Source organism: Manis pentadactyla, chromosome 4, assembly GCF_030020395.1.
Source record: "Manis pentadactyla isolate mManPen7 chromosome 4, mManPen7.hap1, whole genome shotgun sequence".
Lineage (NCBI taxonomy): Eukaryota > Metazoa > Chordata > Mammalia > Pholidota > Manidae > Manis > Manis pentadactyla.
The window spans coordinates 18,121,490-18,193,578 of record NC_080022.1 but is presented as its reverse complement, the minus strand read 5'-3'; the positions used below and the strand labels follow the sequence as shown (position 1 = coordinate 18,193,578).

Here is a 72,089-nt window from a genome sequence, read left to right as displayed (position 1 = left end):
TTTTCCTTTCAGCTCTACTTTTCTATTTCCTACATAAAAGGAGATTAACAGTCTTCATAAAATACTGCAAAAGCTAAGCACAAATTTACCCAATAAGCTGTGGACTAAAATCCAATAGCTAAGATGAAAATGACTGATAGATAAAAGCTGATGCATTTTGCTCTGGAAGCTATCTTTGAGCACATCAGTGAATGTATTAATTATCTAATGCAGAATAATGAATTATTCCCAAAATTTAGCAACATAAATAAACATTTATTACTGCACACTGTTTCTGTTCATCAACAGTCTGGAGTGGTTTATTTGGGTGGTTCTGGATCAAGGTCTTTCAAGAGGTTGTAGTCAAGAAATTGGCCTAGATTACATCAACCAGGACTGGAAGAGATGTTTCCAAGCTGGTTCATTCACACAGCTATGGTACAAGGGCCCCAGTTCCTTGACACATTGACCTTCCCAGAGGGTTCCCTGGTTGTCAGCATGACATGGCAGCAGGCTTCCCCCAGAGTAAGTGATCCCAAAGTGAGCAAGGCAGAAGCCACAATGTCTTTTAGGACTTCAACTCAGAAGTCACACGCCATAGTTTCCACACTATCCTGTTGATTATACAGGTTGCCCTTATTCATTGTTGGAGAGGGCTAAACAAGGCTGTGAATACTAGCTGGTGAGGATCATTGAGGGCTATTGTAGGGGAAGTGGAAGTTGTCATGGCCAGGATCCTCACCTGACTCTACCTGCTTGATGATGTAATTGGCCTACTGCCCTTAGGCCAGTGTTTACAAACCTGTTGGCAAGGAGCCATTATTGTCTGTGTTGCTATATAAACTGCTCCCCACAGTGCTCTGCCCCTCAGGCAAAGGCTGAGGCTAATTGCCAATTGCAGACTTGCCAGATGCAGAATGATTATGGCACTCAACCTGCCACCCATGACAATAAAGCTTGGTATAAGCCCTTTTACCCTTAGTGTTTTGTTGTTATTCAGTCTCAGCAAATCCAGAGCAAACTTGCCCTGGGGCAATCCCCCTTAGGGGAGGCAGTGTGGATAAAATGAAAGTTCCTGTGGCCAGGATTCTCACCTGGTCCAGATTGGCTAGCTCACTACAGACGTGTGGGCAATACGTTGTTATTGACTTTATATAAAGAGCTCCACCCAGTTCTCTGGGCAACACTGTAGCATGGCTGCAAGGCTGCAGGAGAGCAGAGATTGGAGTGGTGACAGTGCTGAGGACAGAGACTGAGACGGCTGTGCAGGCCGAGAGGCCCAGAGGCAGAGACCGGCTTGCTGCATGCAGACTCACTCTGAGTGGATGGAATTTTAGTGATTGACCTGCCACCATGGAAATAAAGTTAGGTATAACCCTTTCACCCCAAGAACGTTTTACTGTCATTTCTTTGGTCACCGAATCCATAGTGAACTTGCCGGGGGCTGAAACCCATTGGCAAGACAGACAGCCATGTTGGAGGCTTGCTACAGCAGTAAATATTTGTAAATTGAAAATATGTGTGGATAAAATGAAAGTTCCTGTGGCCAGGATCTCACCTGGCCCTGGTTGGCTAGCTCAGTGCACACTTGTGGGCAATATGTTGCTCTCTATATAAAAAAGCTCTGCCCAATGCTCTGTGCGATACGGTAGCACGGCTGCAAGGCTGCAGGAAAGCAGAGCAGAGGCTGGAGTGGTGGCAGCACCAAGGACAGAGGTCTAGAGGACAGCTGTGTGGGGTGACTGTGCAGCAGAGAGGCCCAGAGGCAGAGACCGGCTTGCTGCATGCAGACTCACTCTGAGTGAATGGTATTTTAGTGATTGACCTGCCACCGTGGGAATAAAGCTGGGTATAACTCTTTCACCCCAAGAATGTTTTACTGTCATTTTCTTTGGTCACATTGAATTCATAGTAAACTTGCTGGGGGCTGAAAACCATTGGCAAGACAATATGTAAGTACAGGAGCCTGTATTCTTTCTCTCCCCTGAGGACCTTTGCACATATTCTGTCCCCTTGGTCTAGAAGCACTGTTCCCTCCATTTTAACCTTTCCTTTGCTGTCCCCACCTCATCTCTCTACCCTTAACCCTTTAACTGGCCTGCCCTGATTTTTCCTTTATGATTTAGTTTAGATGCAACCCCTTGTAGGAAGCATTTCTGGTTGGCAAGACTAAGTACTTATCATCTGATTGTTTTAGGGTGTTACTGAGCCTCCCAAAACACTGGGCCCTAACCTCCCCAAACAGGATTCCCATAATCCATCTATTCTCCAAGAGCATATTTTCTACTATATTCTAATCATACATATACTCATCGCTACTCCTGTCCACCACAAAAAAAACTTTTTGAAGATGAGAACTATGTCTCTCCCCCCTCTTTATCCTCAGTACCCAAACCAGAGTTTGCTAAATAATAGGTTCTAAGTAGATGTGCAACAAATACACATTTTGGCCAAGTGCACAATAGTTGAGTATTAAAAACAGTATTATGCCAAAGCTGAAGATTCCCATCAGAGAATAAACTTTGGGGATACAGGAAAAAACTTTTATTGAGAAAGTATGAAATTTTAACAACAGGTATGAGTGTAACCACAATTTTATCATTAAAAGTTTTAGTAGTCAAATTATTTAACTATGGCACTATTGTACAGGAATAATAGTTTATGGCACTAGACTGTTCCTAGAGTCATTGTACTTCACATTTTAATACTAAATAGACTCTTTGATTCCTGAATTCCTTATGGCCTCCATATTTATTCCATTGTAATTGATAATTGCATGATTTTCCATTCTATAAAAAATCAGATTCACTATGAGTTTAATTATATGAAGACCAGATCGTGACAATAAAGGAAAGCAAAAGCTTAACTGAATTTAAGATTTCTTGTTGTTTTTGCATACACAGATATAGGACATGGAAGCAGCAATCTGGAATTCTCTGAATCTCACACTTTCCTAGTCGAATTAACAAGAGTCACTAGATGGCGTTCTACTCTCTCAGGATAACATACCTCTCTGATTGGCCAAGATTTCTTTCTAGAAATAAGTAAACTATCACAGATATGTGGTTTGATTGTTTTTTTACTGAACCCTTACTACATGCTTGGCATGGTATTTTAGATGTAGTAAGGGTTACAAAAGCTGTTTAATACTGTCCTCAGGGAGTTTATAATATAGCCAGAAAGATAAGCACAACAGGTGTGAAAGAAAAATGTAACTGTCTGCTTTGCTTTTCATCATACAGAAAGTCCCTTACAGATGTAATATTTAGGCATTGTGTTGGCATGTTTTTAAATGAAAGGCTGGAAAACAACAGAAATGCCCATCGTATATGGAATGAGGAAGCATAGAATTCCTCCACTCTCCTAAGGCTAAGGCAGCAGCTGGAAAAAGAATAAGAAGCTTCCATACTTATAAAGCAATTAAAAGGCCATCACAGGTACCCACCTAGAAGTTAAGATGGTTTGGCCTTAAATCTCACTCCAAAGATGTAAATGTAGTACATATTAATAGGAGTGTTAATCTAGAATAGGTAGATTAGACATTTTATATTGGATAATCTTTTGTTAAATAATCCTATAATAAAAAATATAAATGATTTTTTAAAAGACTCTTCTGGTCTATTTTCATTTCTTATGTTAAAGCCTGTTCAATGGATGCAAAAAATTGACTATACATCTTAGACTTTCTGTGGCTTTGACACCCAGGAGTTAACGTTCTTTCCTAGATGCTGACTCTTCATCTCCCATGAACATTTAAGAGACTTTCAAATGTAGAACTTACACTGACTCTTGGCACACCATTTCCCCCCACATACCTAAGTGGTCTTTTCTGCCTCACCACAAGCGCCTCAAGATGGTGAGTCTGGGGAGCCTTATATAAATACAGAGTCTGAGTAGAAGAAGAGGGAATACTTCCAAACTCATTCTATGAGGCCAGCATCACTCTAATACCAAAACTAGGCAAAAACACCACAAAAAAAGAAAATTACAGACCAATATCCTTGATGAACATAGATGCAAAAATACTGAACAAAATATTAGCAGACCAAATTAAAAAATATGTCAAAAGATCATCCATTATGATGAAGTAGGATTTATTCCAGGGATGCAAGGATGGTACAACATTCAAAAATCCATCAACATCACCCATCACATCAACAAAAAGAAGGACAAAAACCACATGATCATCTCCATAGATGCTGAAAAAGCATTTGACAAAATTCAACATCCATTCATGATAAAAACTCTCAACAAAATGGGTATAGAGGGCAAGCACCTCAACATAATAAAGGCCATATATGACAAACCCACAGCCAACATCATACTTAACAGTGAGAAGCTGAAAGCTGTTCCTTTAAGATCAGGAACAAGACAAGGATGCCCACTTTCCCCACTTCTATTCAACATAGTACTGTAGGTCCTAGCCACGGCAATCAGACAACACAAAGAAATAAAAGGCATCCAGATTGGTAAGGAAGAAGTCAAACTGTCCCTGTTTGCAGATGACATGATACTGTACCTAAAATACCCTAAAGACTCCACTCCAAAACTACTAGATCTAATATCTGAATTCAGCAAAGTTGCAGGGTACAAAATTAACATACAGAAATCTGTGGCATTCCTATACACTAACAATGAACTAGCAGAGAGAGAAATCAGGAAAACAATTCCATTCACAGTTGCATCAAAAAGAATAAAATACCTAGGAATAAACCTAACCAAGGAAGTAAAAGACCTATACCCAGAAAACTACAACACACACTTAAGAGAAATTAAAGAAGATACCAATAAATGGAAACTCATCCCATGCTCATGAATAGGAAGAATTAATATTGTCAAAATGGTCATCCTGCCTAAAGTAATCTATAGATTCAATGCAATTCCTAACAAAATACCAACAGCATTTTTCAACAAACTACAGAAAATTGTTGTAAAATTCATATGGAACCACAAAAGACCTCAAATAGCCAAAGCAATTCTGAGAAGGAAGAATAAAGCTGGGGGCATTACACTCCCCAAATTCAAGCTCTACTACAAAGCCACAGTAATCAAGACAATTTGGTACTGGCACAAGAACAGACCCATAGACCAATGGAACAGATTAGAGAGCCCTGATATAAACCCAACCATACATGGTCAATTAATATATGATAAAGGAGCCATGGATATACAATGGGGAAATGACAGCCTCTTCAACAGCTGGTGTTGGCAAAACTGGACAGTTACTTGCAAGAGAATGAAACTGGATTATTGTCTAACCCCATACACAAAAGTAAACTCAAAACAGATTAAAGAATGTAAGTCATGAAACCGTAAAACTCTTAGAAGACAACATAGGCAAACAGCTCCTGAATATAAGCACGAGCAACTTCTTCCTGAATGCATCTCCTCGAGCAAGGGAAACAAAAGCAAAAATGAACTCATGGGACTACATCAAACTTAAAAGTTTCTGTACGGCAAAGCACACCATCAACAGAATAAAAAGGCATCCTACAGTATGGGAGAATATATTTGTAAATGACATATCCAACAAAGGGTTAACATCCAAAATATATAAAGAACTTACACACCTCAACACCCAAAAAGCAAATAACCCAATTAACAAATGGACAGAGGATATGAAGAGACAGTTCTCCAAAGAAATTCAGATGGCCAACAGGCACATGAAAGGATGCTCCACATCACTAATCATCAGGGAAATGCAAATTAAAACCACAATGAGATATCACCTCACACCAGTAAGGATGGCCAGCATCTAAAAGACTAAGAACAACAAATGTGGCAAGGATGCAGAGAAAGGGAAACCCTCATACACTGCTGGTGGGAACGTAAGCTAGTTCAACCATTGTGGAAAGCAATATGGAGGTTCCTCAAAAAACTAAAAATAGAAATACCATTTGACCCAGGAATCCCACTCCTTGGAATTTACCCAAAGAATATAAATTCTCAGATTCAAAAAGGTATATGTACCCCTATGTTTATTGCAGCACTATTTACAATAGCCAAGATATGGAAGCAACCTAAGTGTCCATCAGTAGATGAATGGATAAATAAGATGTGGTACATATACACAATAGAATACTATTCAGCCATAAGAAAGAAACAAATCCTACCATTTGCAACAACATGGATGGAGCTGGAGGACATTATGCTCAGTGAAATAAGCCAGGCGGAGAAAGACAAATGCCAAATGATTTCCCTCATTTGTGGAGTATAACAATGAAGCAAAACTGAAGGAACAAAATAGCAGCAGAACCGGGCTGGGGGCAGAAGATGGCGGCGTGAGTAGAGCAGCAGAAATCTCCTCCCAAAACCACATATATCTATGAAAATATAACAAAGACAACCCTTCCTAGAATAAAGACCAGAGGACACAGGACAATATCCAGACCACATCCACATCTGAGAGAACCGAGCGCCTCACGAAGGGGGTAAGATACAAGCCCCAGCCTGGCGGGAGCCGAGCGCCCATCCCCCCAGCTCCCGGTGGGAGAAGAATAGGCAGAGGGGGAGGGAGACGGAGCCCAGGACTGCTGAACACCCAGCCCCAACCATCCAGGCCAGAGTGCAGACACAGTACGTGCGCAGCGGGCCCTGGATGCTGGGAAAACAGGGCAGCAAGAACGGTGAGCGGGCACCGGAGGCCTGGAGCCGGAGGACATAAGAAAAGCGAGCGACCAATTTTTTAATTTTTTTTTCTGTTTTGTTTTGGCGAGTGCTTTTTGGAAGTCTTAAAGGGATAGGGACCCCAATACTAGGGAAACAGGGCAGCAAGACTGGTGAGCAGATGCCTGAGGCTGGCGCTGGAGAATAAAGAAAAACGAGCGGCCACCCTTTATTTTTTCTTTTTTTGGTGGTCGTTGTTTTGTTTTGGCGGGTGCTTTTTGGAAGTCTTAAAGGGGCAGGGCGGGACAACTTAATCCAGAGGTAGGGAATCCGGGGATCTCTGGGCACCCTAATCCCTGGGCTGCAGGGAGCAGGGAAGCCCCTTACGGAGATAAATAGCCTCCCAGCCGTTCCCCTCCAACACGACTCCACCACTTTGGAGCAGCTGCCCGAACCAGGCCACGCCCACAGCAACAGCGGAGATAAACTCCATAGCAGCCGGGCAGGAAGCAGAAACCCTGTCTGTGCGCAGCTGCCCAGCACAAGCCACTGGAGGTCGCTGTTCTCCCAGGAGAGGAGGGCCACAAACCAACAAGAAAGGAAGTCCTTCCAGCCGTCACTCGTCCCAGTTCTGCAGACTATTCCTATCACCATGAAAAGGCAAAGCTACAGGCAGACAAAGATCACAGAGACAACACCAGAGAAGGAGACAGACCTAACCAGTCTTCCTGAAAAAGAATTCAAAATAAGAATCATAAACATGCTGACAGAGATGCAGAGAAATACGCAAGAGAAATGGGATGAAGTCCGGAAGGAGATCACAGATGCCAGAAAGGAGATCGCAGAAATGAAACAAACTCTGGAAGGGTTTATAAGCAGAATGGATAGAATGCAAGAGGCCATTGATGGAATTGAAATCAGAGAACAGGAACGCATAGAAGCTGACATAGAGAGAGACAAAAGGATCTCCAGGAATGAAACAATATTAAGAGAACTGTGTGACCAATCCAAAAGGAACAATATCCGTATTATAGGGGTCCCAGAAGAAGAAGAGAGAGGAAAAGAGATGGAAAGTATCTTAGAAGAAATAATTGCTGAAAACTTCCCCAAACTGGGGGAGGAAATAATCGAACAGACCATGGAAATACACAGAACCCCCAACAGAAAGGATCCAAGGAGGACAACACCAAGACACATAATATTTAAAATGGCAAAGATCAAGGACAAGGAAAGAGTGTTAAAGGCAGCTAGAGAGAAAAAGGACACCTATAAAGGAAAACCCATCAGGCTAACATCAGACTTCTCGACAGAAACCCTACAGGCCAGAAGAGAATGGCATGATATATTTAATACAATGAAACAGAAGGGCCTTGAACCAAGGATACTGTATCCAGCACGACTATCATTCAGATATGACGGTGGGATTAAACAATTCCCAGACAAACAAAAGCTGAGGGAATTTGCTTTCCACAAACCACCTCTACAGAACATCTTACATGGACTGCTCTAGATGGGAGCACTCCTAGAAAGAGCACAGCACAAAACACCCAACATATGAAGAATCGAGGAGGAGGAATAAGAAGGAAGAGAAGAAAAGAATCTCCAGACAGTGTATATAACAGCTCAATAAGCGAGCTAAGTTAGGCAGTAAGATACTAAAGAGGCTAACCTTGAACCGTTGGTAACCACGAATTTAAAGCCTGCAATGGCAATAAGTACATATCTTTCAATAGTCACCCTAAATGTTAATGGGCTGAATGCACCAATCAAAAGACACAGAGTAATAGAATGGATAATAAAGCAAGACCCATCTATATGCTGCTTACAAGAAACTCACCTCAAACCCAAAGACATGTACAGACTAAAAGTCAAGGGATGGAAAAACATATTTCAAGCAAACAACAGCGAGAAGAAAGCAGGGGTTGCAGTACTAATATCAGACAAAATAGACTTCAAAACAAAGAAAGTAACAAGAGATAAAGAAGGACACTACATAATGATAAAGGGCTCAGTCCAACAAGAGGATATAACCATTCTAAATATATATGCACCCAACACAGGAGCACCAGCATATGTGAAACAAATACTAACAGAACTAAAGGGGGAAATAGACTGCAATGCATTCATTCTAGGAGACTTCAACACACCACTCACCCCAAAGGATAGATCCACCAGGCAGAAAATAAGTAAGGACACGGAGGCACTGAACAACACAGTAGAGCAGATGGACCTAATAGACATCTATAGAACTCTACATCCAAAAGCAACAGGATATACATTCTTCTCAAGTGCACATGGAACATTCTCCAGAATAGACCACATACTAGGCCACAAAAAGAGCCTCAGAAAATTCCAAAAGGTTGAAATCCTACCAACCAACTTCTCAGACCACAAAGGCATAAAACTAGAAATAAACTGTACAAAGAAAGCAAAGAGGCTCACAAACACATGGAGGCTTAACAACACGCTCCTAAATAATCAATGGATCAATGACCAAATCAAAATGGAGATCCAGCAATATATGGAAACAAATGACAACAACAACACTAAGCCCCAACTTCTGTGGGACACAGCAAAAGCAGTCTTAAGAGGAAAGTATATAGCAATCCAAGCATATTTAAAAAAGGAAGAGCAATCCCAAATGAATGGTCTAATGTCACAATTATCGAAATTGGAAAAAGAAGAACAGATGAGGCCTAAGGTCAGCAGAAGGAGGGACATAATAAAGATCAGAGAAGAAATAAATAAAATTGAGAAGAATAAAACAATAGCAAAAATCAATGAAACCAAGAGCTGGTTCTTCGAGAAAATAAACAAAATAAATAAGCCTCTAGCCAGACTTATTAAGAGGAAAAGAGAGTCAATACAAATCAACAGTATCAGAAACGAGAAAGGAAAAATCACGATGGACCCCACAGAAATACAAAGAATTATTAGAGAATACTATGGAAACCTATATGCTAATAAGCTGGGAAACCTAGGAGAAATGGACAACTTCCCAGAAAAATACAACCTTCCAAAACTGACCCAGAAAGAAACAGAAAATCTAAACAGACCAATTACCAGCAAAGAAATTGAAGCGGTAATCAAAAAACTACCAAAGAACAAAACCCCCGGGCCAGATGGATTTACCTCGGAATTTTATCAGACATACAGGGAAGACATAATACCCATTCTCCTTAAAGTTTTCCAAAAAATAGAGGAGGAGGGGATACTCCCAAATTCATTCTATGAAGCTAACATCACCCTAATACCAAAACCAGGCAAAGACCCCACCAAAAAAGAAAACTACAGACCAATATCCCTGATGAACGTAGATGCAAAAATACTCAACAAAATATTAGCAAACCAAATTCAAAAATACATCAAAAGGATCATACACCATGACCAAATGGGATTCATCCCAGGGATGCAAGGATGGTACAATATTCGAAAGTCCATCAACATCATCCACCACATCAACAAAAAGAAAGACAAAAACCACATGATCATCTCCATAGATGCTGAAAAAGCATTTGCCAAAGTTCAACATCCATTCATGATAAAAACTCTCAGCAAAATGGGAATAGAGGGCAAGTACCTCAACATAATAAAGGCCAACTATGATAAACCCACAGCCAACATTATATTGAACAGCGAGAAGCTGAAAGCATTTCCTCTGAGATCGGGAACTAGACAGGGATGCCCACTCTCCCCACTGTTATTTAACATAGTACTGGAGGTCCTAGCCATGGCAATCAGACAAAACAAAGAAATACAAGGAATCCAGATTGGTAAAGGAGAAGTTAAACTGTCACTATTTGCAGATGACATGATACTGTACATAAAAAACCCTAAAGACTCCACCCCAAAACTACTAGAATTGATATCGGAATACAGCAAAGTTGCAGGATACAAAATCAACACACAGAAATCTGTGGCTTTCCTATACACTAACAATGAACAACAGAAAGAGAAATCAGGAAAACAACTCCATTCACAATTGCATCAAAAAAAATAAAATACCTAGGAGTAAACCTAACCAAAGAAGTGAAAGACTTATACTCTGAAAACTACAAGTCACTCTTAAGAGAAATTAAAGGGGACACTAACAGATGGAAACTCATCCCATGCTCGTGGCTAGGAAGAATTAATATCGTCAAAATGGCCATCCTGCCCAAAGCAATATACAGATTTGATGCAGTCCCTATGAAACTACCAGCAACATTCTTCAATGAACTGGAACAAATAATTCAAAAATTCATATGGAAACACCAAAGACCCCGAATAGCCAAAGCAATCCTGAGAAAGAAGAATAAAGTAGGGGGGATCTCACTCCCCAACTTCAAGCTCTACTATAAAGCCATAGTAATCAAGACAATTTTGTACTGGCACAAGAACAGAGCCACAGACCAATGGAACAGACTAGAGAATCCAGACATTAACCCAGACATATATGGTCAATTAATATTTGATAAAGGAGCCATGGACATACAATGGCGAAATGACAGTCTCTTCAACAGATGGTGCTGGCAAAACTGGACAGCTACATGTAGGAGAATGAAACTGGACCATTGTCTAACCCCATATACAAAAGTAAACTCAAAATGGATCAAAGACCTGAATGTAAGTCATGAAACCATTAAACTCTTGGAAGAAAACATAGGCAAAAACCTCTTAGACATAAACATGAGTGACCTCTTCTTGAACATATCTCCCCGGGCAAGGAAAACAACAGCAAAAATGAGTATGTGGGACTATATTAAGCTGAAAAGCTTCTGTACAGCAAAAGACACCATCAATAGAACAAAAAGGAACCCTACAGTATGGCAGAATATATTTGAAAATGACACATCCGATAAAGGCTTGACGTCCAGAATATATAAAGAGCTCACACGCCTCAACAAACAAAAAACAAATAACCCAATTAAAAAATGGGCAGAGGAATTGAACAGACAGTTCTCCAAAAAAGAAATACAGATGGCCAACAGACACATGAAAAGATGCTCCACATCGCTAATTATCAGAGAAATGCAAATTAAAACTACAATGAGGTATCACCTCACACCAGTAAAGATGGCTGCCATCCAAAAGACAAACAACAACAAATGTTGGCAAGGCTGTGGAGAAAGGGGAACTCTCCTACACTGCTGGTGGGAATGTAAGTTAGTTCAACAATTGTGGAAAGCAGTATGGAGGTACATCAAAATGCTCAAAACAGACTTACCATTTGACCCAGGAATTCCACTCCTAGGAATTTACCCTAAGAACGCAGCAATCAAGTTTGAGAAAGACAGATGCACCCCTATGTTTATCACAGCACTATTTACAATAGCCAAGAATTGGAAGCAACCTAAATGTCCATCAATAGATGAATGGATAAAGAAGATGTGGTACATATACACAATGGAATACTACTCAGCCATAAGAAAAGGGCAAATCCAACCATTTGCAGCAACATGGATGGAGCTGGAGGGTATTATGCTCAGTGAAACAAGCCAAGTGGAGAAAGAGAAATACCAAATGATTTCACTTATCTGTGGAATATAAGAACAAAGGAAAAACTGAAGGAACAAAACAGCACCAGAATCACAGAACTCAAGAATGTACTAACAGGTACCAAAGGGAAAGGGACTGGGGAGGATGGGTGGGTAGGGAGGGATAAGGGTGGGGAGAAGTAGGGGGGCATTAAGATTAGCATGCATGGGGGGGTAGGAGAAAAGGGAGGGCTGTACAACACAGAGAAGGCAAGTAGTGATTCTACAACATTTTGCTATGCTGATGGACAGTGACTGTAAAGAGGTTTATAGGGGGGACCTGGTATAGGGGAGACCCTTGTAAACATAATATTCATCATGTAAGTGTAGATTAGTGATACCAAAAAAAAAAAAAAGGGCAGTTCCTGTGTGGTAACCTCCAATGAGTTCTACACAAGGGTATAAAGGGCATATAAAAGTGTAGGCAAAGGGTCTGTTTGTGTTTATACAGAGGATCAAAGCCTAATTGGGCTACCCCAAAAATGAACTAAGGTACGATATGAAAAAGAACTTGCAACATCAGCACTCTCTGGAAGACTCATGCCAGAAGATGATCATCAAAAAACCCCAACAAAGATCCATGCACTGCTACAGTTGTAGATGCACTCACCCCACCAGTTCCTGGACTTGCCATGGGAATGAGGAAGGAGATATCTAAGCTGGCCTGTGCATACAGTAAAACAACAAATTTGACTGGATCTATACTGTTGGAACTCAACCAAGAATTAGGAGAAGTGCAAATTGTAGCGCTCCAAAATCTTACAACTACAGACTATTTACTGTTAAAAGAACATATGGGATGTGAACAGTCCCCAGGAATGGGTTGTTTTAATTTGTCTGATTTCTCTCAGACTATTCAAGTTCAGTTGGACAATATCCACCATATCATAGATAAGTTTTCACAAATGCCTAAGGTGCCTAACTGGTTTTCTTGGTTTCACTGGAGATGGCTGGTAATTACAGATATGCTTTGGTTATGTAACTATACTCCTATTATGTTAATGTGTGTGCACAATTTAAGTTGTAGTTTAAAACCTATACATGCTGAAGTTACTCTACAAGAAGATATGTCAAAGAAATAATCAATCTTCCCATGTTTTCTTCTGCCTGCTACTTCTATAGCTTTTCTTCTTCCTTCCTAATCACAACCTTTAAATAGAATTCGTGCCTCATATCAAATTTACCGAGTATCATAATTCTTCCAAGTGGTAAAGATACCTCAAGACAAATGCTGGGCATAGAAGCTACAGGGCATAAATATGCAAAGAAGTAAAAAGCTAACCTTTTCAAACAATAAGGCTTCTCTCTCACTTACCAACTTTACATTTCCCTGTATGGCCCTGGAAGATGACTGGTTAGCCAGAGACAGGTAAGATTCCTCAAGGGAGGAACAACCTAAGACAGGCACAGTTGCAGGGGGGTCATCAGGTGAGAAATTGGGGATCAACAGAGGTGAGGCTTAGAACCTCACCCCCCCTGTTCTGAGAGAAATCATCTGCATCCGTGGATGTTTTATTGCCCTTGTCTAGCTTGGATTAACACATAGTCTACAGGCACACACCTGATCATCTACATTTGCTCTCTTACAACACTAAACTATGTTTTCTACCTTTAACTTGTATCTACCTACCACTTCAGCATTTTATTAAAAATAATAATAATAAAGGGAGAAGTGTGGTATCCACATATAAAGCAAGTATAAAAATCAAATGAGTATTCATATTTGAACTGTTATAGTTCATAATGCATGAGCAAAACCGAAAGTTTCTGTGATGGCTGCCCTTGTACTGTTCACCATGTAACTTATTCACTATGTAAGAATTTGTTCTCCATGTAAGAACTTGTTCGTTATGCTTCAGAAGATTGGAGACTGACAAAAATTAGGCTTGGGGTGGATTAATGATTGTGCATTGAGCATTGACTCCCCTATACAGAATTTTATTGTTGTTAACAACCATTTGATCAATAAATATGAGAGATGCCCTCACAAAAAAAAAAAAAAGTACACACTTCCAATTGTAAAATAAATAAGTAACCGGGATGTAATGTATAGCATAAGGAATATAGTCAAAATATTGTAACAACTTGGTATGGTGATAGCTGGTACCTAGAATTATCATGTATATAAATGTTGAATCACTGTGTTGTACACCTGAAACTAATGTAATACTGTGTGTCAACTATCCTTCAATAAAAAATAATTATCTACAAAAAAAAAAATAGCAGCAGACTCAGAGGCTCCAAGAATGAACTAGTGGTTACCAAAGGGGAGGGGTTTGGGAGGGCGGATGGGGAGGGAGGGAGAAGGGGAATGAGGGGTATTATGTTTAGTACACATGGTGTGGGGGATCACACAGAGAACAGTGTAGCACAGAGAAGGTACATAGTGGATCTGTGGCCTCTTACTACACTGATGGACAGTGACTGCATTGGGGTATGGGTGGGGACTTGATAATATGGGTAAATGTAGTAACCACATTGTTTTTTCATGTGAAACCTTCATAAGAGTGTATATCAATCATACCTTAATAAAAAAATGTAGAAGGAGACATAAAGAAAAAAAAATACAGAGTCTTGGGCCCCAACTCAGAGTTGTGATCTCTGTGGAATGCAGGAATCTGCATTTTAAAAAAGCATCTTCAGGAAGTTCTGAGAGAGATCCTCATTTCAAGAACACTATTTTGGTCTGGAGGATGAAGACAAAGAAAATCACATGTGAGCTCATCATTGTCAGACTTGAAACCCAAAGATAAAGAGAAATATTAAAAGCAGTGAGAGAAAATAGATGTATTATATACAAGGGAACAATAATAAGAATGACAACCGATTACTCGTCTGACTGGAGATTGGCAGACAATGGAAGTACATCTTTGAAAGGCAAGAGGAAAAAGTCAACCTAGAATTCTATGTCCAGTGAAAATTTATTTCAAAAATGAAGGAGAAATAAAAATATTTTCCAATAAATAAAAGCTGAGTGGATTTTTCACCAGCAGACCGTCATCCCAAGAAATTCTAAAGGAAGTTCTGCAGGCTGAGAGGAAATGACAGCAGTTGGAAATTTACATCTATGGGAAAGAGGAAAGAACACTAGGAATGGTAACTTAGTGGATGAATATTTAAAAAGCCAACTTTATGTTTTTAAATTCTTTACATGCCAATTGACTTTAAAACAAAATAAAAAACTAACACTGTAATTTGAGATTTTTAAAAACATATTTTAGATACTAGCCAAATTTTTTAGATATAAAATACATGCCAATCACAGCATAAATGACAGTGGTGGTTTAAGTGGAATTGTACTGTCATAAAGGTATCAACCTTATTTGAACTGATTTATTTTTGTCTTCCATTAAATTACAATAAAAATCTGAATAGAATTTTTGAAGAGCTTGAAAGCTGATTCCTAATTTTTATAAAGACACAAATATCCAAGATAAAGAAGATGTGGTACACATACACAATGGAATATTATTCAGCCATAAAAAGAAAAGAAATCCTATCATTTGCAACAACATGGATGGAGCTAGAGGGGATTATGCTCAGTGAAATAAGGCAGGCGGAGAAAGACAAGTACCAAATGACTTCACTCATTTGTGAAGTATAACAACAAAAGTGAATGAACAAAATAGCAGCAGCCTCACAGACTCCAAGAAGGGAGTAGTGGTTACCAAAGGGGAAGGGTTGGGGAGGATAGATGGGGAAGGAGAAATGAATTAAGGGGCACTATAATTCACAATCACAATATAGGTAGATCACAGGAACGGCAGCACAGCAGGGAGAAGACAATGACTCTATAGCATTTTATCACTCTGATAGACAGTGACTGCAGTGGGGGGAGTGAGGACTTGAAAATATGGGTGAATGTTGAAACTACAATGTTGTTCATGTGAAACTTTCATAAGATTGTATATCAATGATACTTTAATTAAAAAAAAAGAAGGAAAAAAAAGACACATATCCAAGAATAGGTAAGGAGAGGAGAAATTTAGGGTGGGATGCCTTGACCCACTGTATTAATTTAAAAAATGTAGTTTCTGTTCAGTGATTGACAGACTCGCCAAAGAAGCACAATAGTGTAGAAAAGACCCACGTTTTTACAAAAACTTGATATAGGATAGAGGCGGTGGTGTTGATACTAAGAAAAGGACAAGTGGCATGGAGACAACTGGTTATGCATGTGGAAAAAATGAAATTGGATCCATGAAGTATTCAATACACAAAAGTGAATTCCCAGGGATTACGGGTAAGTGAAAGGCAAAACTTGAAAGAAAGGAAGCAAGGAAGCAAGCTTCAGGAGAATACCTTTAGGGACTAGGGATAAGGAAGAGTTACTTAAGCAAGATGTAAAGAAAGTGCTAACCACAAATGAAAAAAATTTGTTAAATCTGACTACATACTAAATTAAAAATGTTTCAAGTATCCATTTGTGGAGTATAACAACAAAGAAAAACTGAAAGAAAACAGCAGCAGACTCATAGACTCCAAGAAGGAACTAGTGGTTACCAAAGGGGAGGGGTGTGGAAGGGTGGGGGGGGAGGGGGGGAGAAGGGGACTGTGGGGTATTATGATTGGTACACATGGTGTGTGTGGGGTCACTGGGAAGACAGTGTAGCTCAGAGAAGACAAGTAGTGACTCTGTGGCATCTTACTACACTGATGGACAGTGACTGCATTGGGGTGTGGGGGGGACTTGATAATATGGGTGAATGTAGTAACCACAATGTTGTTTATGTGAAACCTTCATAAGAGTGTATACAAATGATACCTTAATAAAAAAAATGTTTGAGGTATTAAAAGATACCTCATATAAAAAGGCAAGTTACAAACTGGGAGAAGATACTTGCAACAGTATTACTATAACTGAGAAAAGATTAGTGTTTAGAATATATTGTTTTAAAAATATCACAAATAAGAAAAAGACATTCCAATGGAAAGATGGACAAAACAGCATTTCACAGAAGAACCTATCATATAAAAAGATGCTCATCCTCTTTAGTAATCTGGGAAATGCAAATTAAGATCACAATACACCAATTTACATGTACTAGACTATTCCAAATTAGGCAGTCTTGTAATACAGAGTGTTATTGAAGATGGGGGTTAACCAGAACTCTCATATTCTGCTTGCAGGAGTGGAAATTGGTGTAAACACTTTGGAAAGGCAATTTTGTTATAATTGAATAAAATTAAAGATGTGCAAACCTTATGACCCAGCATTTCCACTCCAAACACTTGCACATATATGTACCAAGACATATAAAATATTCATAGCAATATTCTTCTTATTGGCAAAAAACTGGAAGTAATCTAAATGTCTATCAACTAGGGTAATGGATAAGTAGATTGTAATGGACTGAAAGTGGAATATTATGTAGAAGGAAATAGAATTAAGTATAGCTGCAGACAATAAACTAAATGAAACTTCGAAATATAAAACTGAGTGAAAAAAACAAATTGCAGAAGATCATGCACATTATAAGCTCATTGGTAAAAAGCTGAAAAAAAAATCAAAACTCAACCATGTCCTGTTTTAGGGAAGCATACATTTATAAAACTATTTTTAAAGTGAGGAATATTCAGGAAAGTAGTTCCCTCTGGGGGTGAGGATGGAGGATGAGATAGGGAAAGAGCAGGGAGGTAAATTATTAAAAAGTATTGGTAGTGCCCCAACTTTAAGTGGAGTGTGTTCAGAGATATTTAAAAACATGTAACATATTTTATTTTGGCATTTTACAAATATAACACGGTAGAGGGGGAAATTCCTAGCAATATGGTTAGGTCATTGACAAAAGAACTTAATAACTGGGATGCAAAAAACACAATGGAGGGTTATTTCCAAGGTGTTGGAGGAAAAGAACTTTGAAACTAGAATTTTATCTCTAGGTATACTGTCATTTAAACACTACAGTAAAATAAATATTTATTCAAGGCCTCAGAAATGTTGCCACATAAAGACCTTCTGTGAAACTACTCCTAAACTATACAGCAAGAAGAGAACTGAAGCCAAGAGAAAGCAATGCAATATGGGGTGTAAAGGTGAATAAATTACTTAATAAATTTTATTATTGTCTAAAATTATGATCTCCCCTCCAACCCCGAAAATAAAAAACCTCACCAAAACATTATTCTAGAACTAAAACTGTAAGTGCTCTTACTCAGGAAACAGAGAAATCCAAAAAAAAAGAACAATTAGATAATATTTATATTAATAATAATTGGAAACTCAAGGTAATTCAAAGAGCCAGTAAGGATGTGGTAGAAAAAGGATTTTCCACAAATTGCTGCTGGTGGTTTAAGTTATGTGTGCTTTTCCCCAGGAAGGCCTTTTGGCTGTACTTGTAAAATTAAGTATGTCTATGTCCTATGACTCAGCAATTTAATGCCTGGGTATATATATGATCCCACATCCTCCACCCCTGACCCCTACCCTGAAAATATCAAAATGACCTCTCACACAGATCCCTAAGGGTATACGTTTGAGGAAATTTATATCAACTTGTGTGTGTAGTTGGTGCTGGAGATGAACTGTATACCTATCTAATAAGGACACGGATGAGAAAAATGTGTCATTTAATGGAAAAATGTGCAGTGGTCAGAAACCTGGATTTACTGGATTTATATTCAGCGATATGGTTGGATCTTTAAAAATATGTCTAGTGAGAAAAGTAAAAAACAAAATATCTATAACATATTTAAACAAAATTTTTGTAAATTTAAAACATTTATTCTTAAAAGAATAATACATTTTTCAAGACCATTCAAGCATGTATTCAGTAAGTTTTTTTTTATTATTATGTGAGGCATCACTCTTGACACACAATATAGCAGCAAAGAAAACAAAATTCTGATATTTAGGGAACTTATATTCTACTAGAAGAAGACAGATAATAAGGAAAAATAAATGAGGAATGCAACATGGAGATTGTTGATGAGGGGATTTGCTGTTTATAAAGGACAGCCATGGAAGTCCTCTCTGATAAGGTGACCTTTGAGCTGAGGTCTGCTTTAGGAGGAAGAGCAAGACTTTAGATCTGTGGAAGAAGAGAATTCTAGGCAAGAGAATAGCAGGTGCAAAGGTCCTGAGGTGGGAGTGTGTTTGCGATGTTTTGGAAACATTAGGGAAGCCTGTGTGTGGTGCTGAGGTTGGAAGAGAACCAAGAGAGGGAGGGTCCTCGAGGCCAAGGAAGGAGGTATTCCCAGCAGGAAGGAGTGATAGGCTGTGCCCAGTTCTGCTGTAGTTAGACAAGATGAGCGTGGAAGTTGGAATAAATCTGGTGGGGATACTTCAGTTCAGCAATGGGGTTGGAAACCTCGCTGGAGAGGGCTCTAGAAGGACCAGGAGAAGCGGATAGAGCAGGTAGAGGCAGCACTTCTTTTTTTATGGGTGGAATATCTGTGGACCTTATTTCCACTCACCACCCCTTCCCCCTTGATTCAAACAGTGATATAAAAATAGCAACAAACAAAAAAATTAGGCCATGAGATTAGCAACTCTCCCCTCACCCACAATCACTCCCAAACCAGGACATACAGTTGCTGTTTAATTGATGTTTATCTTCTATTCTTTCTGCTTCCCCCTCTGTCCAGGGACCTGTCTTCCCTGAAACCCCCACCAACAGATGGCAGAGGGAGGCAGACCTTAGATTAGCCCGTATATGGTAGCTTGGTCCTCTCAGAACAGGTGGGGGCCATCACCTCTCGCTTCCAGCCTTCTTCATGGCCCACTCAGACCCCAAATTCAACAGCCTGATCTCCCTGGCCTCTCATTCTCACCTCAGCAGCCCCTGTAAGATGGCCCAAACTCCATGCCCCTCATGCCAAAGCCACCACTTCCCTAGGTTACAACTCCTTTGCAGGTGTTCCTGGCCAGGGCCCCTGACCTCCAGAACCCTTGACCTGGAGGGGTTGGTGGCTAGAGGTTTGGCACCGGGTAGGGACAGTTAACCCCAGTTCTCACTCAAGGTGGTCAATCAGCATCATCACGACAATCAGCGCCAGCAGTCCCTGCACCTCCCGAAGTGACTGCGATGGTGACGCCTCCCTCAGCAACGCAGGCAACACAGACACCGGACGTCACGGCTCCATAGAGAAAGCCGCAGGCAGTGAATAGCAGAACCAGCCTGGAGGGGCACCACCTACTCCTGACTGCCCGCGGCCCCTCCTTGAGTTAGGAGGGCACAGGCGGGATGAAGACGGCAAAGGCCCCCACTTCATGGCGCTCATGTTGCAGGACAGTCACTGCGGTCAGGAGTGCCAGCCCCTTGATCCCCTTGACATGAAGCACCAGGGCCAGACCATCTGTGAGGCTGTGTGCCAGGTCAGCAGCCAGGTTCAGGTCCCCTCAGACACGCAGCTTTGACGGGCTTCTTCCTCTCCGGGATTCGGCTGTCTCCCGCCCACCTTCAGGCCCCGTGCTCCCTCCGCTGCTCTCCCAGCACGTCCTCACCCATCCCCCGCTTCCTTCTCTCTCTTCTCTGACCTCTGCTTCTCCTTTGAAGGCTGCTGCTGTTTTCCATGTCCGTGACTTCCACGTGGGACCACGAAGTGTCCGCGTCCTCCTGTGACGTGTCTCATGAATTTCTCCGCCACCAAGGAGGGGATGGTTCCACTAAGCACCCATGGCCCCACAGACAGAATAGGGCCCCCCATGGAGCTCCAGAGGGTGGTGGCAACGAGGTTTCAAGGCAGCAGGGTTGAGGTGCAGGAAGGCATCTACAAGGAGCCCACCCAAGGCAAACCCAAGTGGGATCTGGAGCAGAGAGCAGCGCCGGGGAACTCGGGAGCCTTGTGTGTAAGGAAGAGGATGAGAAATGGAGCCGTGCAGACAGTACCGTGGCCCCAGGGCACAGGCCCAGGGAGTGACTGTGTCCAGGTCCTGCTTGATGCCCGCAGCCCCAGACCCCCATCATCTCCATGGCTGTGCTTGGGGTCGTGTTCGTGTCCTCTGTGGTGAAGGCTGTCGTGGCAGTGGCCAGCACGGCAATCCTCACGTGGATGAGGAGCGTGGCCACGGCCCTTGGCGGAAAACTGCTCCTGAGTGCCTGTGGCTGTGGCCGTGGAAGGCCTTGTGCAGGTCACCGTGACCCCTGTGTCTGGCCAGCAGCCCCAGTGCTGTCTGGGCCAGCGATCCCATGGCCACTGAGTGGGGCCCCCGGCTTCTGGCCACAGAGCTGAGCAGAGGACAGAGAGAGTGACTCTCCCTGGCTTTCAGCTCTATGCTGGGGGCAGGGGTTGTCTGCGTTACTCCACTCGTGCCCTGTCATGTCTAGGGGCCACTCCTCCGTTCCATGCTGTCCCCACCTACATTGCTCACGAGGCTTTCCCTGAAAGGCACTTTTGAAGAATTTTTCCATCAAGGAAAGCAGAGAGGTGGCACAGGGGCTCAAGAGGTCTGTGTGGTCAACGAAAAGGTTTCGCTTGTTTTTGATATGAGATGAATTAAATAAATTAAAGGGAGTGTCTGGTGGAGAAGAAAAGTAGGATGGGGATTGAGGGTGAAGTGGAAAACATAAAATAAGAGGGATCTCTGTATGGTCCAAGATGACAGGGTGGCATGTGAAGAGAATGGTGGAACTCTCCCTGCTGGGGGCCCCGCAGGCCGGAGAAGCAAACAAACAGAGCAGAACAAAACAAACACTAATCCTCTTCTCTCCTGTTCTTTATTAGGAGCAAAGGCCCCGTTCAGATTCTTCCTTTCAAGGTTATGAACATTGAGATGTCAACTTTTTAAAAATCTCTTTGGCTCCCATGTGCCTGTTGAGGCAAGAACTAGAAAGCTGGAAAAAATGAACAAATTGGTTGTTTTGTTTCTATGAGATCAACTGAGGCACTGTAGCCCCACTTAAGAGCATCAGGGGGTCCACGTAAAAATCATACAAGAGATTGAATTTGAGCTGGGAAGGGCCCCTTTCTGCTAATAGAGGGCTGTAATCAGGAAGAGGGTTTCACATCACTGGAGACCTGAAGGTCAGTCTTCTTTCTACCTGCTTCTTCCAGACTGTCAGAGTCCAGGACAGTAGTATCTGCTGAACCACAGTAGTTTGCTTCTTTGCCAGGAAATTTTCTGCGCAGGGAAGGGATGCCCTGGGACAAAGGGCTACAGAGCTGACACAATACCCCTGCTGTGCGCTCCCATCCAGTGGGCCTGAGACGATTCCTGGAGACATTTTTGTTGGGTTACTGCACACCCACAAATAGCTACTTAAAGAAAGGAAAAGAACAAAACTTCACAATTGGAGGGCTATTTAGAAAAGGCATTTAAAAAGGAGCACATACACAGATGTGCCTATTACTTCTTGCAATAGACTCTAAATTGTTCTCCCAGCCTCCAGCCTCTCCCACTCCAAACCATTCTGCACACTGAAGCAGGATTAATCTCCTTAAAGCACAGATCTGATCTTGTCACTTCAATACTCAAGCACCTTCAGTGGCTCCCTATTGCCTTTAAAATAGCCAAGCATTGAAGATCCTTCGTACTGGAGCCTCTCTTTTCTTCCCCACCCACCTCCCACTGCTTGCTTGGACATCTGCTAAGCTGAAGCTACTCTCTCCAGTAGGGCTCTGTCTCTCCTCCCATTCTTCCTCTGGCTCAATCTTTTACTCTTCGTTTAGATATTATTTATCCTGGGGAGTCTTCTTCCCTACCCTCCCACCTGCGGGCTGAGCTGGGTGCCCCAGCAAGAGGCTTATCAAACACCCTGAATTCCTTATAAAAAATTGTTTTATATTGTAGTTGTCTTTCCTGCTACACCATACGTTCTGTGAGGTCAGAGACATACGCTTCTTGCTCACCATTTTATCTCCAGTGCCTGGCATGCACTTACTAATATAAGAAAGAACAAGTGAACTGAATAGTCTTCCTTGACTCCAAAGTTTCACCCTTGCTCTCCTTTCTGCACGTGACCTGTCTTCGTCACAATTCTTATCTACATAAAATGTATACCCAAACCGCACATATTCTGTCACTTGATTCATGAGCAAGTTGACGCTACAGTAAAGCAGGGAAAGGATGGTCTTCTCAGAAAATGGGGCCGGGCCAAGTGGCTATCTATATGGAAAAAAATGAATCTTGACCCCCTACCTCACACGCATACCAAAATCAGTTTTGGATGGATTATATATTTAAATATATAAATATAAAATATATAAATATAAAAAATATATATATAATATAAATATAAAAATTTTAATGGGACCCCCTTTGTGATATTTAATCAAGTTCACAAGTTTTCTAACTCACCAAAAGGTCTGGTGATGGCAGCCCCCGTTTACCTGCATCTTTCAGAAGCGGGAAAGCAATGTTTCAAACAGCTCCGGCTTTCCCCCAGGACCCTGTTTACGTTGTCAAAGAAAGGAAGTTTTTAGAAAAGGTTATTTGTTATCTCTAAACTTAATTGAAATCAACTCGACAAATGTTTGATTTAAACCTTTTTATTTTTAGAGATTTTTCTTTTAGTGTTTAATATCTTTTATTGATTCAGAGGCCAAGGCAGCATCTGCTCGGTTAGGAAAGGCACCTGTCAGAAACAGAATACACAACCGTGCTGTCAGGTCTCTGCCACAGGAGGCCGGCTGCGGACTCCTTGAGCAGCCACCATGACGTAATGTGGTTAGTAGCACCTCAGCTTGCACATAAGAGCCCTTAAAGGATGTTTATTGAGTTACCGTCATTAGTTAAAAACACAACACTTAAACCCCTTTCTCTGCCTCCCTTATGCCTCTCTACCTACCCATGCTTTCCTCCATTCCTGAGCTTTCTTTTAGAAAAAGAGCATATACCAGAGGACAATTTCTCTAGTGATTCCAAGAAGATTCCACCAGGGGTAGAAGAATTTGGTTTTGGGCTGGAACATTCCAAACATTTTTTTTAAAGCGGAGTAGGTTTGGGGAACATATCTATTTGGGGCCTAAGTCTTTAAAGAAATGACTTTGCCCAGGTTTGATGCCACCCACCCCTTGCTCTTTGGGGGTAAGTGTAGGAGGGAATGAAGCAGGAATTCTTAGAGCTTAGACAGGTTTAGAAAGACTTCTTTGGCTACAATCATGGAAGCCCAGAGGTGGCCACCAAAGTGGCTTTGCTCCCACTTTTGGTTTAGAAGCTAGACCTCTTACCTCCACTCAGACACACAGACAAGCCTTGTTCACCCACAAAAAAACAAAAACAAAAACATGTTCTTTGAGCCAGGATGTTAAGGAAGAGTGTGAAGCAACAAAAAGACGGACTCTGGAGTGAGTCAAAGGGATCTGGGTTTGAGTCTTACCTTTGCAAATTACTAACTGTAGGACATTGGACAGGTACTTTGTCTTTCTGAGTTTGAAATTTCTATCTGCAAATGGGAAAAATAGGACCTCCCAGGGTTATTGGGAAAAATAAATCCTAGGAGATAATTTATCTGTGAAAGCACTTTGCAATGTTCCTGGTAGTTGGTGGATATTTAAACACAGTAGGGAGAAAAGGTATCTGGGGAGAAAGGATTTGCCAGTATTTCTCCAGACAAATTCAAGTGAGCATTTTTATGGTGGGATGAAATGATCTGGGTGACCTCGGGTCAGTCTTATCTCCCTGATCCTCAATTTATCCCCTACAAAGGGATTTCTGACCCCAGGAGGGGGAGACTTCTAGAATTTGAGGTTAAATGTCAGAGGATGTTTCTCTCTATAACAGAATAAAGATTTATTACCTGTTTCCAAGATGCCTTCAATTTTAAGATGCACAATTAATTGATTACAAAACAGCTTTTTGAGAGAGAGAGGAAAAAAATACAACTACGGTAATGGACCTATTGATTTTAAGACATATTCTGATTTCATATGCATTAAAATATGAACAAATGTATATCCTGCAGTTGAAGAAATAGCATAATAATAAAGCTGGCTCCCATTTACCAAGTATTTGCTGCTTGTAAGGCACTATCTGAGCTGCCTTAGTATGTCCTCAACTTGTTACAGTAACTCAGTGAGGCAGATGTTACCATTTCCACATCAGGGTTAGGAAACCTGATGTGGAGAGGTTATGTCACTTTCCAAGGCCACACGACCAGGAAGTAGTGCGTGGAAGGCAGGTCTTATTTCCAAAATGTTTTCCCTTCTCAACAGATTGTTCTCCAGGTTAAGGAATCAAAGAGATCAGTCCTGTACAGAGATGCTTTGTGAATGTGGTACTTTGAATATGTCCAGAATCTCTACAAAGTGATCAGGAAGGGCACAGGTAATATAAATTGAGTCATAATCTGATCTGTTTCAAATACTAGTCCTCGGAGGTAAAGTGCTACCTGGAGAGTGAGGATTGCTCAGAAGGCACACAGAGCGGAGCCAAGAAGTGAGACTGAGTCAGGGTTAATCCAGCCCTAGGGCAGGAGGAAGTGGCCCTGACCGGCCACCAGGCCCGTCCCAGGCTCATGGACACTGCAACAAGCTTTTGCCCTTCAGGCCACTATTCTTCGAGGTCAACCCATTCCTTCTACTCTGATTCTTCACTAATAAAGTAGAAACCTTTCGAGAAGAATTCAATTTTTCCCAGAACTTTTCTTAAAAAGGGAAAAATGTGCTGACCAGTCATTATGAGCTAGTGAGGGCTCATCTACTACTGGAACAAGTTACAAATGAACAAGCTAGAAAGTTGGTTTTCTGCTCAGTTTGTCCAAGTTAGTTCCCTTGAGCCTGATTGTGGAATCAAATATTTTGTTCTCAGATACTGTGGATATGGCTCTTACTCTGGCATGACCCCAGAAGCAGACTCTATTGTAACATTCTTAGAAACATGTCCGACTGCTGACTAGAAGATTCCTGGGTACCTGTCCATCCGTCTGTCTGTCTAGCTATCATGTTTGTGAGGAGGGAGCCAACCCCCCATCAGTGGGTTCCCAACTTGGGTCTACCTCAGATGACCAAAAAATGTTCCACAGTGTTTTGGAAGGTTGGCAGCAGGGAGATGGGCGTTGCTGGAGTGGAGCAGGGCATGATGGGGCTGGGGGTTGCCTGAAGCACCAGATTGCATAAGAGATGCCCCTGTGGACTTGACCAGAAAGGACTCAAAGTAAAGCTGCCAGAGGACAAATGTGCTTCTTGGTCTTGGCTGGAGAAGGCTCTTTGGACAGTGGCCATCACAGCACCAGGGTGGGGGTCACCGAGTCTCCACGTGGATGTCAACAGGGCTGAAGGTCACTGTGGCTGGATGTTGACTGGTGGTGCTGTTCGGGCCCAGGGCAGAAGGGGAGGCTGGCTTGGGGCCCTTGGGCTCCAGCTCCCGCCTTGTCCTCATTTTCCTGTAATGAGATATGCATGCATGGCTGAGTCTTCTGCCTCGTATCCCTTGGGGAATGGGCCCTGTGATTGTGTGTCCCGCTAGGAGATTAATGTAGATCAAAGTTAAATTACGCTGTTTAATTGTCAATCATGGAATGTTACACCTGGAAAGTTCCTTAGATATCAGCTAGTCTGACCCTTCAGTTTTTGTTCAACCTGGATTAGATATTTAATTTTCTTTTTTTCCTATTAATGAATGGGTCAAATGTCAGATAGGTGAGTATATTAAAAACATGTTACATTTCTTCTGTTTAAAGCTGTAGTGTGAGTTACATTCTGCAGCCTCAGCTTGCTGTTTGATGCCAGAAATATTTAAGAACTTTCTACATAGCTGAGAAGAGAATATACTTAAACGTGTATCTTATCTTGCATTTCATATACTATAATATTCAATAACTAACAACAATCATTAATTCTAATGTCGATAAGAAATTTTGTCTTGTCGACCTATCACCATTTATAAAAATTTCAAGTCCTCAGAAATGTTGTGTGAATAGTACAAATACCCAAGTACCCTTCACAGAACGATTCACTGATTGATAACAATTTGCCTCATTTGCTTTCTTTCTCTTTCTCTCTCCCCATTTACACAGTGTTTTTTAGAAATTATGAACCATCTGTAGGCTGCAGACATCCTGCCGCTTCACCCCTAAGCACTCCTGAAAACAAGGGCATTCTCCATGTAACCTTGGCACATTATCAGACTTTGAGACCTTTCCATTTTAAGGATGACAAGACCGAGGCAGAGAGAGAGAGAGAGATTAAATGACTTGTCTGCTTTTTGACAGACCAAAAACTGAACTCAGGTCTCTCAATCCCCAGCTGAAGGATCATTGCAAACAGTGGAGCCTCCATTCAAATTACAATCTGGAAAAGGGGTTCAGAGCTCCAGCAATGACTGAGAGGAATGGAGGGTAAACATTGGAATTTGATGCTGCTTCCTGGTTTGGGATAGACCCAAACTGTAATATTCCAAAGATTTTTTAAAAATTAAATGTTTAAATGTTTAAAATTAAATGCTCTTATTATTATTATGACTGTTACACAGAGTGGCGGGAATATTTTCTTTGAAACAAGATGGACCGGGTTTGAATCCCAGCGCTGGCAATGAGGGCTGAGGAATCTTGTCCATTCTCCTTAATCTCCTTGTGCCCGTTTCACACCTATAAGATTGGGAATACAGAAGTACCCACCTGGGGGGGTTTTGTGAGGATTAAATGAGTTAATACTTGTGAGGAGCTTAGAACTATGCATGGCACATAAGAGACCAATATATGGAAGCTACCTTTATCAATAGTATTATTATAAAAACAGTGCGTTTACTCCCCTCAAAAATAGAGCAGCACATCCCCTCACCCTGCAGAAGTCAACCAACCAACAAACGAACTAGAACGCCATCACACAGACACACTGGCGTTAACACCTTGCTGTGCATCATTTGAAACTTCCTTGGGTGTGTATGTGTGTAACCCATGTGTATGATCACAATGTACGTATTATTTTGTGACCTTTGACAATATATTATCACCAGCTTTCCTCATCAATAAATACATTTCTATTGTATCTTTTTTTGTTAATGGCTTCCAAGTCCTCTATGATTCGGTTTTATTGATAGTCTTTTTATTTTGATTTCTTCCCTGAACAGAATAACCTTCTAGCAAAGGCATGACTTACAGGTGCTAACACATAAGCTGTGTTTATTTTTTATAACATTTATTCTTTATGTGATCCAATTATATTATTTTATTTCCTCTTATTTGGTCCCAGAAAGCACAGTTGGGGTTATGTGCACCCCAGTATTTGTCACCTAAATAGTTATGTGCTCTGCTCAATACAACCTAGCAGAGGGCTCGCCAAGAGAAAAGGATCAAATGCTGAATCGGAAGGTTTTGTTTAATCATTTACAAGAGGGTGAGTGGGGGTTTGATGTTTTGGTTTTTACTCATGCTCAGGCATAAGGAGTCAGACCCGTGGCTACTGTGTTGCTTGACAGGAGATACTTTTAATCAGCATGGAAGGCTCTGGCTAAAAAATTCTGCATTGCTCAGAAACTCTGGGCAGCACTTTTAATCATATACATTTCTGCTGAATTCTTCCAATTAGATTTCTTCTGAGAGCTGCCTCCCCCCCAAATAAGAGAAAGGATCAAAACATTCCTCTATTATATGTAAATGACATACAAGTGTTTACTGCAGTGCTCAAGGCCCTTATTGTTGTCATTATCTTTATTTTTTATATTTAAAATATATTTCTCCAAGTACAAAAATATTTAGTCACTGTGAAATTCCAACAGCAGAAGAGATGATCAAAAAGGGTTAGAACGTTTGATGATGGACTTGGGATACTGCTGGGCATGTGAGAGACACCCACAAATGTTAGTTCCCATTCGTTCTGACATCATTGAAGGGACCAGGCCATCCAAAGCCCAGGGTATCCCGTACCTGTTGTACATCTTCAGCAGGATCAGAACCACAGTGAAGATGAGGATGACAACCACCACAATGGCAGCAACGATGGCTCCAGAACCTAGAGCAGGAGGGGGGCGGAGATGGCCACTGTGCACACTGAAATGCAAAGCAGTATTCAGACTGGGAGGGGACCCCTATGGTGGCCCCTTACATCCTCACTAGGTCAACAGGAAGAGAGAATGCAATGACGTGGGACATTCACTTCTGACCCCAGGACAGAGACACGTCCAGACTGGCAGGGCACCTCTTCCCCAGAGGGGCCTGTGGGAGGCCATGTCCTGAGCACACCACCTGCCAAAATTCTGTCTTAGGTCCTGTTCTTATTAGCCCTTACTCAGCTTCAAACTTCTTTTGTGAAGGAGGCAAGCAAAACATGGTTCCTTTTTTTAAATAATACCAAAGTAATGTGGTTTTTGTAGTTAATTTTGAAAATATAAATACAAGCAAAAAAAAAAGGGAGAGGAAGCTAAAGACCTCATTGCTCCAGGAAGCACTGAGTATCTACACATATATACCTTCACCAAAGTGGTCATGTATGCGCATATATTCATATTAAATGTTTATCAATCTTTATCAGTCTTTTTCTGAATAATTTATTAATGCTGCATTTGAAAATCCATCTTAAGGAAATAGTCATAAATATGAAAAAATAGGCACTTGATAGAAGTGGAATCATGTTCCATATGCTGTTGTATAACAATATCCTATTCATCTTTCTATGTAATTACAGTTTCTTCATGATTTTTCATGGCTGTATAGTACTCCATCATTTCTATGTGCCATATTTGTTCAACTCCCTATTGAGGATACTGATGTTTTCCATTTTACACTATCCAACTGGAATCCCATCATAAAAACACACTGGTGCTAACACCTATCAAAAACAATACTATGTTCTTGTGCTTAATATCACAGATCTAAGATTAATATCAGCTCCCAGTCCCAATGTCCCAGTCTAATTTTAGATTCAAGGTAAACATCCTCGTTAGAATTGACACTTTATAAACTAGTCTATTTGTTTCTGGGGAATTTATTTTACAGAATAATCTTAAATACAGAAAAAGCCTTATGAATGAAAGTATTTATTATAACCACTATTCATTCTAAATATGGGAATGGTTCAATAAGGTATAGTGCATGAAATATTATACTATAATTGATGTGTAAAAAATAGAATATATGTGCACTCACATATTCATACGTACATTGTGTTGCAGCCATTAGAATATGTGCATATATCTTGCTGCACTGATGGACAGTGACTGCATTGGGGTATGGGTGGGGACTTAATAATATGGGTAAATGTAGTAACCACATTGTTTTTTTATGTGAAACCTTCATAAGAGTGTATATCAATCATGCCTTAATAAAAATTTTTTTAATGTGCATATAAATACAATGTTGAGTAAAAGAAGCTGGATGCAAAAGACTATAAATGGTATGATTCTATTTATATCAAGTGTAAAACCAGATGGAATTAATCTCTGGTAGTAGGAAGTCAGAAGAGCAGCTTCCCTTGGGTGTGTGAGGGACAGTGCTGGCAAGAGGCGCAGGGACTTCTGGGATACCGGTGGTGGTCTGTTTCTTGATTTGGGGCTGGTCACACAGGTGTATTTACTTTTTGAAAATTCATCCAGCCGTGCACCTATGTACTTTTCAGAATGAATGGAATGCTTTCATAAAAGGTTTACTTAAAAAAAAAAAGAACTATGTGCAAATATTCATAGGAAGAAGGACTGGAAGAAAAAAAAGGAGGAGGAAACCCATCCTGGAGCAACTTGTTCTCTTTTCCTTCCTGAGAGTCCCCTGATGACACTTTAGTTCAGGGTTTTTCAGCCTCGTCTGGACAATTCTTCATTGAGGGAAGCTGCCCTGGGAATCCCTGGCCTCCACTCACCAGATGCCAGGACCACTGCTTATCCTCCCCACCTTGTGACAACCAAAAATGTCTCCAGAGATTGCCAAGTGTCCCCTGGTGGCAGGGCCACCAGATAAAATGCAGGATATCCATTTCAATTAGAATTTCTGACAAACAGTGAATATATTTTTTCAGTATATCTCAAATACTTCATGGCACATCCTTATATGAAAAAAATCATTCATTGTTTATCTTGAATTCAAATATCTTGAATTCAGCTGGATGTCCTGTATTTTTATTTGCTCAATCTGGTAGTCCTATCTACGGGGCAAAATCACCTAGCTGAGAACCACTACTGTTAGCCAAATAAAAATAGTTATTATTCCCATCTTGCTGACCATGATTCCATTTCCCCTGCATTTCCCCTCAGAGCTGTTTGGAGTCATACCTCATCAGGTCTCTGCGGGTCTCCCCACCCAGCAAGGAGCAGGCTCAAACGTGGGACCCTCTCCCAAGAGCCACCATTTCTGGGTCTCCACGGAAGAGACACACCTGCCATTAATCCAGCTTCCTGCCAGCACCACAGCCTGGAGCTGTTTATCACTGGGCAATGCTCCGCATGTGTCAGGAGGCCTGGTCCATTTGCAGCAGTATGTACCGAGTCTGCTGAAATAACCTAAATGGACCAGACTGCCTCTGACACAATCAATTGGCTTTCTGAAGAGTTGAAGGCTTTCTCAAATTTTTCCTTCTGGGGATCCCTTATTCCTGGCAAACATCTCCCCAGGACTAACTCTTCCTGCCTACAGTCATTAACTCCCTTGTAAATTGACGGGATGTTTTTGCCTTGCAAAAATAGTTTGGAAGCAGCTACATTTCAAGGTTTCAGGGACATCTACAAGAGATTCAAATTTCCATTGCCCTCTAGACTCCGACCCCCTAATGAAACTAATCATAGCAGGTGTAATGACAACACTACCACTCATGAGGTACCTGGTGTGCACTGAGGCTAGTCTAAGCTCTTCACGTGGATCATCTCTTTTAGTCCTCACACCGACCTTCTGTGGCAGCTCATGTATGTCCCCATCTCCTAGCTGAAGAAACAGGTGCAGAGCAGGGATGTCATGTCCTCAGGGCCACACGGATGGCACATGGGGGAACTGGGACCAAGACCCAGGTGGGCTGTCCCCAGAGCCCATGCTCCTGACCTCTCTACCAGGAGCTGACCATGTACGTGTCCCACCATCCCTCCCCTGGCCACCAAGCCAAGTCGATCTTACTTTTGTACAGAAAGTCTTCTTCTCTGGTGGTCGCGTTCAATGAAAAGAAGGTAGTACCCCCCAATGGGGTGGCGGTGGTCATCTTGCTCCTGGGGAGAATGAAAGTGACATTTTGTTTAAAGCCAGAGTAAGCTGTATTATAACCCCTGGCTGATGCCTCCTTTGGTTTTCATCTGGATGACGGGAGAATATTTAATATTAAGAGAATACAGTTTCTCTTAGCAGCAAGTAACTATAAGGCCTTTTGCTAATGCCATGGGGAACTAAAAATGATGTCTAACATTTGTAAAGAACTTCATTTTTCAAAGCAGTTCAAAATCATTCAACGACATTTATTAAATTCCTCCTGTATTTCACACAGACTATCTATTGATATATAATTGATCTCCTGGAAAGGAAAGGTTATTATAGCCATTTTACTGATGAAACTGAAGCTCCCAAAGCTGCATGGGGCCCCAAGTACCTAGAACTTGACCCAGGGTGTCCACCTCCCATGTTAGTGGGCTTCTTACCACCCCGCAATAGTGCTGAAATGGTATTCCTGCTTTTAAAGGTTTACAATCTAAGGAGTAAAAAAAAAAAAAAAAAAGCAGATGAAGAAATTAACTGATTATTAACTAGTCACTGACATGAGCCTCTGGGTTGTGAAGAATGATTTCAAGGCAGGGTATAAGTCTGAATGGGTCTTGAAGGATGGGCATGGTTGGGGAGGAGAGGAGAGACAACAAAGTTCGGGTTGCATAAACTCCCATGGGAAGAGCCCATGCATTTTGAACATCTCTGCCACTCGCCAGGCTCTGCTGTGGGTGCCTTTGCACACTACATCCGTTCCTTTAATCCTCTCAATCATCATATTTTGCTTTTGAGCAAACTGAGGCTCAGGGTGGTTGAGTGACTCGAGCAATGTTACACAGCCTGGAAGATGTGGAGTTGGGATTCACGTGTATTCTCTGACTGTTCAGTATATCTTCTTTCCCTGACACCCACAGGAATCAAAATTCACAATCCTATGATTTTATGCTTGAGGATGGAGCCAGAAGGTATGCAGTTAATATGATGTCACACCACTAGAAACAAGTGTTAAGATCCCCCTGCAAGAATTATATTCTAAGCAAAAGGGTATTATAAATAATTGCTCTGAACTATGGGCATCAGGAAAAGAAGGGAAACAAATCAGGCTTTGCTTCTCTACTTTGGAGAGGCACTTTTCCTGTCACTGCTGGCAGTGTAGGGCCCAGGCAGCCCCTCCACCAAGAGAAGAGCAATCCAGGCCTACCTGTATCCCTAAGAAGCCGTAAAGCCTCATATAAGAGACATTCTATACATTTAAAAAAATGTTTGTGCACAAATTTTTCTTTTTCATAGCAAGAAATCTTTTTTTAATTATGAAGGCTATAAGAACCCATGTACCCACCACTCAGATAGAACAAATGGCTACAATCATATTTCCTTCAGTTCTTCTTTGTTCAAAAAAAGAAGTCAGACTCCACTGAAGTCCCTTTCTATCCTATTTCAATTCCATTTCCCCCCTCCTCCCGCCACTACCTTGGATATTACTGCCTATTCTTTTCATCAAAGTTTTAAAACGTTTGCTATGTTTTATGGGTATGTATATACCCATAAATATTGTATATATATCCATAAACATTGTGGTCCTACCTATTTATTAAGCAAATATAAACTGAGCATCTACCAAGTAACTGGCTATGCTGGGTGCCAGGAACACACTAGGGAAATACAAGACAAAATCCTTCTTGCCCCCAGAAGTTCACATTCTAGTAAAAGCGAGAGAGACTGAGACTGTAGGCTTGATCACCGCATTCTTAGGTTCAAACAATCATCTCCCTAGTGCCCTGTATCTGGCAGTGAGAGCCCTTCGCTGGCTGTTCCCACCCTCTATTTCCAGCCTCTCAGCATCTCACACCAACCTCCGCCATCTGTCCTGATGAAGGACCACCCCACCCTCCCCTGTCATTCCTGTCTCTGGACTGCCTGCCCCAGGCTTTGGCCTCCCCAGGTTCCCACCTGGGCCTCTCCTGAGTGCCCAGTTCTGGGCTGCAGCTTCCCCACTCTCCCAGCCCCTGATGGGAACAGGGGTCAGCACCCCTCATCTGCACCCAGGCTGGGGGCTCTGGGGCTGTGGCCTGCCTCCACCCCAACTGGGGCCTCAGCCTCGGAATAACCCTTTGAGGCCAAGCCCTGTTCACCCACGTGATGGGCTCTGCCCTCACTTTCTCTGCTTCCCTTTAAGCCTGGGCCCTGCCCCAAACCCCCACCTCCCCAGCTCTTGTCTGTCCCCTTCTCCCGGAGACCAGCTCCTCAGGACTCCCACGACTCAGGCTCCCTTGAGGAGCCCTGTGTGGCTCTGCCTGGCCTCCCCACACTGGCCACCCTTTCTGCATGGATGGGCTTCCTGTCTCCGGACGACCTTCAAACAGGTCTGGGTCGGCCATGCTCCACGGCCAGCTCCCCCAAGAATGAACACATCCTTCAAGACTCAGGCCAGTCACCCCCAGGAAGCCTCCCCCAAGACAGAATGAGGGTCTGTCAGTTCGTTCTGTGTCCCCACAGAGCTCCCTGCAGTGAGCCTCCCCCTGCACGCACCACAGTGGCTTCCTCTAGCCATTCCCTTTTCATGTTCGTGGGCGGACCTGTGCAGGTAGAGGCTGTTTCTGGCTCTTTTCCTATCTTTCTGCTTCCCGCAGATCAAGGTCTGGCTCTTCTCCCCTCTGCCAGTGGAAGTACTTGAGGGGGTATGTGAATTTCTCCCAGCTTAGTTTGCTTCTGTGTAAAATGAGGCGGCTTTCCCCAGGAGAGCTGAGGGTCAGAGGTTAAGTATGGAAATGCTTTTCAGCACTCAATAAATGGCAGCTCTTATTTTTTAGTGAGTATTAGTAAATATTTGTTGAACTAAATTAGAGACAGAACACATCCTTCAAGACTCTGGAGCATAAAACAAGAAAAAATTCATTCTATAAAAACAAGTATGAACAACTACGAGAATATGGAGTGAAAGTCTTTCCCCAAACCCCCACCCCCACACTGCCTCCCCAGGAGAGGTCCTGCTCCCCTCCATTCCCCATCCCTGCACATAGAGTTTTAATACACATTTGCGTAAACCCTCTGCCTCTATACCCAGCAATATCAAACTGAAAAGGTTCACATGTAATATTTTCTCACAATTCCTTTTTGAAACAGAAAAGAGAGGCAAATAGGTGGCCACTGATTGTGGGTCACTTAGTGGGAGAGACACAGCATAATCACTGGAGAAGCTAAACTGTGCCTGTGAACACATCCGCTGTTAAAACGTGCATCAAAGTGACAGAAGCCACCATCCAAGCACCTGCCACACGTCAAGACCTTGTGCCAGGTATTTTTTAGCCATGCTTTGATTTAATTAGCAAATGCCACATAAGATGGGTTTTCCGCTCCCCTTCTTTCAAATGAGGACACTAAGATCTGGGGGTATAAAGCGATCTTCCTGTGCTCATACAGCCTGCCTCTGGTTCACATCCAGGAGGTCCATGACAAGCCACTACAGAAATGTGCACACTGCATGCACACCGCCACCCCCCAGACTGACCAGTAGTGCAGCCACCCCAGGCCACCAGGACGCAGGCTCCTCTGCAGGTCCTCAGGGTGACTTCTTGGGCGCCGAGGTCCAGGTGCAGTCTTCCTTTCGGATGAGCCCAGCTACTCTTCTTCTGAGTGAACGCGGAATAATCTCAGGGGGTATCTTGCCTCATCTAAAGCCTAAAAGCTCTCAATTGCATCTCTGTTCCTCGCCGCACTGCAGAAGGCGGGAGGGAGGGTGGTGGAACACTGGTGGCCAAGGATGTGGGTGTTTTCATATGTGGGGCCCAGTGAGTCTTTTTAGCCAAGTTACATCCAGCAGGGGGATTTCAGGATCAAATGTGCCTATGACCAGGTCCACGGCCGCTGGGAAGGGTGGAGAGCACAAGAGGGTGAGGCTGGTTTCCACTGTCAGAGGTTAATTTAATAATAATAATCATAATAAACCACATGTCAGACACAGCACTCAGTGCTTTATCGGGGAGGTCTCACTGAATCCTCTTACCTACCCAGTAAGGAGGGTGCAATCCCTGTGCCCATTCTACAGATGGAGAAATTGAGGCTTACAGTGAAGAAGAAATCAACCTAAGCTCACGAGGGCAATATGCAGCCATGTCAGGATTTAAGGCAGGGTCTGTCTTCTTCTGCAGCCCCTTCTCCATTAACCCTCACTAGACTGCCTCCCCCTGAATGCAAAAGGCACAAATGACCACCCAGGACCTAAAAACCAAGAAAGGGCTTTGATGAGGAAACACACAGGCTGGGGCTCAGCAGAGAGAGCCAGAGCCCTTGCCCCAGGCTGCTGACCCTGACTGGTCCCTGACCTTGGCCACACTCTGAACCTCTATCTTCAGCAGAGCTTTAATCACATTTACAGAATCTACAAGGAACTGTTGTTCTCTTGGGTTGTTTACAAATGGCCCTGTGTGGGAGGTCACTTTGGGAAGTGACAGCGGGTCATGACCATCTACCCACTGGGCCACCCTTCTCTGACTGTCCCTTGGTCAAGTGTAAGAGCCGTAGCTGGAGGATAAATGCTGCCAGATCCCACCTGTCCAGTCTCCCCAACTGCTCTGCCCCTCCTTCCGTCTGGACTGGCCTGTAAGTCCCTCCCTCGATGAGACAACAAAGACACTACCAACCCTGACAGACCACCATTTAAATGTCAACTGTAATCCATGAAGGACTTCAGTTCACGAAAACATGGGATTGATTTCTGCCAGTCATCAGAGAGATGTGAGCTTCCTGTGTGATGTGGTCTCTTCTGCAGACATGAACCTCACTACTTCCAAGCAGCCCCTGGAGTTTTGGGGATGTTTTTCAGAAAATTAACCTTCATGTTGGAATCAAAATCTCCTTCCTTGGTCCCACAAAGGTATTTGCTGCCTCTTCCACAGAACAATCTGTCACGTTTAAAAAGCACTTCTGTGTGTGAAAGGTTAAACGAACTTGGATGAACTGTTCAGCTGATAATCAGCACATCAATTTTACCTCCCACCGATAGGTGGCGATAGCAGTTGGCCAACAAAGGGCTGGGAAATGTCCTATGAAGCCAACCTGTTTCTAAGTCGAGGAGCTTCTTTCTGCCCTTGAGAACGTTAATTGTACGTTCTCTGATTATATTTTTTTTCCTCTTGGATCAATACTCTTGGTTCCTTGAAACAATCTTTGGAGTGATAGTGTCCTTCATGGGTTCCGCATTTCTTTGTGTGTCAATTACTTCCTTAAATATAGCACCCGAACTACGCATGACTCCAGAGGGAGCCTGCAATGTCCAGAATGACATTTGTCTTGATACTTAATAGACCCAAGCCTGAATTCCACTGAATTCTGCTGAATACTAGCTGTGTGACCTTGCTCAGCTTGTGTCACCTCTTGGTCTTCTGATCTGTAAAACAGGAGTAACAAACTCCATAGGGTTGCTATGAGAATTAGATGAGATAAAACATGTAATACATTTAGCACAGTGGCTGTGCACAAAATGTCATTATGTCACGCTGGAATCAAGCAAACAAATAGCTCATTAGCTTTACAGGCAGTCACACCACACTGCTTATACACACCCTGTTGATATACCCCCAAACCTTTTTCAGATTATTCTCATGCTTGTTTATGGCCAACCGAAGTCCTAAAATCTGTAAGTGGAAGAGTTTTCTAACCTGTAAACTGCTATGGAAATACAAGGCAATAATAGCCGCCTTATGTTTGTGACAATTTTACTCTTGTGCGAATGTCTTTTTAAATTTGAGTGCAGGACTTCACATCCCTGTTAGTCTTGACCTTCTTGATTGGGGCTCTCAGGACAGAGACTTCAACTCCTCCTGGGTGGCTCCTGAGAACCCCTGATAGTGTTTTAACAGAGCATATTACCTAGGAGCTCTTGAACCAGCAAGGGCTTTGGGGTCAGCTAGACCTGGGCCTCACCGCTGACCAGCTCTATAAGCTGAGACATTTCTGTAGGCCTCATTGTTTATATTATAAAACAGGGATAACACCCACTACCTTGGGTTATGAGAATCAATGAGATATAGTAACCCAGTACACTGCCTAACAGATGGCTGGTGAGCGGTGAGTGTCAGCTCCTAGCCCCTCTTCTCCTTCCCTTCTGTCCTCAGTCTGTTTCCCCTGCTCTACTTGGACCTTGAGTTCCCAGTTCTCCACCTGTCACGTGTTTGCTGCATTTGGTCAAACTCAGGTATGAAAAGGAAGGTCAGGGAGCCAGACCATGAAGATGGGATCCCAAGGAGGGGATCTGAAGAGGATTCACTAGAATTTCTGGTAGGTTTGACCTTCTCTTCTCTACTGACGGCAGAGACAGAGAAAACAGTGAAACCTCCCCTAGGCAGGCAAAAATCCTAATGGGACTGGTAAGCCATAGGGGCTGCAGGGTGGGCAGGGGAAGAGCAAACCACAGATTCATAATGTAGGGTGAGAATCGGGAGACCAGTGTTCCCTTTGCCACTCACTTGCCATGTGACTTGGGAAGGTGCTCTCTCCTCTCTGGACCTTGGTTTACCCATCTATAAAATGGCCTAGTTTGGAGATGATCGCTAAGGGTTCTTCCCAGTCTGTGGTTTTATTGCGGAGAACAGCCATTCATACCTCAACTCAACAACCAGTGTCTTCCAGGAGCTCACCCTTCCTTGTAGATATTGACTAAAGGGATGTTAAGAGAGGAAAGTCAGCATGTGTAATTCAGGCTGGAGGGCAGCTGAGCCTGGAACAAACGGAGAACTCTGCAGAGCAGTTCTGACCTGGCCACAGCATTGCATGTGGGACCCTCACGAGAAACCTTCAAACACTCTGTTGGGTGCATAGTAACCCAATTCTGCCTGAACACTAAACGGCCACCTCCTGCACTCTCCATTCCTGTTGGGTGCCCCATCTGCCAGTGGGGTCTGAATGGCCTTCATGCTCCCCTGAACTTGGGGACAATACACAATCACATAACAAACATGTGTTCCTTGTTATTGGTGCCCAGAAATTAAGATGTACATTTCTTATTTTATTTGTCTATCCATTCTTTCATCTTCCCATCCACTTATGCACAGATCCACCCATCTACTACACACATTCATCCTCCCACCTGTTCTTCGGTCCATTTCCCCCGTCATTCATTCAACCAGTGCCCAACATGTACACAGCACCGAGAGGACTCAAAGAACGGCCATGGGGACGACGTTCCTACAGCTCAAACAAGGACGATGAGAAATGAAATGGTTTCTCTTTAAGAATTTTCCCCTTAATCAATATTTACCGGAGATCATCCCTCCCTCATGCCTAGCCCAGCAATGATAACAGAGAGGTACCTGCTTAATATGGCAAAGTCCTGTGGACAAAGCTCTGGTCTGTGGATCTGGAAGTCTGGGTCTTAGGCCCAACACATCAATTCCTATTTCCCACCCTGACAAATTATGGGTTGAACCTTCTTTGTTTCTGACTTTCGTGGCCCACATTGTAAAGGTGCCTCATGGAGCTTCCAGCCCAAGTCTTGCAATACTGGTAAGTTCCTCGTACTAAGAGTTATAAATAGAAATCCCAGAGGAAAAGTGGTCACAAGGCAGTTTTTTGCCTTGTACCAAAAGGGCAGCACAGGCCGTGCCAGGAGTCGGTAGGAGGAAGAGACCTGTGGGCGTCGGGGCTGAGACTGACCGGGAGCTGGAATGTGATCCGTGGCTTCCATTCGCCCCTTGCTCTTTGGTCCCAAGCCAAGGGCCCAGCTCCTGAGCCCTCAAACTCCACCTGGGCCCCCGTGTAAATCTCCAGTTGTCCTGCTGACCCCCGGGGGGAAGAAGAAGGACAAGGTTAGAGTTTATGCCCCCAGGTGGACATGTCAGAGGGAAATCATTCCACCTTGACATTCCAGTCAGGAAGCGAAGGGAACTACGATTTAAAGAGACACTAACAAAGTGGTGGGCACTGTGCTTCCACAAACATTTCCCCATTTAAACAGTCCAGCAAGGTGGGTCTTTCCATCTCCATGTTGCTGACAGGAAACAGAGGCTCAGAGAGGCTAAGTGACTTGCCTAAAGTCTTGCAGCAAGTGAGTGGAGGACCTGAGTCTCCAACTCAGATCTCCTACCTGCACACTGTCGGTGGCTACCAGGCCTCCCAGGATGTAAACAATGTTCCTGGGGATACTCTGAGAAGAGTCAGAGGCCCTGCTATGCCAGAATTCTGCTGACTATTTTTCTATCTGTTGCTATTTTGAGCCCAGGAGGTATAACAAACCCTCAGAGTATGGCGGGGTTCCTCAGCCATGGCGCTGGTTACATTTGGACCAGATAATTCCTCATGGTAGGGGCCGTTCTGTATATGGCAGGAATTTTAGCAGCATCCCTGACCTCTATCATTACCTGCAGCGTCTCCCAGTTGTGACAACTGAAAATGTTTCTAGAAGTTTCCAAATGTCTTGTGGGGGGCAAATCACCCCTGGTTGATGACTCCTAGAGTAGAGCTACTGGCCTGTCTCTTGAGAATTTCCTATCCTTCCTACTCAAGAAAGTCTAGGCAAGAAGAAAAACATACTGTCCATACTTAATCTGCAGACAGACAACCAGCAATAACAACAACGAGGACCACAAACACAACAGCCCCCATCTGTCGAGGGCTTACTACACCTGGTTACCATGCTAAGTATCTTACATATATTTTTTTCTCATATGTTGTCTCATGTATTTTCCAGATGAAGGAACGGAGGCTCTGAGAGGCTAGGTAGCTCGGCAGAGTGGTGCAGCAGTTCCCTATGGCTGCTGTGACAAATTACCAAAACTCAGTGACTTACAACAATGAAAATTAATTTTTGTACAGTTCTAAAGGTCGGAAGTCTAAAATCAGGCTCACAGGGCTAAAATCAATGTGACGGTAGGGCTGTGTTCCTTTCAGAGGCTCTAGGGGGCATCTGGTTCCTTGTCTTTTCTCGCTTCTGCAGGCCACCTGCATTCCTTGGCCCATGGCCCCTTCCTCCTCCTCATCTTCAAGCTAACAGTGTAGCATCTTCCTCTCTCTCTCTCCTCCTTTGACCTCTGCTTCCATCACTGCGTCTCCTTCTAACTGCCCTGCCTCCCTCTTATAAGGCCCCCTTTGATTCCATTGGTCCCACCCAAGCAGTCCAGGATAACCTCCCCATCTCAAGATCCTTAACTTAATCACTTCTGCAAAACCCCTCTTGCCATGTGAGGTAACATCAACACAGGTTTTACGGGGATTAGGATGTGGCTATTAATGGGGCCATCATTCAGCCTAATGTATAGGAGTGAGGCTCTCATCTAACCCCAAGGTTTGTACTCAATTGCTCCTGCCTCCCCTGCCCTGCCTGAACAGACATATCCCATAGGCCAAGTGCTGTGGGGATGTGGAGGCACATCAGACATGTGCAGGGAGTGACAGGCACCAGCAGGCATCAGCCAGGAGTAGGTGAGAATTCTAGGGAGAGGAGCAGAGTCTTGGAGGCACTGTGGCAAGGTGTGGGGTGGGGCATACAGGCCCGATTCCCACCCTACTTTGCCAGCTGAATTCATGGAAGTCTCAGCACCTACCTCCAGCCTGACTTCAAATACATATTTGGTTTATCTGCCCTGAACAACCACACCACACCAGCCCCTGCCAGCCAGAATTCAGTCCCATCTATGTGATTTCTCTGCCCAGTTAACTGGTAGCCATTCCCAATGTTTCCTTTCCAAATCTCCTCCCTGCCTCCTCCTTTAGCCTTGTACATCCACTCCCTGGTGTACAAGGAAGCCCTTCCATCAATCCCTTTACAGAACAGAAACCCACTGAGCAGACTAGCCAGCTTCTCTCTCCAGATAGGCTGAGCCTTTGGCCTTTTCCAGTAGCTCTAAGGGTCTGCAGCGACTTAGCGATGGTTTCTCTGGGCAACTGGGCACAACAAATCTTCTGGCCTGCAGGAAAACTACAGGTAAGAAGAATACATTTGGGTTTGCCTCATCCTGTGAGAAACAAAGTATGGGGTCAATCTTTCTTTTAGAAAATGCAGTAGGCACGTGGTGTGGGGGTTCACGGGGAAAACAGTGTAGCACAGAGAAGGCAAATAGTGAATCTGTGGCCTCTTACTACACTGACGGACAGTGACTGCATTGGGGTATGGGTGGGGACTTGATAATATCGGTAAATGTAGTAGCCACATTGTTTTTTCATGTGAAACCTTCATAAGAGTGTATATGAATAACAGCCTAATAAAAATTTTTTTAAAAGTGCAGTAGGGACTTTCAGTTAAACATAGCAGATGGTACACAAGTATTCATCTCTGCTTCCTCCTGAAATGCCCCTGTGAGTGTCAGGAAAGGAAATCAAGATGTATAAATCCACAGGCCTAAGGGAAAGGAAAGGAGACAGGCCAGTCTGGGTGTGAGAGCTGGAAAAGCTGACCGGTGCACTAACTTAGCAAGCCGGAAAAGGCCAAGGCCCAAACCTACGACTGGGAGAACCAGTAAAAATGGATCACACTCAAGAAACCCCAGGAAGACTCAGGAATGGGTGGCAACAGAGGCCACCACAAGCCAGGGTGCCATGTGGGGCTGAAAAGAGGATAATCAAAGGCTGTAAGAGGAGCAGCTCAGCCCAGCCCCCTTCTGTCCCCTCTCCCCAGGCCTCTTCCAACCAGCAGAATATGGTAAGTTTCTCCCTACAGAGAGTGAACCTGGCAGTAGATCTGCACGGCCAAGCTGACAGCCACATGTATCCATATGAATTTAAGTAAGAATTAAATAAAATGAAATAGAATGAACAGTTTAGGCCCTCAGCCCCACTGGCCACATTTCAAGTGCTCGATGTCCACTGCGGCTGTGGCTCCTGTACGGGTCAGCGCAGGTCTAGACCATGTCCACCACTGCAGAAAGCTCCCCTGGACGGCTCTGCCCTAGGCCCTGCCCATCCAAACGTGGTTCTTGGGTCTGCAGCACTGGCAACTTTGAGGACCTTCCTAAGAATGCAGAATCGTGGGCTACATTCCCACATACTGGGTAAGAATCTGCCTTTTAGCAAGATCCCTGCATGATTCATATGCACATTTGACTTGGGACTCAGGGGAAAGCTAGCACAGCTGGAAGGAGGAAGTTAATTCCTGGCTGAAAATGGGCTGGAGGGAAAGTCTAAATCCTGTATGTGGGGCTCACCCAGTCCCCTTAGCTCCCCAGGCAGCCAGAACTCTGAGCAACAGGTTTAACTTCCGGACAGAAATTCAAGAGGAGACTCTGAGGAGACTGGCCAACCAAAGAGAACAGAATCCAGACCCTGATTCACCTTACAAGGCCCTCCAGTGAAAGACCAGGCTCCTGCCAATCAGCCCAATGGGGGGGGGGGGTCACTAGCTGACAAGCCCACCCCCATTCTCAGTTTCCAGTGAGATATTCAGTGCCTTAGTCTTAAACAGGAACAGAGAGTCAAGCGTCAACAGACCTTTGGAGGTGAAAACCTCGAACACGATGAACAGATAGCAACTAAAACAAACTAACAGATGGAGGTATTTAAAGCAAACAGAGACAATACCAAGCACAGGAGAAAACTTCAGCATCCTCAGAGAGATCAGATAGTGCATCTATAAAACAGGCACAGGATGATGTAACAAAAGAATATTCTGAGGACAAGAAAGAGTGCTGGGAAACTAAAAATTGGACAAAAGAAATTAAAATCAATAGAAGGGTTGGAAGATAGTTGAGGAAAATGTCTCATACAGTGAACAAAAAGAAGGAAAGAAAGTAGTTGAAAAGAGATTACTCCAGGAGGTCCTAATAGTAAGAATTCTAGAAGTGATTAGAAAGAGAAAATCATGGGGAGGAAATGATCAAAGAATATCTGCCAATTTCCCAGAAATGCAGACCATGACTTTTCAGAATGAGAGAAACCTCTGAAATCCTCAGAAAATGAATAAAAAAGACCCACTATGGGGCTCCTCCTCATGACCTTTCAGAACATGGGGCACAAAGAGAATATTCCACACATGTCCACAGATTATTTTAAAAGAAAAATAAGGCCAAACATAAATAAATGGATCAATAATCAGATGAAATCAGAACTTGACAGCAGTAGCCCAAAAGCTCTGAGATGACCCTCTAAAACTCTGAGGGAAACTACTCTCCAGCCTGGAAATGCACAGCAGGCCACACTAAATATTGAGTTTAAGGGTAGAAGAACAACATTTTCGTGCATGCGAGGCTTCAGAAAGCATCCTCCCCACCCTGTGCACCTTCTCCTGGGAAGCTCCTGGAGGGCAGGCCCCCCAAAGTGGAGGGGAAAAACAAACACGAGAAAGGCTTGGGATTGGGGACCAGGGGGTGCCCGGGCTGGTGCTCTGTAGCAACCTTGGGGGTTCCCAGTATGACTGGGGGGAAGAGGGACACGCAGGGGGGACTCTGCCAGCTGAGAAAAGGGGAATCAACAGATTTTCTGGCAAGTTTGGGGGATGAACCCATGAGCAAAAATGAAACTCCTCTAAAGGCCGAAGGATCTAAACTCCTGCCTCCTACCCCCTTCCCCTGCTAATTTCTCTTCAACCCCTCCCCGCACCCACTGAGGCAGCTCTAGGAGGCAACTTCTTGTGATCACAGGATTCTGTGAAACCCAGTCTGAGAACTACCGAGTCCACAGACCTCTGCTCACAAATGAGGAAATTGAGGTCCAGCGAGGCTCCCCGGGGCACACAGGAGAGGAAGGTTCATTGGTAGTCAGTCCATTTGGTACATTTTCAAGAACTCCTTTTTGATTCATTCAAAGTAAGATCAGTAACAATGATAGAAGAACTAAACCAAACCTAAAGGCAGCTGCTGGTGAGCGGCACGTGACCTCCCACCGGGCCCGTGCGTTTCCCCTTTGCTCCACATCTAACCACCCACCCTGCGATGTACCCGAACTCAATTTCTGAGAAGCATAGGCCGAGGTTTCTGGGTTACTTCTAACTGCCACCTATAAAAGCAGGAACACGTAGGTGAAACTGAGTTTTGTACATCATGACCCAGGCAACTGTCAACTTCAGGGGGGGAAAAATGGGTGGGAGTGCAGGGAAAACAAACAAACCCACATGAGCACCAACAGTCTCCTGGGAACAGGGGCCCTGACCTCCGTGCTCTTAGGTAGTTAGTTATTATTACTGGTTTTTAAGAACCAAGGCCAGTGCCTCTTACAAACCCCAGTAATCTGAGTCTGTCCCCAGCGCTGACCTTCCAGTGGTCTCACCCTTGATTCTCTGCCTCAGCCTCCGCCTTTTCCAAGGGTTTGGCTCCTTTCAAAGTATTGGTAATTAATGAGCTAAGGAGGCAAACTGTGTGTGAAGTTTCTGCACTTTTACATGGAATTTTAGCAAACATAGTCCTCTGTAACCTTAACATGTGACATTCGTTCTTTGATTCTCAACATCCTCAACAGGGTCACCACCAAAACTCCTACAGAGAGGACTTATGTGGGGGGAACAACCCTGTGTTGGAAGTCAGGGGTCCTGAGTTTGGGTGTTACCTCTGTTAACTTACTTGCTGTGTGACCTTGGGCAAATCACTTGTTCTTCTGGACTTCAGTTTGCTCTCCTCCAAAATGCACGGCCAGGACCCGGTCACCTCCCTCTCACGCTCCTTCATTCCTGTGACTTTCCCAGCCTCCTGGTTTGGCTCAGGACATGGCTCCTCAGCCTCCCCAACTCTTGCTCCCCTCCCACCCTCTCCATTCCAGAGGGAACACCCCTCCCCTTTCCTGCCCAAGCTCGGGCCTGGCAGGCGCTGGACTGCAGAGAGGACAGGAGGTGGGGAAACAATCCCAGCGTTCAAGCCGCCCGCGGTGAGAGCTGGCCCGCTGCCAGTCACAATAGGGCCTGAGATACAGAGGGGCGTTTGTCTGGGGCCACCGTTTCATTTAAACCTCCGCTCTGGCTCTGGCCCGCTGCCTCTCTTCTCCCCACCCTTCCAGGTGGCAGTGCCAGCCCTCAGCTTTGTTAGGTGCTGGGATGTGGACACTGCACAGACCTGAGCGGCCCCTCCATGGGCTGGGGAACTGGCAGGGGAGCCGTACAAGTAGGTGGTGGCCCGGGTGAGGTGGCCACAGTGAGGGCGGAGGGTGGGGACAGTAGGCCAGCAGAGACAGTTCAGGAGGAGCTAGTTCCCGGCTCCCTCCTTGACTAGCCAAGAGACCAGGAACAAGGTACCCCCTTCTCCTTTCCAGCCCCTGTCTCCTCAGCTTTACAACAGGAGTGATTATCCCGCCCTTACGCTGTGAGGACCAAATTAAATAAAATGCTCAACTTGCAAAGACTGTAGTGTAGTGAAAAAGAGCATCTGCATTCAGATGGACCCAAGTTCAAATCCCACCTCGGTCACCTCTAAACCCCCTCCAGGAGCCTCGTTTTCCTCATCTGAGGGAAAAAAAGATATGTGCGCATCTAAACGAGACTGTAAGGATTGAATAAGAACCGACAGGAAGCCCCCTGCCCCCTGAGTGCATCCCAGTGTGTGAAGGGTGGGCAAGGGCCGCAGTGCGGCTTCTGCAGTGCCCCCCACCATAATAAATCCTCACGGGCTCTACTTATTTTTTTTTCTCTGATGTGAAAAAAATAATGGAAACATTTTTCTCTTGCCTTGAGAGTTGTTTTCCCCCGGATTGTAAAAGAAGTCAAACGTTTTGGGAGGGGCCCTTCGAAGTACTGTGGGTCCTGCATCTTCTGTATCTGCTCCACCGAGTGGATCAGTCGGCCCTGGTATTGACCCAGGGTTCTCTCAGTGCCCACCTGTCCCGGGTACCACCCTAAGGTTGAAGGCCCCCAGTGTCTCTCTGAAGAAGCCCCGTGGAACTCAAGAGGTCTGAACACTGCCACCTCACACCCCACAGAACTGAGCCCAGGGACCCTGTTCCCGCCAAATGTCCTAGTTTTGATGCTTTGCGAGCCCTGTCTCCTGGGCTGATGGGGCCCAGGGGGGCCACCAGGCGTGGAGGCTGCGAGGATCCAGGGACCCGGCTGTGTGGCCGCGCCTGGCTCTCGAGGCCCTGGGCCGGAGGGACACTGAGCACTTACCGAGCATTTATCGCTGCTCCCTTTGGGGCACCTCCTCTGTGCCCAGCACTCTGCTGGGGGCTTCACATTCATAACCTTAGTTACTCATCAACACCCCACTCTGCTTTACACCCCAAGGAGACTGAGGCTCAGAGAGACCAAGTAACTCACCCAAAGTCACAGGGCTACTGGAGCAGGGTAGAGCCCAAACTAGGGGCCTCTCAGCACCCACCGCGCCCTTCTTAAAGAGCTGGAGGGAACAGGGAACAGACTTTTAGGCATATGTGAGTCTGGGGTCTAAGGGATATACAATGGGCAGGAAAGGGTGTGAGGGGTGTGCCAGGGCGCTGAGCCCACTAGGAACACCTGTACGCTCCCAGGGGCAGTGAGCCACCCAGGAGTGTGGAGGCGGAGTGTGAGCATCTGCTGGTGTGTCCCGAGGTGGCCCAGCAGCTTGGCCAGGCAGGGCTGTTGCTAAACACGCTTACAGGTACTTCATTTCCTTGCTGAGCTGCCCAGAGCCATGGCTGTTTACCCCAGGCCACAGCAGATGCTATGCGCAGCCAAAGCGTGCCCTGCTCAGGACACTGAGCATCTTGGGAGAGAGGAGCTCAGAGTCACAGAGAAGAAGGGGCTGATTGTGGGGCAGGGGCCGTGGCCCTGAAGTTCACCAAAGGAGGGAGATCCCCAGCTGGGGACAGGGCCTCCATCTCCACTCCAACCACAGCACAGCTGAGTGGAATAGGGTGTGCCCTGAAGATGACCTTCCATCCCGGAGTGGACAGGATGTGAACAGCCTTCCCAATCTCAAAACCCATCAGCTGCACAGCCACCCCAGAGAACTTTCTAGTAATAAATATGACCCTATTCACCTCTGCTTAGGCCTTCAGGGGCCTCTCATCAGCTACGATGAATGAAGTCCAAATTATTTAGTAGGACTTTTACTGCCTGGTAGCTTTTAGACATGTGCTGTCTGATATCGTGGCCACTGGCCACATGTGGTTATTGAGTCTTGGAAATGTGGCTGGTCTGAATTGAGATAAACTGTATGTGTAAAATATTTGTGGGACCTCAAAGACTTAGTACAAAATAAAAGAATGTAAAATATGTTAGTAATTTTTTAATACTGGTTGATAATATTTGGGACATATTGAGCTAATAAAATATATTACCAACATTTACTTAATGTTTCTTTTTACTTTTTTAATGTGACTACTAGAAAATTTAAATACATGGGTGGCTCACATTATACAGAACAACACTGATTTATACTCTGTTCTGCTCTCTGCTGTCTCTCCTTCCAACACTAACTCACTCATTTTTTCATACATTCATTTATTCATTCATTCATATGCTATGTGGACACTAGAGACAAAAAGGAAATTATATAGGCCTGGCATTTGAGCCCACATGGAACTTACAGACCATACTTTAGAAATATCAAAGTTTGCATCTTTTATGCACACATCCCATGATGTTCACTGCTTCTCACTCACACTTCTCTCTAGAATGACTTGCTAACCCTGCGTGCCTGGTGAGCTCCTATGCATATGTTAAAACCCAAACTTTCAAACATTTCAACAACTCATGTCAAATATTTCAATTAAAAAAAAATCCTACCTCATGAAGCCTGTCACTCCCACCCCTAATCCCTGCTTGAGCTCTAATCTACTAATTATGTGAGTATATAATTTTATTACTGTGTCAGTTTGTCATCACTCTAAGATTTTCTCTTTCTCCCACCCCGGAAATTATCTCACTTACCCTCTTTAAATGTCTTTACAGAACAATCACCAGCTGAAACTGTCTAGTCTGTGACCCATCCAATCCCTAGGCCTGTGCTCTGCGAGAGCAGGGCAATGTCTTTCTCATTCAGAGCCAACACCCAGTGCCTGGCATAGTTCTTGGCATCTGGTAGGCATTTAGAAAATGAATATGATATCGGTATAATGCAGGGTGTTACAACGGAGGCTCTGCAGCTGGACTACCCAGGCTCAGTTCCCACGTTTGACTAGCTATTATCATCCAGTTACTCCATTAGCTACTGTAGGGTCATTGTTACCAGTACATGTCTGCCTTCCCCAGCTAGACTGTCACCTCCTTGAAGGCCCAAATGGTATCGTGGTCTTTGTCCTGCCCAGTATTTCACAGAATCTGATCTTTTTCAGGGTTCCCCACTCAGGAAATGGCAATGCCATCCATGGAGTTTTTAAACTCAGAAACCTAAAGTGCCTGCCTGCCACCAGGCTGTCACCCTCACCAAGTCCTTTCAGATTTATCTTCCTTTCTTACATATCTTCTTATTCACCTCCATCATCATCCCCATCCCTGCTCACATCCAGGCTTCAGTGTTCTCTCCCCTGGATGCTGCCATTAACTTCCCAGTCGGCCCAGCCATGTCTCTGCCCTGGGCCGCTGAAATCCTCCATGATACAGCTGCAGACCTTTAGGAAAACTTCAAGCCCACTCAAACTAGAACTTACAATGGTCAACAAGTCGCCTGTACAGGATCTGGATCCTGTGGACCTTCTTTTCTCCTCCCTGTCTGAGCTCAGCCCCGTCATTCCCTCCTATTCCTGCCACAGGGCCTCTGTATGTGCCAGAGAACTCTTTCCTCATCTACTGACACTTTGGATACTTTAACCCAAGCTTCACTTCAAATCTCTGTGCTGTGTACTCTCCTGGCACCACGTTCCTCTCTCCGCACCGGTTGTAGTTAGCTTCTTCCATTTGATCAATGGTTGTATTCCACCCCAGACTCTGAGCATCATGAGTGTGGGAGCTGTATCTGCTTTTAGTCACCTTTTGAATCCTCAGTGCCTCGAACACTATTTGGCACATTGGAGGTATGAACGCATAGTTACTGAATGAGACGAACAGTTAGGTAAGTGAATGAGCAGTAGGTGTTCAATGATTGCTGGCTGACCTGTACATGGAGCAAGGATCAAGCACAACCATCTGGCCCGTGCTTTCCCACATGTGGCTGCCACAGTGATGCAGATGTGAGCCCGAGGCACAAGACAGGTCATGCATGCTGTGGAGCTCGGAGACGGAGGGGCTGCTGAAGAGGGTGCGTGCCCGGGAGAGGGCAGGCTGCCTGGAGGGAAAAATTTGAAAGGCACCACTTCATTAAACTCTCAGGCTGGGGGCAGAGTGACCTGAGTCTGAGTCCCAGTAATATAACAAGAGCTCACATTTACTTGGTTCTAAGTGCCAAGCCCTCTACTAAGTACTTTGTTTATTTGGATGTCTCATCTATCCTAAATGGAAAGCGTATTCCATTTAAAATTTCTATATGAGAAAACTGAGGCCCAGGAAAGTTAAATAAGTTGTCGAAGGTCACAACTGAGGTGGGATGACCACCCAGGGAATCTGGCTTAGGGTCTTCTCCACATTTTGAGGGTTTGATGATAACAAAAGACATTTAATGAGTGCTCCCTATGTGCCAAATATTTCTCTGAAAACTTTATAGGTAAGTTTTTATTTGTACAGTTTTATAACTCATTTCATCTACAACAACCCTATTGAGGGTTCTCTCCATCTTCCAGAGAAGAAACTGAGGTCCAGAGAGGATGAGTAACTTGCCCGAGGTCACAGCCAGTGAAAGTGGTGGAACTCAGGCAGAGCGCTCCGGAGTTCATGCCGTCCGCCACTCCACTGCTTCTGCTCAATGAATGAGTATTGTTGTTGCTGTTACTTTACTGGGATTTTGTAAGGTGGAAGGAGAGGAGCCGCATGCTAGCTGGAAAGAACAGAGTGAGTGAAGCCTGGGGTCAGGGGTTGGATGAACACCCTCAGGGAAGGACGTGAGGAGAGGGGCAGTGAGGGTCCAAACAGCGGAGCTGAGTGTCAAGGGCAGGCCGGGGTGGAGAGGAGGCTGGAGGGATGTGCTGGGATTCAGCTGTGCAGGCACGTCCTCCGCTGGGAGAAGCTAGTGCAGCCCTGCTCTCTCAAGAATCCCTGGGAGAGGTTTGAAAACGAGGAGCGTCCGAGCCAGACTGACCTAGCTCTCCTGGGTGCCCGTCGGCAAGTTACTTAACCCCTCTGGCCCTCCACTCCTTTCCTATAAAATGGAAGTAATACACAGGACCTCTCCCATAGGGGCGCTGTTTGGGTAAAATGAGATAATATAAAGCCCCTGGCGTGGTGTTTGGCACAAAGCAACCTTTAATATATCTCATTTCCCACCCCTCCCCAACCTCTGGAAAGATCTCCCCAAACCCACAATTCCACCAGAAGGAAGGCTAAAATCAGTGATGGATTGAGAACCACCAAGACCCCTGGAGACCCCAGGTCAAAAGATGAGAGAGGAAGATGTGGAACTATCCAGTTTCAAAATGTGTCCAAGAAGAACTATGATTTATTTCCTTCCCCTCCCGCGGTGTCTCCTCAGGGTTATATAACTGAACCTCCCTGTGAGGCGGCCCTTGGGGGCCTCCAGGAGGCAGGGTTGGCGGTGACACAAATAGATATTTCTGTGCTCTCTGCCCCGGGGCTCAGGTCCTGAGCAAACAGCACAGCCTGAAAGGGAGGCCGTGACCAGGAGGAAGCTGCGAGAGGAGTGAGTTCCAGGCAGGGAGTCAGGAGGCCCGTGTTCCAGGTCAGCCCTGCCTCAAAGGACGGGAACACCGGGGGATTCGTTTTCCCGGGAGAGTGACCTGGGCCGGGAGTCGTGGAACTGCTGGTCAGTTCTCTGTGGATAGAACAGAGCCTGCTTCTCTGACACTGGGCTGGCATTCAAGGCCCTTCACACCTCTCTCCTGCTTCCCCAACCCCCCATCTTGGCACCCGCACACTCTGCACTTTGGCTGTTGAGTTTTCCTCCCAACAGGGCTTGTCCCTTCTCCCTCCCCTTCCAGGGAACTGGCAGTGTGGTGGGGCGGACAGAGGTCCTGGTTTTAGAGTTGTACTTGGACTTGAGTTCTGGCTGAGTTGAGTCACCTGGGTCTTGTGACTTAACCTCTCTGTGCCCATTTCTTCCTCCATAAATTGGGCTTTGTGGCTCCCGTCTCATTCCTGGTTGTGACGCTCAGTGAGATAATAACCATTAGTAGGAAGTGCCAACTACTTAGCCTTACTGAATAAACCTGTGTGTGGAAGGGTTCTGCCTGCACAAGCCATCTAGCAATGCATCTGAAAGCCCCAGCAGAGTGCCGGACGCATAGGGGGCACTAAAACGTTGGTTTCCTTTTCCTCCAAGACGTGCCTGAAGCCTCCCCTCCAATCTCAAGTAGGTCAGTCTCTTCTGAGAATCTTCACAGCATCTCACAGGTACCTTGGTTACAGCATTTATCACACGGAAGTGTACTCAGTAGACAGGTGTGTCTTCCCTTCTATTCTAGGAGCTGGCTGGGGGACAAAACCTGCCTTTTTGAGACAAAATATGCCTCAGAGCCATATTGCCAGCACTCAGCACAGGGTCTGCTACTTAGAAGGCACTTAAGTGAATAAATGAATGATGTATGCACATGTACAGGCTGCATGGAAGAGATGGGCTTAAGCAGATGCTAAAGGTCTGGCTGTGAATGTGCACTTGACTCTCGGGCCTGCTTCCCAAACTCCGGCGGTGCCGTCACAGTGCCTCCTCACTTAGCTCCAAGCAGGTTCCAGAGGCAACTCACACTGGCCTCCTCTGCTGCTTGGACTTGGACCCTATTTTTCTAGTGAAAAACCAGGATACAGGTAGGAACAAAGAATTTAGGGGCCATGAGGGGCCCAAGAGAGCATCTGGAAGCTATGGAGTGACTGTAGAAATACTGGAATTCCCAGGATAGGCCAGTGGAATCGGAATCATAGACTAACTTCCACAGTGCCTAGCCTGGCCATGCACCTAGCATATAATTGTCTAACAAATGCTTAAAGGATTAGGGGCAGCGTGCTTTTTACTCCACTGTGGAGCTGGCATATGCTGCCATGAAGAACAGAAACCACCTGCCTTCTTCCCTGGGGACCCACTTGTTGGACAAGGAATTAGAATTATAGAGCCGCCAAGATCTTAGCTTTCTGCACGGGCCTCCCGTTGTTCCAATACCATCAATTGTTTCTGACCGGTTACAGAATAAAGCCCTGCTTCTTTATCTTGGCAGCCAACGTCTTCCATGAACTTTTCTATTTTATCCATGGGTACCTTTCTCCTCCTTCCTTCCCTGCCCCAGGTAGAATGAGCCACTTCCTTTCTCCTAAACTCTCCCATCGACATGCTCTCCTGCAGTGTGACCTGGCTGTTTCCCCCCATCAAGAGGCAGTCTATTTCTCCACTCTCTTGTTCTAGGTGGCCCTACGTCTGCTAGAGCCACTAGAATATGGCCCAGGTGGTGACACTGGCAGTTCTGGGACAGCGCTTAAGTGGCAGCTTCTGCTTCCTGCCTCTCAGAATGCCTGCTCCTGGGAATCTTCCTTTTGGACCCAGCTGCCACACGGTGAGAAGCCCAAGGCACATGGAGAGGCCACAGGGAGACGCTCGGGTTGACAGCCCCAGTTGTGCTTCCAACTGACAGTAGCATCAACAGGCAGCCCTGTGAGTGAGCCACCTTGGACATCCAGGCCAGCTGAGACCTCAGATGACTGACTATCTGATGGAAACTGACCTACCCAAGTGAGAACCTCCCAGCTAAGCCTGGTCGACCTGCAGAACCGTAGCAGAAAATACTGTTTAAAGCCACAGCTTTTTGAGTGGTTGGTTACAGAGCAGCATGCAACTACACATCACTACAGGGCTCTCTTCCCAGCTTTGCCCCAACTGAGAGCTGCCTCTATCCCAAGACCTAACTGTCCCCTCCAGCCCAGGTCACTTTTTCCACCTCTGTTTTAATAATTGCACCAATCATGATGACTTTGTATTGAGATGCCTGGACCTACTTTTCCTTTAAAATATTTGTAAGTTGATTTGATCAGAAATTTTCTATCACTTCTGAAAATAGAAAACCAATGTCCCTTGGCATCCATAGAAGGTAGCAAAATTAATTACATGAAGCGGATCAATGCCATTTAATTCTCATTTGACCGTGTTACCTCCCAAAGTGTCTGAGTCCAAGGCTGGCTCTCTCTTTGTTGAACAGGTGAACATGTGTTGTGAGGACACTGGAAGTCAGACTGTTACAGCATAGAGGCGTCCAGATCCCTGGATCACTGGGCTATGGCTGTGGTGTCCTTAAATTCAGCAGTAAGAGTGGCCTTGATGCCCCACTTTCCTAATTATGGCAGGTGTTGTAGCTCCCAGTCTGGTCAGTTCTGCAATTTTGGGATTCTCCAGGTTTGCCAATATTTTTAAGGAATTAGGTGTATAAAATCGTTTCCTACCTAAAATGCTGAGTAGTACTTCCATCTCTTGCACTGACACATGCCTTAAACACCCGGACTTCCCAGAGTTATTGCAGCATCTCTGGCTTTTCTTTTATGAAGTATTTTTCTGAGAGTATTTTCAATGTTTTTCTTGGTGTATTCCACCTTCTGTGGCTTTATTTGCCTAAGAATATTTTTATTATGACCTCATGTTTGAATGACAGTTTGGCTGGCTTTACAATTCTGGATTGAAAGGGTTCTTTTCTTTCAATTCTTAGCGTTATCCTCGACTTCCTTTCTCAAGTGTTGTTACTGAGAAGTATCATGTCAGGCCGGTTCTCGTTCCTTCGTAAGGAATGTTATTCCTCCCTGCTCTTTGTCTTTTGCAGTCTCGTCTCACCCTGACACCTGTGTGCACATTTTTTCCTTATTTCTATGGTTGGCCGCTCTAGGAGTCCTTGCAATCTGAGTTTGTTCACTTTTCTTTAACTCTGGACATTGAATTGAATCTCCATTATTTCATCAATCTCCATTTACATTTTTCTTTCCCTTTGGCACTCTACTTCTCTTCTCCATCTTGCTCAGTTTTTTTTTTTTTTTTTTGGTCTCTACCTTTTCCTGCTGCCTTTTGAGGCAGTTCTCAATCTGATCTTCCTCTTTATCAGTTAATTCTTCAACTGTATCCATCCTGATACTTAGGCCATCTATTGTGTCCTTTATTTAAAATTTTATTTTTCATAGCTCATGTTTCGACTTGGTTCTCTCCTGTAACTTCTCATTCTTGCCATATTTTATGAATTTCTTCTTATATCCTAAAGCATAATTACCTTGCTCTATTTAAAAATCTTGGTCCATCTGCCTCAGTAATTCCACCTTAGATGGCACATGTAGCTTGATTTATTGTCTTCCTTTTATAGTCCTTGTACTTACATGTCTAATTATTTTGGTGGGTGAGTTCGAGTTGCCCTGGGGATACCAACTGTCTGTCTAGTAATACACCCTGGGGAAGGGCCAAAGGCACATACGAGGGGAGGAAAAAGATGAGCCCTAGGGCAGCGAGCCAAACAGGTACTCTCGCCACTCCTTTCTAGCTGGCACTCTGCCTGTATGACAGTCCAGCTGCACCTTTGAGTTCCCAGAGAAACAGCCTTGGCAGGAGGTAGACTCCTTTAGGGGATTCAGAGGTTGGGGATGGGTTGAGGGTGTTGATGGTAGAGTGAATGCCTGAGCCTGTTTTGATCAATTCCTCTACCCATCAGCGCTATGACTGCCCCAGACTACCTCGTGGCTGGGGCTGCGATTTCTGCACTACAGGGGCAGGACCTGAAGCAGGGGAGCTTCCCTAAAGAGCAGGACAGTGGAGGGGCTGAGAGGTAAGGCTCTGGGGTCCGTCAAGCATCCATTCATTCCTCGTGGAAAGCCTGTAGGTGCACTGGGTGATGGGGAACATGGGAAACAGTCCTTGCCATCGTGGAGATTATGCTCTGACAACAAACTTAAAAGACTCAAGTGCAAATCCTGGCACCACTACATGGGTAACTCACTTAGTCTTCCTAAGCCTCAGTTTCTTCCTCTGCAAAATGGAGATGACCGTGACACCCACCCATTGGGTGACTGAGGCTTTCAGGAGACAGTGTAGGCCAAGCAATTAGCATAAGGCCTGGCACACTGAGAGCTCTCAAAAATGTTAATTATTGTTGCTGTTATTATTATGGCCAGTGATATGGTTACCAGGGATTAGGTAGGAACTTGGAGCTGCTTCTAAAAGATAAATGAATCCCCTCTGTCCTTTGGGCCAACCAGTCTCCTTAAGGTCTGTGACTGGAGAGAAGGCCCTAGTTCTAGTGGGTCACCTAGAACTCCAGAAAGAAGAATGGGTGGGTTTGGCTCTTAGAAAAGTTAAGGTCAAGGAGAGCAAGGCAGGGGATGGGGTAACAGGCAAACTGAGTTCCCTTTTCCAGGGAGAACGATTTAGGTGTTAAGATTTCAGCTAACCAGTCCCTTTCCCCCAGTTCTTTGCTTGTCCTCTTTTTTTTTTTTTTTTTTTTTTAATTACTGAGAGGCAGTGCAGTGAGGAAGTCACATCTTCCACAGCAATAGATGTGGGCTGGAATCCCGGCCCTTTGGCTACGGGGCTGATCGCTCCACTGGGCACGGGTGACAAGGTGCCCATGCCCAGGGCCCACAAAAATGTTTTCCTTTCAAAATCAAAAGAAAAATGGAACTTTTAGATGGGAGAAAATGTTATAATATACAAATGTAGCCATAAATATAATTTTTAATATTTTTATGGAGGAAAGGGCCCTTAAAGGCAAAATGGTCTAGGTGCCAGGAAGTCAGAATGCACCTCTGCTGGTCTCTGTGATAACCAGCGAGTTGCTTGGGTCTCTAAAGCATAGTACAGACCCAAGGAATCAGACCACGCACCTCTTGGGATACTGTGGGCGTTAAAGGGTCTGAGGCATGTGGAGCATTTTGCACTGTGTGGGCACTAGCAGGCCCTCAGCAAACAGGGTTAACCTTAATTTCCATCTGTGACCTGCAGGCTAAAACCTTAGGAAATCTGGTGGAGGGTAATGGGATAGGTACAGCAGTTGGGGAGTAAATTACAGGATTGCTCTTCATGGCACAATAGACTTGAGAGAATCCAGGGTGGAGGAACACAGGGAAGCTTCCAGGCAAGGCCAAACTGTGCTGGTGGTCTGCAGGAGCCAGCCCAACAGCAGCAAGAAGAGCTGCCTCTGAATTTGCAGTGCTGGCCTGGGGCCAGTTAGCCCTGAAGAAGTGGAATGAGTGAATGAATGAGTGAATGAACAAATGGAGAGTGAAGTGGGGAGGAATTGAAAAATTCTTAGGCTGTTTGCCCTAAAGCTTGATTCACCAGGTCCCAAGACAAGTTTCTGTAAAGGGGAAACTAGTGTTTATTAAGTGGCTGCTGTGGACAGTATCTTGTCTACTAAATTAGGACAATGAGGCTCAAAGAGGTGATGTGACTTGAACAAGATCCCACAGCTCCAAAGCAGAGGCCTCAGTCCTCGCTCTTCGCCCCATCCTCACCCTGGTACTTTAGCCCAAGGCTGCCTGCCTGGCAGCAAGGTGTGCCGGTCCTGGGGTCTGCACTGCAACCTGAGATGCCAGTGCTCTAGCCCCGCCCACTTCACCTCCTCAAGGCTCCCAGCAGGACCAGAGTTTCTGACAGTCCTCACCCCCCACCGAGGGCCCCGACAGCTCAGGAGTGTCCCGACCAGGCAGGGCCCCTCAGAACGGGCCTGGAAACTGACTGAAGAACAGGCCTCTCTGTCTTTGAGATTGGCACACCCTCTTTGCCCTCCTTAGGCCGAACTGCAGCCACTACCTCTGGGAATTTCAAACCGCTGGAGTTTCCAGCATCCCCCCACCCCCCAGCTTGACCCACACCCCAGCCTGCTGGGGAATCCACGGCCAGCTCTTGCCTTGGCTCAGTCCCCTATCTTTCTGCCTCCTCCCACCTTCCAAGGATCTATATATCTAATAAGGAGTTCCGTTAAGAGAAAAGAAAAAGGGATCCCTCCTGCCAGATCCCAAAGCAAAGAGTGGGATGCCAGAAGCCAGAAGCCAGAGACCAAGAAAGGCATCAGGAGGCAGGATGGATGGAGATGGGAACCGGATGGGGTCAGTATGTGAGGGGATTGGAGCCGCCCGGGAGGAACATGCCACCTTCCTACGGCAGCTTGCAAAGTGCCCCTCTCAACATAGGCACTTCAGACCAGCAATAGGAACTTGGACTAGGTGAGAGAGGTTCCTATTTTGGATATTTTTCTTCAATGTCAAATATATATCTTTAAACAAATAAAGTGAACATGTGTAATTTAGGGTCTTTCTTTTCATCACACATGAGGTTTTCTTAAAAATTATAAGGGTTTATCAGGTAACTTAAAATCCACTTTACCTTTCTCTTTTTAACTTCCCATTCCATTTTATTGGAAGACTGGAGAGTAACAGGAAGCATTGCTCTATTTTTCAGTCCCCAGAGGTTTCACAGCCCACTGCAGTGACAGAAGCACTTGGGGCCTCCCCTAATTCTCCATGACTGAGCATATCCTATTCCCAGGCCCCTCAGCTTTAAACGGAGGGTGCCCTCTCTTACTGTGAAGGGTCCCTGTAGCTCTGACATTCTCTGACCCTGTGTCCCAGGAGCAACAGGGTGGGGATCGTGGGAACACTGCTTCCCTCCTCCTGGAGTCCTAGGGGTTCCTGGGGGACTGCTGTGTCAAGGGCAAATGGCAAATTAAACAAATGACTATGAGCAATTATGGAAAGTGCTACAAGGAGAAGGTTCGAATTCAGCTCTTTGAGGGGTACAGTGCCTCTTGTCTCCTACTGATGTGGTTCCCCCAAGCCTCTCACCTCCACTTCAGACCTTTGCCTGTCACATCTCCCTGGTCACCCCATAGATATGGAAACCCAACAGGGCTGCCTCAGAGGATGTCAGAAAAGCAAAAGGCCCCTTACTGCTTAGAGTGGCTCACCCTGAAGGAGCCTGAGGCAGGAGTGGCCACTACCCACAGCAGCGATATGGAGTTCAGGCGCTGACCATGGGGAGGAGCTGTAAATAGGCAACTACTGCAGCAGATCTCCCCAAAGATGCAGATGTTCCTCCAACCCAGCTCACTGGGTGCCAGCCCACCACTCACCCTGCAGTCTCACTTGGCACCATGCGGCCCCCTTCGGCTACCTCACCATCAACACAGAGACCAGCACAGACAAGGTGAGGAATGCCCCCCACTCCCATGAAGGGGTCCTAGGAGCCCCCTTTTCAGCTTCCATTCCCATCAGGCACCCAGCCCTTTGCTGTATCTTACCCCTCCCTCTTGCCCCTACCCCATAGTTTTGGGATGGACACTTAAGAGGACACGGGAAAGGTATTTGATCTACCTAGAGTTCCAGCTCCATCTGCTCCCGTCTGGCTGCTGGGATTCAGGATTCCAGGATTTTGTGTGCCCTTCCCTACCTCTGCGGTCTGGTTACATCATCATGTTATCCTGACATACCCCATAAGAGGGAATTACCCCTAATCTGTTACTCGGGGCTTATGTTGACACTGTTCTATCCACCTAGACCACTCTCTCCTATATCCATACGCAGCTGGACCTGGCCATCTCTAGACTGACTAGTATTTGTTGACATAAACCTTGTGCCAAAGGTTGCCTACCTACTCATCGTTCATTCATTCAACAAATAAGTAGTGAGACCTACTATATGTCAAGCACCATGCTAGTACTGGAGATACAATGGTGAACCAAACACACATTGTCCCTGTCCCCAAGGAGCTACAGTCTAGTAGAAATTAATAGCTTATATTTATTGGGTGTCTTTTATATACAGACACTTTATTTGAATTTTCTGTCAGAGAAATTGCTTCATTTAAGAAGCACATTAAACTGAACCGTAGAGAAACAGAGGGTCCTACCCAAGGCTAAGTTAGCAGTTTGGCTAAGGGGCAAGGCAGGAATTCCAACGTCCCGGCTGATTAGCTTCAAAGCACGGGCTCTTAAACAGACCCACTCAATCCCACGTCCTCCAAGGAACCCTCGGGCTCCCTCCCAGGCTAGACAGCACCTTGGTCTCTCGAGGCCAGCCCTTGTACTGGACACATCCATCTTCTCCCACCAGGGTACCCAGTCTGCAGAACTGGAACCATCCCTGTGCCTTTCCCCTTGAGCTGCTTGCCCTGTGAGCCACCCAGGAGCTGCTTCAAACGTGCTACTGAATTGGCTAATCTGAGCTACGACCCTGAGTTCCTCCCCCAGGTGTGGGTTCTCATCTCACTGAATGAAAGATCTGTCTCCGGGAGGGGCCTCCGCACAGGGCCAACCCATCAAGATACCCATTTCACAGAAGAAGCAAATACAGGTCCTGGTGGTTCAGTCCCTTCTACCTCCTGGCTGGCCGGGTCAGATCCCTTCTCTTGGGGAGTCTCGGCCTCTCCGCCCGAGGCTCAGTGGCGGGTGGGCCAAGGAAACGACCTGCCTTCTGGACGCCGGGAGTATCAACCTTCAAATGCAGGCTGCTTCTAAGGGAGCCTCTCTGCGCTGGGTTGGGCATGTGTGGCGCTCCGGACACCTTTACGAACGAACGCCCCATCCCCTACCCCAAACCGGTCAGCGGGAGATTGACCTCTCTCCCACCACCCCTGACCACCGCCTTCGCGCGCAGACCCCCCGCACTTCTTCCAAGTGGGGCGGCACTGAGAGCCCGTCCCCTCCGCCCCCCGGGCGCTCTCTCCTTCGCTGAGCGCAGCCGGCAGGCGGACAGCGAGCCCCGGAGCCCGAGCCCGGCCGCCTGCGCCCCCCGCAGACCCGGGCGTCCCGCGTCTCTTACCTGTTCGGGCGAGCCCCGTGCGTCAGCAGTCTGCCCCCGGCCGCGCCCGCTGGGCCTCCCGCCGGCGCCGCCGCCGCCGCCCGAGCTCGACCCGCCCGGGTATCCCGCCCCCGGCCCGCCCCGCCCGGCGCAGGTGATCCCGGGGAGGAGCCGAGCTCGTCTGCTCCGGCCTCGGGGGCCGCCCAGGGGGCGCCAGGGTCGGGACACAGGAGTGGCGGCGCCTCCCCGTGGTGTGCTCGCGCCTCTCCTGGGACCTTTTTGGGATTCCAGTTGTGGCACCCGCGGTGCTCAGTCCACCGGGCCACAACGTCAAGGTCAGACTTCTCCGAGGACAAAGGCTGAGAAGGAGCCTTGCAAAGATACCAGCTGGGTGTGAGCTGCAGGGAATTTGTGTAGGTGACTTTAAAGTGGAGTTGTGCTAATGTGATCGAAATGTTTGGGGACCATCACAAAGTGTTACGTGTGAGGTTTGACAGCTGGCCAGTGTCAAAAACTCTGACCTGTAGAGTCAGGGAGGTCTCCCCATCAAACTGTTTGCTACCGCTGTACCCCCCGAGCCCAGCCCTCTGCCCAGTAGGCCCTCTCGGTATTTACGGAGAGAAGAAATACTAGAGAGGGGACTCCCAACCCCTCTGCTTTTACAAACAGGGAAACTGAGGCCCAGGAAGCAACGTTGCCCAAAGTTACCCAGCAAGTTAGTGACAGAACCAGGAGTACAGCCAGGTTTCCTCACCTTGTTTTCAAATTATCTCCAGAAAGTGTTTGGCTGTGGGCCTCTTGGGGACAGGCCTGGGTGGAGAGTGGGGGGCTGCCTGTGAGATGCTGTCAATGCCTTAACAACTCCCTCCCAGGCTGGCTGAGAACTGAGAGCGAGCCCACTGCGCTTTTATAGGACACTCTAAGGTGGCGTTTATTAACTAGGATTGGCCCTAATTCTGTGATTCTACTTCTTCACCAAAGACGAGACATAATCCGTGGCTTCAGAGAGCTTCCCTGTGGTGGGAGAGGCGGGCCTGCCCAAGAAGCAGGGGTGGTGCAGAAGGGAGGAGAGCCCTGAGAGACTCCTTGGGCCCTGAGAGCAGAGATCGATGGGGCTGCTTCATGAGGCCCCCAGAAGCTCCCACTGGGTTGTGGGCGGGCCCCAGGGTTCGGCAGTCAGGTGGTCTCAGGTTCCTATCCTGACTCCATTGTTTACTAATTGCAAGATAGAGTCAGTTTTTAACTCTCTGGCCCTCAGTTTTTCAGCGGGATGAAGATAATATGCTGACCTTGGTGCAGCTATGATGAGATTAAAAATGAGATAACACTAGTAAGATGTGGGATACATGGGAGAGTTATTATGCTAAGTGGTAGAGGCTGGGGAGGAGGACACGCTGACACAAAGGGGACCTTGGCATCTCTGGGCAGGTCCCCCTGCGCAACATTGGGTGGGTGTCAGCTCTCTGTCATCCATGGCTCTGCCCCACCTTCTGCTTTGTCCCCTAACCTGGACCATCCAGGCCATAGGACACCTGCCTTGTCAGAACGACTTTGCACAAACCTTCTGGGAGGGCTTTGGGAAGGGCGCTACTCCTCTTCCCAGCCTCCCCAGCGAAGAGGTGCCCAGAAGTGCCAAACCCAGTGAGGCAGAAGCATGGAGAGGCTCGAGGTAAGTTTCACCTCTCAGTTTAGTCATTTATTACGCCCTCCTGAATGTTCACTACAGGCCAGACGCTCTGAAGTGGCGCAGAGTCAGTGGGGGCCCCGCCCCACCCCGTAGACCTCACCTTCCTGTGGGGTTGGGGACGGCTGACACCCGAGCGCAAAAGATGGTAAGACAAGAGAAGGACAACCTGTGAAAAGTCCTATGAGGGAATAATGACGTGCTGTCACTGATCATTACCGGTGGGAAAGCGGAGGTGTTTTCAGAAAGAAAAGGAAGGGTAAGGACCATCTGCCAGGAGAAGACAGGTGAGCTGAGGTCTGATGGACAAGTGAGCAGGTAGGTGCACGGGAGCTGGAGCTGGGGAGCATTCCAGAAGGAGGGGACGCCCATAGGCCAGTGTGGTTGACCAGTTGACCAGAGTGGGGGTTGAGGGCAGAGTGGACAGGCAGAGATGGGGTCTTATGAGGTCTTACAGGTCAGAGTGAGGAGTTCAGATTCCATTCCAAGGACCATGGAAAGCCAGGGTAGTAGGGTTTTAAGAAAGGCTACAACATGACCTATGTTTTTTGTAGACCGCTCTGGCTGGGACAAGGGAGCCAGAGGAGGATGGTGTGGAATAATGAGGTGGCCGGGGAGGCTGAAAGGAAAGGTCAGATTTGTTTATAGCAGCCCCTCTTGACACCACCTTTCCTCTATAAAAGAACAGTCCTCTCCTTTGTTCTCTAGAGTTGCCTAAGGTTTTGCCATAGCTTGCTTGTATCCAGTTACAATTCTCTGCTATTCCCAAATGAAGACATTTTTGCTGGTAAAATAACTGACAAGTTTTATTTTTAAGGTTAATACCAGGAACAGTTCATCAAAGGTGCCACATCAGGCAGTAGGGAACAAGATTATTAAGTGATATTACACATGTAAAAACTAGAAATGACCACAATTTCAAGTGATGGAGAATGGCCATGTCAATTGTGCTTCACAGTAGAGGCACCAGACAGAAAAACTCAGGCATTTCCAATCCATGGAGATGTGCATATATGATGTTGCAATTTATAATAAAAATTATCTATTTTGCTTTTTGTCCACAGTCCCTGGCTCACAGCTCCCCAAACCCTTGTAATCTCCTAAGTGATTAGAGCAATAGTAGCATCTTTTGTTATAGTATTTCGATTTTGTCCTTAGTTCCTGAAATAGCAGAGATAAAGACGAAATGGGTGTCTTCTCTTATTCATAACAAACCCCTTTCCACCACACCTGAGTTTATGTTAATGAAGTGATCTTTTTAAGCCTCTGGCTAACCAAGGATCGAAGTGGGTTGCCAGAACCAGTCAAGTGATATGATGGTTGGAACTTTTAGTGCTACACTGATGGTTGAATCATTCATCAATGGGCAATGACTTAATTAATCATGCCTACGTAAAGAAGCCTCCATAAAAACCCCCAAAAAAGGGTGGGGTTTGCAGAGCTTCCAGGCTGGTGAACAGGAATGCCTCCACGTCCTAGGAGGGTGGCACACCCCAAACTCCATGGGGACAGACACTTACGTGCTCACGACCCTTCTGGACCTCACCCTATGTATGTCCTCATCTGGCTGTTCATTTGTTTCCTTAATATCCCTTGTAATAAAATGGTAATCTAGTAAGTAAACTCCTTTCCTGAGTTCTGTGATCTGTGAGCTGCTCTAGCAATTCATTGAACCCGAGGAGGGGGTCATGGGACTCTTGATTTATACTGTTCTTTCAGAAGCAGAGGTAACAACTTGGACTTTCAACTGGAGTCTAATTGAGAGGGGGAGATAATTTTGTGGGACTGAACCCTTAACTTGTGGGGTGTGATGCTAACTCCTGGTAAATAGTGTTAGAATTGAGTTAGATTATAGGATACCCAGCTGGTGTTACAGAATTGCTGGGTGTGGGAACCCCCTCCCTCCCAACACATGCATTTGGTGATCAGAAGTATCAGAAGTGAAGCAGGGTATTGAGAATATGGGAGACACCTATTCTCAAACAGAGTGTGTTTTTCTGTAAGAGTATATAAATAGGAAATGAAAAGGGTATGTGCTAATTCTAACAACTATATAAAATGTGTGTCCATATACTGTTTAAGATGTGAAAGGAGTTCAGAGAAATATCAATAAAGTGTGATTTTCCATGTTCCTTTTCCTGTAAAGATAATATATGAAGCAGTTATATAAGTCAGTGAAAATTGCCTATAAAATTATCCAACAAACCACCTCTGTTTTAGATATACCCTATGGATTCTTAGGTTCTGAGAAACTTAAAATATAAATAACTGCCCTTTTAGCATGGAAAATACTCAAATACAGTGAGTTTTCCTTCCCTAGTTAAGAGGGTGTTGCTATGAACTAGCCTTTGAGCACCTGGGTTTTATCTCCTGGTCAGGATTGTGCAGTCTCTCACTTCTTCCCTCAAAGCTGTTTATGGCTTTTCAGACGGTCGCTGGGGAAACCACACAAATGTCATGTAGGATTAGAATGCAATTTCAGGGGAAAGACAAAGCACAGAGAACCACAAATCCAGAGAAATCCAAGTCCACACTGATTAATCCAGTACAAAGAAAAAAAAAAAAGAGGAAGCAAACATAGTTAGCCAGTTGATTTTTTAAATCAATTCCTTGCCTCTCAAGTGGGTGGAGAAAGCAGCAAAGGCCAAGAGACTCATAAGTCGTAGTTCTTAGTTATCTACTGTGATTTTTTGCATGGCTATTCCCCAAACGTACACTGTGTGGTAGCCACGGGTGAGACTGAACCTGAATAAAGGAAACCTCCTTTGAAATGGGGTCCGGAGGCAAGAAGGAGGAGCTTTCATGTTCTACCAGTCCTGGTCAATTTCAGACCCCAACAGGAAGGGACATACCTTGCTTTCCCTATAGGAAGAAGCCTATCCTTTACTACCCCAGCAGGAGAAAGATTTTTTCCTTGCCTGGCAACAGCCCAGCCAATGAGAGGTTGCCATAGCTCAGCCAATGAAAAGCTACTACACATTGAACTCTCAGTTTACTCCAACAGATTTTTTGTTATTAATAGACTCTACTTTTCCTCGATAAAAGAGCCAGTCCTCTGTTTTCCAGACTTTCCCGTGCTTTTACAGTAGCTTGCATGTCTTGAAGTACAATTCTCTGCTATTCCTGAATAAATCCATTTTGCCGGTAAAACAGCTGTTTTATCTTTAAGGTTAAGAAGATCCAGAGGAGCTGGGCACCTGTTCCCAGTAGCTGTTGTCCTGCATTTGGGTTAATTCCCATTTCACCTCTGGGAACATCTGAGTGACGGAGGGTGGAGAAAGAAGAGAGTGACAGGGGCTGAGCCAGGTATCTCACTCCAGCAAGCCACCCAATCTCTCTGGGCCTGTTCTTCATCTGTAAAGTGACAGGTTGGACTGTTCGGTCTCTGAGACCTCTTCCAGCTGGGTGGTAAATTTGATAATCGTGACTGCCCCTTTAAAAACCAGCCAGCCCAGGTAATTTCCCGGCAGCTTCCTCATTTTTAGGAATCCCCGTGTTTCAGAGCCTTAGCACAATTCATGTGCAGTAAATTACAAGAGAAAAACTTCTGTTCCTAGGATGAAAAGAAGAGGCTGTAAATTAAGCTAAACCCTTCTGCCATCAGCAGAAGCAGCTCTTCCTCATTTTGGCAACAAAAGTGTGGTTTTATCTCTAGGATCCCAGGAGAACTTTCTGGTGGCAGTTTAGCCCATCTGCGGCTATCTCAGGTATTGCCCCTCCCCTGGTACCTTCTGGGTCCACTCTAATACCAGTCGCCCTAGGAAACCCGGAGAGAGAGCAAAGAGAGTGAAAGAATACACACTGCGAGGAGACCAGGTTCAACAGCTACTACGTTTACTTGCTGTGTGGCCTCAGGCAGATCTAACCTCTCTGGGCTTTAGTTCATTCTTCCCTGAAACATTCATTCCGCCAGTATTTTCTGAGTGCCTTCTGTGTGCCAGCAGCAAATAGGAGTCAACAATTCCTGCCCTGATGAAGTTTACATTCTTCTGTGGGGGAAAACAAAAATAAAAATGCCAATGATACGGCATGTTTGAAGGGTGGTTAAGTGCTCAGGAGAAAAATGAAGGGGCCGTGGAATGGTACTATCTGCCCACCGGCCACCCTAAAGGGTTGTAATGAAGGCTGAATGAGTTAAATGCCCATAAAATTACTTTGTCAAACAGTAATGGGCTGTGCAAATATACAAAGTAATTATAATATTGTAAATGGGCATCTTGTTAAATGAAAGCATTTATAGATATAAGACCGGAGGTACTGGAGGAAGGGACGGGTCTCACTGGAGGAACCCGACTCGAGCCAAGTAAGGAAGAGAACGGCGAATGTCACTCAAATGATTCAATGGAAGGTCCCTAGCCGCAGGTCCTGCCTAGAACACACGTAGTACTCTCACCCCAGCAACCCAGCATGACCAATCATCGGTGAGTACGACACCCACACCAGCCAATTAGTTTTGTTCACCATACCCTCAAGGCGCTCCAAGCTCCCTTGAAGCCTGTCGTCCCTCCTGCTGGGCGCAACTTCCCTGGCCTGTGCTTGCACCAGTGAACCTCGCCCGGGATTGTGCTAATAATTTTTTTTTGGCTCCTTTCTTGCTGCTTGCCTGGTCTTCGTTTACTTTACATTTAGTGCCGAAACCCGGGTGTGGGGCCCCAGCGGGCTCCACCCTCCTCTCCCGACCCAGGACCTCTCTCCAGAACAGACCTGATCCCAGGGCCTCAGACAACTTGGTGAGACCCTAGTCTTCCCTGCTCCCTCCTCCTACCCTCCACGGGGTGCATGGTCCAAAATCGCGGCCATGTCCGGATGCCCCTCTGGCCTGTGCCTATTTAGCTCCGATATAGTGGAGACGTCCCTATCTCTGGATCGCCAGACCTGTTTTTCCCGTCCCTAACCAGAGTGGATCCGGGATGCTAGACCTACTCGTTTCGGGACCCGGGGACGGAGGAGATAGTCTTGGGAAGCCAGCACTCAAACCTGAGGCACAGACCCCACTCATGTGTCTTACTTCCCATCTCACTACTCTGGGCTTATCCGAGGATATCCGTGAACGGAAACTGATCTTCCTTTGTTCCCGGGCCTGGCCCCAATATCCTCTGGATAACCAGTCTCCCTGCCCCCCGCACCCCCCAGGGAACTTTTGATTTCGGCCTCCTCACTGATCTCAGCAACTATTACCGGACTGGGTAACGGTCCAAGGTTCCCTATGTCCAGGCCTTTTGGGCATTGCGCTCCCGCCCAGACCTCTGTGATAAGTGTTCCTCAGCGCAGGTCCTCCTGGCCAAGCCCCCAACCTCTCACTGCGCTGGAATCTTCCTTTACAGATCCCCCAGAAGACCTTGGCCTCCCCGCTCCAGCTCTTACCCCTCCTTCCCCGTTTCTCCCGACTCCTTCTCAACTGTCTGGACCTTCCCAACACCCTCCTTATTCGGCCTCTGGTGCCCAAGCCTCTTCCGTTTAGGCCTCTTCTGTGCCTACCCCTGTGTCATCTCCCATCTCACCTCTCCCCTACCTGGCTACCCCACACAAACCGCCATCTTTAATTCTTCCCTTGTCTTCCACTTCAGTCCCACCAAGTTCAGTCAATTCCCTTCCCCCACCTGCCTCTGTTCCCGCCACGGGGCTGGTCCCACCACGGGGACACAACCACTGCCTCTGGTCCTACTTACGTCACATCTAAGGCCTTTATTTCCAGCCTTACCCCCACCACCCACGTTATAGCTCCCTCTTCCATCAGCACCGCCATCTTGTCCTCCTACATCGCTTCCTACCCACGCCCCACCGCCATCTTGTCCTCCTACATCGCTTCCTACCCACTCCCCACCGCCATCTTGTCCTCCTACATCGCTTCCTACCCACGCCCCACCGCCATCTTGTCCTCCTACATCGCTTCCTACCCCCATACCACCGCCATCTTGTCCTCCTACATCGCTTCCTACCCCCGCCCCACCACTATCTTGTCCTCCTACATCGCTTTCCACCCCCACCCAACCGCCATCTTGTCCTCCTACATCGCTTCCTACCCCCATACCACCGCCATCTTGTCCTCCTACATCGCTTCCTACCCACTCCCCACCACCATCTTGTCCTCCTACATCGCTTCCTACCCCCGCCCCACCACTATCTTGTCCTCCTACATCGCTTTCCACCCCCACCCAACCGCCATCTTGTCCTTCTCCTACATCACTTCCTACCCACTCCCCACCGCCATCTTGTTCTTTTACATTGCTTCCTACCCATGCCCCACCGCCATCTTGTCCTTCTCCTACATTGCTTCCTACCCACACCCCACTGCCATCTTGTCCTTCTACATTGCTTCCTACCCCCACCCACTGCCATCTTATATCCCCAAGCCGCCTCCTAACTGGGCCAGCCCTCCGGTCACTAGATCCCGGGCCCAATTATTGACCCCCCTTAGGGAAGTGGCTGGCGCTGAGGGATTGGATCGAGTACATGTCCCCTTCACCCTGGGAGACCTGTCTCAGATAAAAAAATGCCTGGGCTCATACTCTGCCAATCCAACTGCCTATACCAAGGAGTTTTGGTACCTCACTCAAGGATATGAACTCACATAGCACAACCTCCACGTAATTCTAACCTCCACTCTCACCCCTGAGGAGCACGATCATGTCACCTCAGCAGCTCAAGACTACGCCAACCAGGTACATAACTCTGACCAATCTCTACCGGTCGGGGCCATAGCAGTGCCTGCTGAAGACCCACAATGGAACTATCAGGATAATGTCACAGGTAGGACTAAGAGGGATCAGATGGTCTGCTGTCTTATTACAGGTATGGATAAGGCAGCTCAAAAAATTGTCAACTATGACAAACTGAGGGAGGTCACTCAAGAGCCTAATGAAAACCCAGCCTCTTTCCTTAATTGCTTAACAGAGGCTCTTATACTCCACACCTGTTGAGAGCCTTCCTCACCGCCGGGGTCCACGGTCCTAGCTACCCATTTTATCACCCAGTCCACCCAGACATCCAGCATAAACTAAAAAAGGCGGAAGAGGGCCCCCAGACTCCTCTGAGACCTGGTAAAAATGGCCTTTAAAGTTTATAATGCCAGAGAGGAGGAAGCCGAGGCTGTTTGGGTCCAGAGGCTAAAACAGAAGGTGGCCCTTCAAACCCAAACCCTGGTCACTGCCCTGCAGCTGGCACAACAGGGGCCTCGGGGCTCCCGCCTCAGGAAACAATCTGAGACCCGCATGCCTCTGGGAACCTGCTTCAAGTGTAGCCAAGATGGCCACTGGGCAAAACATTGCCCCAACCCCAGGCCACTGACTCGGCCCTGCCCTGTCTGCAGACAGAAGGGTCACTGGAAGTCGGAGTGCCCCCTTGGGACAAGCCATCCTCTGGCAACAGGGTTTCGTGGGGGCCGGCTCCCCCAATGGGCCCCTCCTCAGAACTCCTGTATCTCCTGGACGACTGAAGCCACCTAGACTCGAGCACCCCGATCACCCTTGCCAAGCCCAGGGCTACACTACGGGTAGCGGGTAAGTCCATCTCCCTTTTGGTGGACACAGGGGCTACCTATTCTGTTTTACCCTCCTTCCACGGGCCTTTATATCCTTCCCAGGTCTTGGTTGCGGGAGTCTCTGGGACCCCCTCTAAACCTCTAGAAACAGGCCCAGTGTCCCGCCTCTTCAAAAGCCACCCCTTCACTCATTCATTTTTAGTCATTCCATCATGTCCAGCCCCCTTGCTAGGAAGGGACCTCCCATATAAGCTTGGGGCATCTATCTGCCTCTCCTCACACTGAGCCCCTCCAAGTCTGGTCCTCGCCCTCGCCCAGGCTGTCTCCTCCCCTGAGCCCTCGTCCAACTTCCCTGTTTCCCCTGAGAAGGTAGACCCAGTGGTCTGGGACACTTCCACTCCAGAAGTGGCCAGACACCACACCCCAGTCCTCATTTGTCTCAAGGACCCCTCCTGCTTCCCTTCTCAGCCTCAGTTTCCTATTTCACACACCCACCGCAAGGGTCTTCAGCCCATTGTCAGTCAGCTTCTCGCCCAGGATCTCCTGGTTCCCACCAATTCGCCTTGCAATACTCCTCTCCTCCCAGTCAGAAAACCATCTGGTGCTTATCGACTGGTACAAGATCTACAGATAATCACCTCAGCCATAATGCCACTACATCCAGTTGTCCCTAACCCATATACTCTTTTATTTCAGATACTCCCCACTACCACTCATTTCACAGTCTTAGACCTTAAAGATGCCTTCACCATCCCCCTACATCCTGATTCCCAGCCGCTTTTTGCCTTGGGAGGATCCGGACAACCACCAATCCCAACAGTTAACATGGACGGTTCTGCCCCAGAGATTCCATGACAGCCCCCACGTTTTAGCCAAGCATTGGCCAGAGACCTATCCCTCTATGCCCCTGGGTGCAGCACCCTCCTCCAGTATGTAGATGACCTCCTCCTGTGCAGCCCTTCAAAAAAACTCTCCCTCCAAGACACGGCCTCCCTCTTTAACTTCCTGGCACAATGGAGATTTAGGGTCTCCCCCTCCAAAGCTCAACTCCCCATCCCACAAGTCACCTAGCTAGGGGTGGCCCTCACCCCCACCTCCAAAGCTCTCGTGGTGGACCACACCACCTCCATCAGGGAACTCCAGCCCCCACCTCAGGTGCTGAGATTTTGTCATTCCTTGGATTGGTGGGCTTCTTGAGACATTGAGTCCCCGACTTTGCTATACTTGCTAAACCACTGTATACTGCAGCCAAAGAAGCCCCCACTGGGCCCCTCACTTCCCCCCTCAACAGTAGCTCATGCTTCCGAGAATTTGCGGAGCGCCCTCCTCGCCTCCCCTCCCCTTCATGCTTCCCAATCCTCACAAGCCTTTCATCCTGTTCACTAAAGAAGCTGGAGTAGCAACTGGAGTTCTAGTCCAACCAGTGGAGCCCTCATACTGACCAGTTGCCTTTCTATCCAAATAGACTCCACTGCCCAGGGATGGCAACCTTGCTTCCGAGCACTGGCAGTGGCAGCATGCCTTTCCAAAAAGGCCTTAAAACTCGCCCCTTGTCTCCTCAGATTTTTTCAACAGCGACTGGCAGAAATCTCCTGAGTTACAGTTAACCAGATGCTGCTACACCAGTACTCGCCCCTTCCCTCCAAACCACCCCCCGGCCACATACCAGCTGTAACTTCCCCAGGCCGCCCCTCCTCAGCAGGAAGTGGCTAGAATGAGCTGGCACCCCCTATGACAAAAAGGCTGGAATGTAAGATGGGAGGTACCGGAGGAAGGGACGGGTCTCACTGGAGGAACCCGACTCGAGCCAAGTAAGGAAGAGAACGGCGAATGTCACTCAAATGATTCAGTGGAAGGTCCCTTGCCGCAGGTACCACCTAGAACATGCGTCATAGTACTCTCCCCAGCAACCCAGCATGACCAATCATCGGTGAGTACGACACCCACACCGGCCAATTAGTTCTGTTCACCATACCCTCAAGGCGCTCCCAGCTCCCTTGATAAGCCTGTTGCCCCTCCTGCTGGGCGCCACTTCCCTGTCCTGTGCGCGGACCAGTGAACCTCGACCGGGATTGCACTAATAAATTTTTTTTAGGCTCCTTTGTTGCCGCTTGCCTGGTCTGGTTTCATTTACCTTACAATAGAGAGTCTAAAGTCCTGGAGAAAGTGCTGATCCTGGGATCCAGAATTCAAGTCTGGGCTTGAATCATGGCCTGGGGCTGGAAGGAAAGTG

At 45.9% G+C, this 72,089-nt stretch overlaps 1 protein-coding gene, 1 long non-coding RNA gene and 1 pseudogene across 3 annotated transcripts; all 3 read right to left on the bottom strand.

The window, feature by feature from the left end:
- Window positions 1-18,875: 18,875 nt before the first annotated feature.
- On the bottom strand, window positions 18,876-21,756 carry LOC118926884 (zinc transporter SLC39A7-like; annotated as a pseudogene).
- A 1,982-nt stretch (window positions 21,757-23,738) lies between these two features.
- Window positions 23,739-60,804, bottom strand: NCMAP (non-compact myelin associated protein). Of its 2 annotated transcripts, none has more exons than XM_036914754.2 (4): window positions 60,714-60,804; window positions 32,012-32,100; window positions 28,847-28,931; window positions 23,739-26,365 (listed from the first exon to the last, which is right to left on the bottom strand). In XM_036914754.2, exons 2-4 carry the CDS (start codon window positions 32,091-32,093, stop codon window positions 26,224-26,226), a joined length of 309 nt encoding a protein of 102 aa, XP_036770649.1. In that variant the 5' UTR covers window positions 32,094-32,100; window positions 60,714-60,804; the 3' UTR covers window positions 23,739-26,223. The 2 variants fall into 2 exon arrangements, with proteins under 2 accessions (XP_036770649.1, XP_036770650.1); XM_036914755.2 differs by lacking the exon at window positions 60,714-60,804 and adding an exon at window positions 35,595-35,883.
- Window positions 60,805-61,597: 793 nt separating this feature from the next.
- Window positions 61,598-71,693, bottom strand: LOC118927042 (uncharacterized). The gene is made up of 2 exons (XR_008997536.1): window positions 71,623-71,693; window positions 61,598-61,991 (listed from the first exon to the last, which is right to left on the bottom strand). It is a non-coding gene; the product is annotated as an uncharacterized LOC118927042 (long non-coding RNA).
- Window positions 71,694-72,089: the final 396 nt, after the last annotated feature.

What these genes read in the sequence shown, in the direction of transcription:
- NCMAP (XM_036914754.2), bottom strand. Translation starts at nt 32,093, where the DNA reads ATGACCACCGCCACCCCATTGGGGGGTACTACCTTCTTTTCATTGAAC. An exon ending in AGAAGACTTTCTGTACAAAA is followed by an intron (nt 28,932 to 32,011) that starts GTAAGATCGACT and finishes CTCCTGCTCTAG; the next exon opens with GTTCTGGAGCCATCGTTGCT. An exon ending in CTGCTGAAGATGTACAACAG is followed by an intron (nt 26,366 to 28,846) that starts GTACGGGATACC and finishes ATCTCATTACAG; the next exon opens with GAAAATGAGGACAAGGCGGG.